Source organism: Dasypus novemcinctus, chromosome 18 (assembly GCF_030445035.2).
Source record: "Dasypus novemcinctus isolate mDasNov1 chromosome 18, mDasNov1.1.hap2, whole genome shotgun sequence".
In the NCBI taxonomy this organism is placed as follows: Eukaryota; Metazoa; Chordata; class Mammalia; order Cingulata; family Dasypodidae; genus Dasypus; species Dasypus novemcinctus.
This window is the reverse complement of record NC_080690.1, coordinates 62254024-62325299: the sequence shown is the minus strand read 5'-3', so window position 1 is coordinate 62325299 and position 71276 is coordinate 62254024. Positions and strand designations below refer to the sequence as shown.

The 71276-nt window shown below is 48.8% G+C and overlaps 1 protein-coding gene and 1 pseudogene across 1 annotated transcript; both read right to left on the bottom strand.

The window, feature by feature from the left end:
• Positions 1-15865: 15865 nt before the first annotated feature.
• LOC101438665 (cell adhesion molecule CEACAM7-like) lies at positions 15866-26568 on the bottom strand. The gene is made up of 8 exons (XM_071209281.1): positions 26409-26568; positions 25320-25679; positions 21523-21801; positions 18208-18340; positions 17280-17332; positions 16906-16937; positions 16422-16463; positions 15866-16201 (listed from the first exon to the last, which is right to left on the bottom strand). Exons 1-8 carry the CDS (start codon positions 26470-26472, stop codon positions 16067-16069), a joined length of 1098 nt encoding a protein of 365 aa, XP_071065382.1. The 5' UTR covers positions 26473-26568; the 3' UTR covers positions 15866-16066.
• A 2669-nt stretch (positions 26569-29237) lies between these two features.
• LOC139436831 (cell adhesion molecule CEACAM6-like) lies at positions 29238-53984 on the bottom strand (annotated as a pseudogene).
• Between the last annotated feature and the right edge of the window lie 17292 nt (positions 53985-71276).

The following is a 71276-nucleotide window of genomic DNA, read 5'->3' as shown; positions in this document are numbered from 1 at the left end:
CTTGTCTACCTCTGTAATCCAATGTGTCCTCCTTTAAAAACAGGTATTCCAAAATTTTAATTAAGTTTGTTTCTTTCAGAGTGAACATCTTATTAACCATATGAAAACTTCATCCAACTTCGTACAGAATGCCAGATCCATCTTCCTCCAGTTAGAATAAATTAAAGAGTTTTACACCTTATTAGGCAATGACTACAGCCCATGGCCAGCAGGAAGCAGTTACAGAAAAGAGATCATCTCCCTTCAGCACCCCTTTTAAATTAAAGGTGTAAACTCTTTAAGAGTAAAATAAAAGTAATAGATGGATCTGGAACCTGACTGGAAATCCACGTGAGTGCCAGTGGCAGCAGAATAACTGCTGGAGGCCCCTGCCCAAGATTCTGCTGTCCAGAATGAAAAGTTCTAAACTTCTAAAAACAGTCCTAGATGCTGTACTAAAGACTGATAAATAATCAGTCAAGACAACAAACAGCCATCCACCTCATAGCTCCAACAATAATTATGCCAAAGCTTAGCAAGTAAACTTTGGCAAAGGGGGGGAATGATGTGGGCTATGGGTGGAAGGCTCTTTGTCTCTTCAGAGATAACTAAGTTGTTTGACTTGTGGGTGTGGAACAGTAAGAGGCTGCAGTCCTGCCCTTAGGGACCAGCAGCGGCTCCAGTCCCAGGAAATGTTTAAAATGCAAGGGCTATAAAAAGTATTTAGGGGAAATGCAAAAACCAAATATGCTAAAGGCTTATCTAGAATGTCTGGAATCCATGCTAAAAGCTTACCTAAGATGTGGAAGATATATGCTAATTGAAGCCTATTGAGAACTGAAACAAAGGGACCATTTGGCCTTTCCTCTCTGTATAAAAGACGTTTGAAAATCTTGTTCAGGGCTCGGGATTCAAACTGAAAGCTCCCGAGTCCGGCCGGCCATCAATAAACCATTTTTCCTTCTCAAAATCATTCCTGAGTCCTGGCCTCTCTATACTCAAATAATTGAACTTCTCTTAAATTCCACAACAGCAGAGTAAGGAGCTCCTAGAGTCAGCTCCTGCTACAGGGCAGTTAGTAAACACCCAGAGCTCTCTGGAGCTAGCTGAAGCATCTGTTTGGGGGCTCCAGGAGACCAGAAGAGAATTCTGCCACTCCTTGAAGATATGGAAGAAGGAGACTGCTCATCTGCAGAGAAGATCCATAAGTAGAGTGCTCCATGCCCGGAGGCTGGTGCCCATCCTCCACTGGAGGCACAAGCCACCTCGGGAGCAGTTCCATGGATGGAATTGGAAGCTCCACTTCCCAAAAATAAGGGAGGAAGAGACAGCTGGTCACCAACTTCAGCTCCTGATGAGTAAATTCAGTGGGCTTCAGTATAATCCTGAGAACAGCTGAAGTTTGAGTCTGTCCAAGTCAGAAAGAGGCCAGGAACTGCCACCTTAACTCCCCACCTGGCACGGACTGAAAACCCAGTGATAGTGGGGACCAGCTTCTTTTCATCCAGAACAGATTGCAGCTATAGCCTAAGCCCAGCCCCACCTCTGGGAGGGAGGAAGCTAGGGGGACCTGCTCCAGCCTCTCTGGGAAATCACTGGCCAAGCTGTGGAAGCAAGTGATTATCCTGCTTTGGCAGGACAGGTTACCCCAGGAGCTATTCTGTGGCTGGAATTGGAAGCTCCATTTCCCAAAAATAGGGGAGGACGAGACATTTGGTCACTGATTTTGGCTACTGATTAGTAGACTTGGCTGGCTAAGGTATAACCCTAGGAACAGTTAAACTTTGAAACTGAGTTGGAAAGAGGCTGGTGGATGTCATTTTCACTCTTCAGCCTGGCTGACTGAAAATCACAGTGATGATAGGAACCAGTTTCTTTCACCAAGATTGGTCTGCCACTTTAGCCTAGGCTTCAGCACTATCTCTGGCAGGGAGGAGGCTGGTGGGCCCTATACCAAGCTATCCAGATAACAGCAGGTACATTTGACTGGAACAGACTGAATAATCAGAAGTTTACCAGGGCAACTGCAGTCATCTTGGACCTGCACTGCTTAGATTGCTGCCCATACCTGCAGCTCCATCCCTGCCTCAGGCTCGGGAGATAGGGGCATGAAGCCTCATTAGTCTCTCTGGGCAACTACAGTCTAGGCCTGCATGACTTGGATTATTCCACACCGCTGTGACTCTGTCCTTTCCCTGGCAAAGGAGAAAGTTGGAAAAAGCTTCATCGTTCCTACGGGCAATGAAGGCAGCTTGAGCCTTGACAGCTTACAGCACCAACTACATCTTTGGTTCCTTCGGACAAACCAGCAAGGGAGAAAGGGCAGGAAGTCCTAAACTAAAGAGAAAATCTGCACCCAGAATAAATACTCTTGTAAGCCAGATGCCAAGACACTAACAAAAAATTACAATCCACACTAAGCAACAGGAAGCTATGGCCTAGTTAAAGGAACAAGATAAGCCTCTATATGACATAGAGGAGTTGAGGCAACTAATCATAGATGTTCAAATAAATATCTATGATTTATTAAGGAGATAATAAATTCAATGAGATGGCTAAATAGATTAAGGATATTAAGAATTCATTAGATGAGCACAAAGAAGAATTTGAAAGCATACATAGAAAAATAGCACATCTTATGGGAATGAAAGGCACAGTAAATGAAATTTAAAAAACATTAGAATCAAGGAGGCAGAAGAAAGGATTGGTGAGCTTGAAGAAATGGCTTCTGAAAGTGAACTTACAAAAGAACAGATGAAGAAAACAATGGAAAATACTGAACAGGGGCTCAGGGAAATAAATGACAGCAAAAAGACATGCAAACATACGTGTCATGGGTGTCTCAGAAGGAGAAGAGAGGGGAAAAGGGATGGAAGGAATATTTGAAGAAATAATGGTAGAAGATTTCCCAACCCTATTGAATGACATAGATACCCATGTCCAAGAAGCACAACATACTCCCTTCCGAAAAAATCCAAACAGATCATCTCCAAGACATGTGCTAATCAGAATGTCAAATGTCAAAGACAAAGACTGCAAGAGAAAGTCATTGCATAATGATACCCAATAAGATTAAGTGTTGATTTCTCACCAGAAACCATGGAGGCAAGAAGACAATGATGTGATATATTTAAGGTACTACAAGAGAAAAAGTTCCAGCTAGGAATTATATCTGGAAAGATTTTCTTTTTAAAATGAGGGCAAGATTAGTATATTCACAGATAAACAGAAATTGAGAGAATTTCTAACCAAGATACCAGATTTTCAGGAAATGCCAAAGGGTTGCTATAGCCTGAAAATAAAAGACAGGACAGAAATTTCTGGAAGAGAGTCTAGAAATGAAGATTATATCAAGAAAAGTAAACAAAAATGTCAAAAGAGTGAGGAAAATAAAACATGACAGATAAAACTCAAATAGGAATAAACTTAAACCATGATACAAAGCACTTTTATTCAGAAAAGTGCAACTCACTGTTAAAAGAAATCAAAAAAGGTCTAAATAAATGGAAGAACATTCCATGCTCAAGGATTGGAAGACTAAATATCATTAAAATGTCAATTCTACTCAAATTGATATATCAATTGATACATTAAATTATCAATTTAATCTATTATCAAATTGATAATCAAATTGATTCAATGTATTCCCAATGAAAATTCCACTAGCATTAAAAAAAAATTGAAAACACAATTATTAAATTTATTTGAAAGGGTAAAGGGTCCTGAATAGCCAGAAACATCTTAAAAAGGAAAAGCAAACTCCCATCTCCAGATTTTAAATTATATTACCTAGCTATAGTGGTAAAAACAGCATGGTACTGGCATAAAGACAGACACATGGAACCAAACTGATGATTCAGAAACAGACCCTCACATGTATGGTCAAGTGATTTTTTGACTAGCTGGTCAAACCCACACAGCTCAGGTAGAAAAGCCCATTCAGTAAATGGTGCTGAAAGAACTGGATATCCATAGCCAAAAGAAGGAAAGAGGACCCTATTTCACACCTTATCCAAAAATTACCACAAAATAGATAAAAATCCTAAGAATCAAAGTAAGAACCATAAAGCTTCTAGAAGAAATTGTGGGAAAATATCTTCAAACCCTGGTGGTAGGTGGTGGATTCTTAAAGGAGATAAGAGGAGGACTGAGATGGGTTACTGATGTTTAATGTATGTAGAAGGTTTAATGAGCTTTAATGTAAAAGTGTGGAAATGTATAGAGTGGATGGTAACAAATAGTGAGTAGCAGCTACTTTATAAATGGGGATGTGGCTGAAAGTGGTAGTCTAGGGATGTAAATGCCAATTGACAGAACACAGAGGATAATCTAGGGACTGAATAGCACAGTAAACAAGAGGTGGATGAGAATTGCTGTTGATGGTGCAAATGCAAGAGTGTCCTTTGTGAACTAGAGCAAATATACATCACTATTGCAGCGTGGTAGGAATGTGGAGAATCCTGGGAAAAACACAACTGGAGTGACCTATGGACTGTGGTTAGCAGTAATAATGTAATATGCTTGCATCTATGCCAAAGATGTACTGTGTTGATAATGGGGCAATATGAAGAATGTGTGCCAAATGTACTCTATGGACATGGTAACAATCAGATGATATTATTTTATCTGTAACAAGTGTTCCACCACAGTGTGGTGTGTTGATAGATGGATGTTGTTTGGGAATTCTGCACATATCCATGATTGTTTTATAAGTTTACAACTTCTGTCATAAAAAATATATTTAAAAAATAATAATGGGGGGGTGGAGGAAATACACCAAATGTAAGATAAGGACTATAATTAGTAGTAAGATTTTGACAATACTCATTTATAATCTGTAACAAATGTCTCACGACAATGCAAGATGTCAGTGGAAAGTTGATGTATGGGACCCCTCTATGATGTTGTGCATGTTTGCTTTGTAAATCCACAATTTTTACTATACACTTATTGTTTATGTATAAACAATAAGTGTATAATATATATAAATGTTATAAAGATAATAATAATAACAGGGCAGGTTGGGGGAAAATACTTTGTTTAGTAGTAATATTTTGACAATGCTCTTTAATTATTAGTTAAAAATGTTTGACAACAATGCAAGCTGTTGGTGGTTGGGTGAGTTATGAGAGTTCTTTATGTTGCTATGTATGTTTGTTTTGTAAGTTCAGATTTATTACTATACACTTGTGGTTTAGGTATGTTTATGTGTGAGTGATATACTTCAATAAATTTTTAAGAATAGAATTAGCAAAAATAAATAAATAAATAAAGCCTGTGAAGGCTTGCCAGATTAGAATTCAAGAATTTGATTAGCATCAGCATAAAAGGTTGGCCACATCATTTCATCATGGAATGTTTTTCATCATGGAAAAACATTCCTAGGTCTCTCTTACCCCAAACTCTGTTTCCCCTTAGGCTGCCTTCTTGCCCTTTAAGACTGACACCCATAAATGTCCTGAGATCTCTTGGGTTGATATTATCTTTATATCTGGTAGTAAGTCCCTGAATTATGATATTGTATCTTTCTCATCTGGATAGGTTAATATGTTCCCCCAAGCAAACAAGAGGCATCCCATTAGACTTCCTTGGTCAAAGTCATTGTGGCCTAAGGGGAAAGGACTCTGAACCTGGAGAGGAAAACTTCAATCCAACCCCAGCCCCTTTTATAAGTGGTGTGACCTTGGAAAAGCAGTTTAAGTCCTCCGTATTGCTAACATGGAGTTTCCTAACTGTGATAAATATTATAAACCCATACCATCCCTATCATTTTTATTATCAAAGAACGTTTAAGAAATGCCTCCTAGGTGATGGCACCTTGCAGGACAGGCAGGGAGCCAGGCCAGAGTCTAAAGCAGAGCATTTGTACACTTATGGTCATTGACAAAGTTGTACTGCTCTGAGGAGAAAGATGGGAAAAACACACAGCATAAAGTTGTTTTTTTTAAAAAATAAAGCTAAATTCATTTCATATATTTTAAAAATTGCCATTCATCCTAAGATTTTATCCAATATATTTTTGGTATAAAAAGTGTTATTTCTGGAAAGTGGATGTTGCTCAAGTGATAAGGACACTGCCTACCATGTGGGAGGACCTGGGTTCAATCCCTGGGACTTCCTGGTGAACAAGAAGAAGAGAAAGCATGCCTGTGCAGCGAGCCAGTGCCCACGTGGTGAGCCAAGTGCCTGCATGGCAAACCAAGTGCCTGCATGGTGAGCCAGTGCCCTTGCAAGTGAATCATGCAGCAAGGTGATGGTGCAACAAAAGATAGATGAAGTCAAAGCAAAGCACAGCAGACCAGGAACTGAGGTGGTATAGTTGATGGGGAACCTCTCTCCATATCGTAGGTCACCAGGACTGAATCCCAGTGAATCCTAGAGAAGAAAGACAAGAAGAGAAGGAAAAACAGAAATAGATACAGAATATCATAGAGTGAATGGGTACAGACACAAAAACCTCAGGGTAGGGGAGGGGAAGTGGAAGAAAAAATAAAATAACCTCATAAAAAAAAAGTAAATGAGGAAACAGAGGGTTGGTGAATTTTTTTAAAGATCAAGTACTTAATTAAAAATAAATACATAGGTGGCGGTCTTGGCCCAGTGGTTAGGGCGTCCGTCTACCACATGGGAGGTCCGCGGTTCAAACCCCGGGACTCCTTGACCTGTGTGCAGCTGGCCCATGTGCAGCGCCAATGCCCGCAAGGAGTGCCGTGCCACGGAAGGGTGTCCCCCATGTAGGGGAGCCCCATGCACAAGAAGTGCGCCCCGTAAAGAGAGCTGCCCAGAGCAAAAGAAAGTGCAGCCTGCCCAGGAATGGCGCCGTCCACACAGAGAGCTGACATAAGATGGCGCAACCGAAAGAAACACAGATTCCCATGCCGCTGACGACAACAGAAGCGGCAAGACGCAGCAAATAGAAACAGAGAACAGACAACTGGGCTGGGGGGTCGGAAGGGAGAGAAATAAATAAATAAATCTTTAAAAAAAAAGATACATATATATATTTGGCTTAAACAGGAATTTATTTTCTCATAATTTTGGAGCCTTTAAATCCAATCAAGTTTTGAGCGGGGCCATTTTAAAAATTTCAACCAATTTTACTGTTACATATTAATAAAACATACAATCCATCCAGAATGTACATTCAACGGTATTTGGTATAATCACATAGTTGTGCATTCATCACTTCAGTCATTATTAGAGCATTTTCATTATTCCAATAAAAAAATAAAAGTAATAAAAAACAGCCAAACAAAAAATGCTCTACCCCTTAATAATGACCTCTGAATCTCTCTATGCTTCCCTTGATGTGCATAGCTGCTATTGTTTCCGTCTTTCTAATTTATTTGTATTTATAAGTAAAAATAAATAAGTAAATATGTCTATACCAAAACTTGTGGCATGCTGCTAAAGAAGTTCTTCCTGGGAATTCATGACTGTAAATGCTTATATCAGAAAACGCTGATTAAATGGACTCATGATGCAACTTAAGGAGTTAGAGAAAAAAAGAACAGAATAAATGTGGACAGAGTAGAAGACAGTAGGTAATAATCTCAAAGCAGAAACATAACGAACCAGAAGATGAACACACAATCCAGCAGATCCACAAAGCCTGGGGCCTGGGCCTGGTGAAGGGAGGCCCTGAGCCCTCTGCTCCCGTAGACCCTGAGCACCAGCCTGTGCCCTGGTGCTGACAGGTCTCTCTGACTCTCCTAGAGGAGGAAGCTCCTTGAAGGACACGGGAGGCCTGTCTCCCACTGGGAAGGCCCAGTCTGGAATGTTCCAGGACAGCCCTGCCCAGGCTCCCTGCACACATCCTAAGGCAGGTTCTTCAGGGCCTCATGTCTCAGCCCCTTCCCCAGTGTCCACACATGGACAGGGCAGCTGGGCCCTGAGTGTCCAGTTCCTGCTGCCCACTGTTACCTAAACCAACTCCACCCTCCTCCCCAAATGCCTTGGGCCCCGGGGTTGGCTCTGGTCACCAGTCCACAGCACCACAGTCCTCCCAGGTGAGGTTCTCCTCTGGGGCCCCTGATATCTGTCCCAGGAGCTTCACCCTGTGCCAGTCAAGAGTATTTGAGGGCTGTGGGTTGTGGCAGTAAAGCGCCCTCAAGCATTTGCATCAGGAGATGAAGAACCAACAGGAGCTCAAGTGGGGGCACGAGTGCCCCCTAGTGACTCTTTCTTGCTAAAGGAAGGGCCTAAGGGGGCCAGGGTTGTTGAGACATTAAGGACAGGTTCAGATGGACTGGAATTGAGGAACGTAAGGGGAGGAGGACTGGGGATGGGGAGAGTGGTTCAGGAAGATGAGAAAAAGCAGGGATGGGACAGCAGGTTTCTTACCTTCTTCACATGATGCGCTGGGCTGGTATTTCTTATTTACCTGGTGAAGACTGTTTTCATTTGCTAAAGGCTGGAAGGCAATATATCAGAAATGGGCTTACTTTTTTAAAAAAGAAGCTTTATTGAGATATATCCACATACCACACATTCTATCCAAAGTGTACAATGAATGACTTTTAGCATACTGATTGTTGTGCATTCATCACCACAAAAAAATTGAGAACAATTTCATAACACCAAAGAGAAAACCCCTACACTATTTAGCAGTCACCTCTCAGTCTCTCTATCCTTACCCAATCCTATAGCACCACTAATCTAATTCCACCTTTTAATTAATTTATATTTACATTTTACATAAATGGATCCTACAGTATGTAGTGCTTTGTGTCTGGTTTCTTGCACTTAACGCAATGGTTTCTTTTACCAGATATTAACATCTTGTAACAGTCATACACATCACAGTTGTTCAGTTTCAGAAAAAAAACACAATCTTAAGTATGTAATAATACTCACTTTCATATTTCACTTGTGGTTTCACTATGCTATACAACTCCATGTAAAATTTTAGCTTTTCTTGTAGAAAAAATCATTTTATTCTCTCCCTTTCAACCACTGACATGCCTATGTAATCACACTGCTAGTTACAAATATGTTGTGCTTTCACCTTTTTTAATTTCCTAAGATTAACACACAACTTTTTTACCAATTCTGCACAATTTAATCCTCAACTTTCCATTCTCTAACCTCACTCTATTTTCTGGTGACCCATATTCTAGTTATTAGCTCCATGCATTTACATATTACATTTAGTTCATAAAAGCACAATCAAGATATAGAATACAACATATCAAAACCTATGTGATACAGTGAAGGCAGTGCTGAGAGGGAAATTCATAGTCTAAAACTACTATATTAAAAAAAAAGAAAGAGCTAAAATCAAAGCGCTAACTGAACAACTGGGGAAACTACAAAAACAACAGCAAACAAATCCTAAAGCAAGCAGAAGGAAATAAATAATAAAGATCACAGCAGAAATAAATGAAATTGAGAACAAAAACAGAAGAGAAAATCAACAATTCCATAAGCTGTTTCTATGAAAAGGTCAATAAAATGGACAAACCCTTAGCTAGACTAACAAAGGAAAAAAGAGAGAAAATGCAAATAAATACAATCAGAAATGAAAGGAGGGAAGTTATGACTGACCCTATAAGAAAAAAAGGAACATAAGAGGATATTATGAGAAACTACATGCCAACAAACTAGACAACCTAGATGAAATGGACAAATTCCTAGAAATGTAAAAACAACCTACACCGGTGGTATAAGAAATACAAGAACTTAGCAAACCAATCACATTTAAAGAGATTGAATCCATCATCAAGAATCTCCCAGCAAAGAAAAGTCCAGGACCAGATGGTTTCACATGTGAATTCTGGAGAGAATTTCAAAAAGAATTAACAGCAATCCTGTTTAAATGTTTCCAAAAAATTGAGGATGAGGGGAAATTACCCAACACATTTTATGAAGCCAACATCACCTAATACAAAGCCAGATGAAGATACTACAAGAAAAGAAAATTACAGACCGATCTCTTTAATGAACATAGATCCAAAAATTCTCAATGAAATACTTGCAAAAGGAATCCAACACGTATCTAAAAGAAATATACACCACAACCAAGTGAGATTTATTCCTCGTGTGCAAGGGTGTTTCAAGGTAAAAAAATCAATTAACATATCACATTAACAAATTGAAGGTAAAAATCACATGGTCATTTCAATCGATGCAGAAAAGGCTTTCAACAAAATCTAGCATCCTTTCTTGTAAAAAGCACTTTGAAAGATGGGAATAGAAGGGAAATTCCTCATGATGATAAAGGGTGTAGACAAAAAACCCATAGCCAATATCATACTCAATGGGGAAAAGTTGAACGGTTTCCCTCAAGATCAGGAACAAGACAAGGATGCCCACTGTCACCACTGTTATTCAGTATTGTGCTAGAAGTTCTAGCTAGAGCAATTAGACAAGGGAAAAAAGGCATCCAAATAAAAAAAGAGGAAGTAAAACTCTCACTATTCACAGATGACTTGACACTATATTAGGAAATTCTGAAGTGTCTACAAAAAAAACTACTTGAGCTAATAAATGAGTTCAGCAAAGTGGCAGGATGCAAGATCAACATGCAAAAATCTGTAATGTTGTTTTTTTTTAAGATTTATTTATTTATTCCCCACCCACCCACGAGGTTGTCTGTTCTCTGTGTCTATTTGCCATGTCTTGTTTCTTTGTCTGCTATTGTCAGTGGCACGGGAAACTGTGTCTCTTTTTGTTGTGTCATCTTGTTGTGTCAGCTCTCCGTGTGGGTGGCACCATTCCTGGGCAGGCTGTACTTTCTTTCACACTGGGCAGCGCTCCGTACGGGGCGCACTCCTTGCGCATGGGTCTCCCCTATGTGGGCGACACCCCTGCATGGCAGGGCACTCCTTGCGTGCATCAGCACTGCACATGGGCCAGCTCCACACAGGTCAAGGAGGCCCGGGGTTTGAACTGTGGACCTCCCATGTGGTAGACAGATGCCCTAACCACTGGGCCAAGTCCATTTCCCTGTAATGTTTCTATACACTACTATTGAACAATCTGAGGAGAAACAGGAAAAATATTCCATTATAATAACAATAAAGACTCAAATACTTATGAATCAATTTAACCAAAGAAGCACAAGATTTATATTCACAAGAAAAGGTCAAAAGAATGCTAAAAAATCAAAGAAGATCTAAACAAAAGGAAAGATAGTCCATGTTTGTGGTTTAGGAAACTAAATATCGTGAAGATATCCATCCTACCCAAACTGATTTATAGATTCAATGGAATACCAGTCAAATTTCCAACAGAATACTACCCAAATACAGAAAAGACAATTACCAAATTGATTTTGAAGGGAAAGTGCATCTGTGTAACCAAAGGCATTTTAAAAAAGAAGAGCGATGTGGGAGGGCTTCATTGCATGATCTTGAAATATATTAAAAGCTTCAGTTGTCAAAACAGCATATTTGGCATAAAGATAGACCCACTGATAAGTGGAGTGCAATTGAGAATCCAGACATGAACCCTCGGCTCTAATGGCCAACTAGTTTTTGGACAAACCTGCCAAATCCATGGTAACAGGACAAAATAGTCTTTTCAAGAATGGTGCTGGGAGAACTGAATATCCATAACCAAAAGAATGAAAGAGGACCCCTATCTCACTCCCTATACAAGAATCAACTCAAAACAGATCAAAGACCTAAATATAAAAGCCAAGACATTAAACTACTAGTAGAAAATGTAGAGAATCATCTTCAAGATTTTGCGGTAGGTGGTGGTTTCTTAGGTCTTATACCAAGAGCATGAGCAACAAAAGAAAAAATAGATAAATGGAACCTCCTCAAAACTGAACACTTTGCTCATCAAAGTAATTTGTCAAAAAGGGGAATAGGCTGCCAACTCAATGGGAGAAAATATTTGGAAATCACATATCAGATAAGGGTTTATTATCTATTATATATAAAGAGAAGCTACAAGTCAACAATAAAAGACAAATGACCCAATTAAAAAAATGGGCAAAAAATGTGACTAGACATTTGTCCAAAGAAGAAATACAAAAGGCAAAACAACACATGAAAAAATATTCAACATCAGTGATTTGGGAAATGCAAATCAAAGTTACAATGAGGTATAATTTCACATCTATAGGGTCAAAGCCCCTTCTCAATTAGAGGTAGAGTGGGCATCATCATCCCAGAATTTTCAGTAATGGGGAATAAAATATGGACTAGAGTGGACGTACTGATATTCTGTAGACTTGTGATTCTAGCAAGGGAAGAAGTTATATCATTGATGTGGAGACAGTGGCCACTGGAGGTGCTGAAGGAAGGGAGAGGGAAAAAGAGGTGTAATTTGGAGGGTATTTTTGGGACTTAGAATTGTCCTGAATAACATTGTAATGACAGATACAGGCCATTATATATCCTGCCATAACCTACAGAATTGAGTAGGAAAGTGTAAAGTACTATGTAAACTATAATGCATGATGAGTGGCAATGCTACAAAATGTGTTCATCAAATGCAATGATTATACCACACCAATGAAAGAAGAAGTTGTTAATGTGGGGAGAAGTGGGAGGTGGGGGAGGGGAGCATATGGGAATCCCTCATCTTTTTTTATGTATCATTTTATATAAATTAAACACCTTAAATAAGTAAATTAAAAAAAAAAGTGTGGTCCATGGTTGATTACCTACCATCTTGAACAGAACAATATATCTCTGGCATGTTGTAAATGAATAAAAATTTAAAGGTACAATAGAAACCACTAAAGAGCCTCGAGGTTGGAAATGCTGTCTAGTTACAGCCAAAGAAGGAAAAATTGATATTGGTATATTTTAAATCTCTATGGAACAAAGCCTTTTTAAATAAGGGAAATAATATCTGAAAATGCCTGCAGCTACCACAAACAAAAGAAAATTTGCTCATGGATAAAGAACACATGAAATTGATAAGACCCACAATTGGCTAGAAAAGTGGGCAACTCTTCAGAGCAAAAATATCTAAAAATGGCTCTTAGGCATACAAAACTCAACCATAAGCACTTGGGAGAGAAGTGCATTTATGTCAACCTGAGATAGTGAGTGTATCACACTATGTGGTGGCTCCAAATGAGCAAAGATCCCTTTGTTTGATTACACTGTGGTGATGAGGACCCAGTGTAAGCAGGAGGGTCCTCACAAGGGGAAGAGGGAGAGTCAAAGAAGGAGAAGTGACAGAGATTTGAAGTTGCTGTGCTGCTGCTTCTGAAGGAGAATGTAGGGTCCGAGAGCCAAGGAATGCAGGAGGCCTTTAGACAGTGGAAAAGACAAATGTATTCTCCTCCTGAGTCTCCAGAGACAATGCAGCCCTGATCAAGCCACGTGTTGTGTTTCATTCCACTAAATTTGTGATCATGTTATAGCAGCAACAAGAAACTAATACAAGGTGCATCACCTTCTCCAATCCAACTACAAGTGCGTGTCGGACAACAACTCAGTCAGGGCCAAATCATACAAATCTTTGCTACTCTCTCAACTCCTGAAGCACTTTTCTCTTTTTGAAGATTTATTTTATTTATTTATCTCCCCTTTCCCCCATTGTCTGTTCTCTGTGTCCATTCACTGTGTGTTCTTAATCTGCTTGCATCGTCAGGTGGCACTGGGAAACTGTACTTTTGTTGTTGTTGTTATTGTTGCATCATCTAGCTGCATCAGTTTTCTGTGTGTGTGAAAAAGTTTTTTCACACAGGGCATCTCTCCTTGCAGGGCACACCCTAGCATGTGGGGCACCCCTATGTGGGGGCGCCCCTGTGTGGCAGGGCACTCCTTGAGGGCATCAGCACTGTGTATCAGCCAGCTCACCACATGGGTCAGGAGGCCCTGGGTATTGAACCCTGGAACTCCCAGATGATAGGTGGACGCTCTATCAGTTGAGCCACATCTACTTCCTTCCTAAAATTCTTTGCAAAACCTAAACAGTCCCATGACCTGGGAGCTGTACACTTTAGGAAGGAGCAGCCTTGTTTGTGGGATCACAGGCACATGTTCGGAGTGAATCCCACCCTAAGAACATCACCTCCCACAGAGCCCTCAGGGAGGGACTGAGCCCTGAGGTCCTGGAGCTTGGATGGGGCTGGAGGTGAAGGGGTAAGAGGAGGGGTAGCCTGCCAGGTTAGGAGGGGAGGTTTGCCGTAAGGCCAGAGGGAGCCATGGTGAGTTCTGGATAGGGAGAGCCCTGGAGCCTCTGAGCTGGACATTCACGTGTTGAAAGGAGGTTTGTCTCAATGAAATCCACCTTGGAAGGTTATTGGAAGTGCAACACTGGAGTTCTCCTGGCTGGGTCCAGAATTCTGGGTCCTTTCTCACAAGGTTCACTCTGACAGCCTCTCGCTTAGCCCACCCACCCACCCAGGGTTGAAGGTGGCCCAACAGCTGGCCTTTGGAACAAGGAGAAACCCCGTGGTGGAGCTGGACAGCCTGGATCCAGGACTTGAAGACAGGCAAGTCAATTTGAGAAGGTCAACATGACAGGCGGACCACCAGGGTCTGGGTGGAACAGTGCTGGGGGCTCAGGACATGGGGGCTGAGAAGATGCCATACCCATGATGTGCCCAAGGCCCGTGGCTGCTCCTTCAGTGTCCATCTTTATGTGGACATCAGTTGGCCCCATTTTCCTTGATCCTGAGCCCTGAGTGCGGTCACCCCTCGGGCTGAAGTGTGGTTTGCTGGCCTGGCAGGGGAGCGGCCGCGGTAGGCCTAATTCCGCTGCCCCCATAATAGGGTGGTTGGTCGGGCCCACCGCCACCCCTGAAGGAAGCTCGGCATGGGCGCAGAGTGCCCTCGGATCTCCCCTTCTCAGCAGCCATGCTTCCGCGGCCGCCCCTCCTCCCAGATGGCGCCACCCGATGCCTTGTGGGGCGGCACCCTTCTTCTTCCTTCTCCCTGCGCAGGCGCAGGGCAGAAAATTCCAGTCTGCCCTTTTCCCCTCCCCCAACAGCAGCAAGAGCCAGGCGTGGGCGGAGAAATCCAGCCCGCCCTTTTCCCCTCCCCCGACAGCAGCAACAGCCAGGTGTGGGCGGAAAAATCCAGCCCGCCCTTTTCCCTTCTCCCGACAGCAGCAACAGCCAGGCGTGGGTGGGAAACTCAAGTCTGCCCTCCACCCCAGCAACAGCAGCCACCAATCCCTAAACCCTGCCCCTTCCCCCAGCAACAGGGACAGCCAATCCCTAACCACCACCCCTCCCCCATCCAGTACCGCGCACTGACCTTTCGCCGGCAACCAATCAGAACAGGGCGTGGCTTCGACCAATCAGCCTTCCCCAGCCCCTATAAAACTGTTGCCTCTCCCTCAGTAAAGGGGACTTGCGTGTTTACCTTGTCTCCGCGGTAGTTCTTCTGCCGTGCGCCCTCCAGTCCTGAGAGCCCCCGACAAGGGCCTGGCCTCCCTTGTCCCCAGTTCGTCGCCTGCTTCTCCGGGTGACCCCTTCGTCGCCTGCTTCTCCGGGCGACCCCTTCGTCGCCGGCTTCGCCGGGCGACCCCGTCAGCCGAACCGCGCAACCCCTTGTGAGACCGATCCCTCGTCTGCTGCCGGACCGACCCCTCGTCCCAAGTGGGACCGACCCCTTGTCCCAAGCGGGACTGACCCCTCGTCCAGAGCTGGACCGACCCCTCATCCGCAGCCAGACCCCACCTCTACCGACCGAGCAAGCCGCCGCACCTGAGCTGTGAGCTCAGAGGGGCAAGTGCTGCGTGCTGTGCAGGGTCCCCTGGTCCTGGGGCAGCCGAGCACTCTCATGGGTGGGCCAGGCTCTGGGAACATGTTAACATGGCCCCACCCCTTTTGCCCCCCCAACTCCTTCCTGCCAGGGTGTAGGGGTGGAAGTGGGGCAAATTAGAGATAATACCTCACAGTGTGAGCTAGAGGAAAACAGAATTTCAGGTGAATTAATTTCATTCCCATGAGTAGAAATGAACCAAATGAGAGGAAGTGTCCTCTTTATTCAAATTCTTTCCAAGTAATCCATGGCAGGTCACAGGCCATGTGGGGTGGCCCAGAGGGGTGGGTTGGGAGGATTTTGTCCCGGCTGAGCCTGAGCTCAGAGTGGCCTCTCCAGGTCTCCAGTAGTCCAGGAGGGACCTGCCCCCTCCCCGAGCACCCAGCTGAACATCGGGCACAGGCTCAGCTCCTTCCCAGGCTCTGTGGTCTCACGTGGCCCCTCCCCTTGGCTGCCCAAGTTCCTTGGGGAAAGTATTGAGTAACTTCTGCTTTGGGGTTGATCCGACAGTAGATGTTTGTGTCACGGTTTAGAAGTTCCTGAAAAAGGAAAGAAGAGGCCTCTGAACATCTTGTAACCTTCTCAGAACCAGTTGCTGCTTCTCCCAGGCTCTGGCCCCAGCGGGGGCTTCTCTGAGGCTTCTGCTCTCAGTACCCTCCCTCCTGGGTCCCCACCCATGTCCCCCCATTGCTGCACTTTCCTGAATTGCTCAGCACAGCCGGGTGGGGGTGGGGAGGTCCTGGGCATCACCCAGCTCACCTCATAGATGGGAACGTCTGCCCTGGAGTCGTGCAGGGGGACCTGGGAGGGGGAGAGCAGACGTCAGGGGACAGGCAGGGGCAGAAGTGAGCCTAGGGCTGGAGTCTGAGGTTATTGCTTCTACCTGGCCACAGGTGGGTTCCCTGGATCTGCTTTCAACACTTCTCATCAGGACTGACACCTCTGTCCCTAAGGGCTAGTCTCCAAGCCTGGAACACAGCACCCCGTCCCTTCCTGCTGCGTCTCACCCTCCTACTTGTTGACCCAGGGCCCCTGGCTGATGCTCCCAGGCCCACTCTTTGCCCCATGCTGGACTCCAGGTTTCTCCCACAGGGTGGGCTCAGGGCGTGGTGGTCTCTGCCCAGCTCCTGGATAGAGAGGACTAACCTTGACCTGTCAGGAGGGCAGGGGTCTGGGCTGTGAGGCAGTCCCCTTGTCCCGAGTCTGTGCAGCTGGGACCCCGATGGGGAGGGGAGAGGCTTACCATAGAGTTGGGATTGTGGGGGCAGCCGTGACCTGGGGAGCAGAGACCAAAGTGAGAACCAGGTGTGTGAGCAGAGCAGGGCCTCTCCTCCAGGTGTGGGGATCCTCAGCTCCAGGAGACACAGTCCTGGGAAGGCATCTCCTGGGAGATTCACAGCCGTCTTAGGGTCAAAGGAGCAGGTGAACCCAGGTGACCCTGAACCAGGCTCCACAGTCTGGGCTGACACAGCAGCCTGGGGTGCCCCGTGGGAGGACTTTATGCTGCTGAGACTCCCCTGAAGCCCCCGCAGGCCTGATGCCCCAAAGAGCGGCTGAGGGAATGGACACTGGGGGATGCCTGGGTACCCAGCCACTCCCAGCTGGACCTGCACTCACCTGGGGGGCACGCAGGGGGCCGGGGCTCCCTGAGGTCCTGCTGGCTTCTGGCCCTAGGGAAGGTCAGGCTCAGTTATGCAGCGTGTGGGGAAGGTGACATCTCTGGTGTCAGAGCAGGGGGCAAAGGGGACCCTGTTCAGAGCAGCGCTGGAGATCTCCTTTCTCCATTTATGCCCCCAGGAGGGGGAAAGGGTCTAGAGAGGGGAGCTGAGGAAAGACCTAGAAGCCACGTCTGCATGTCTGCCTGGGTGCAGGGAGGGACCCTCAGGCAGCTGTGGTCCAAGAGGATGTTAATGCCAAGGGACAGAGAACACAGGAGAGGAACCGACAGGCAGAGTGACCTGAGCAAAGGTCGGGCCTCAGGGAGCCCGTAGCGCCTGGACCCTTGGGGACCACCGTGTCCCTGCAGCTGCAGACCCTCCCTTAGCCAGGGCTGTGGAAATGTGCCATGGGCCCATCCCCACATCTCCATCCCCCTTGATGAGAGGTGCGAGGACAGCCCAGGACGCAGCTCCCCATGGCCAGGACCCCTGTCTGCACCATCCGGGTCTGGAGCTGCTCATCAGCGCTGTGACCTTGGCCATCGACCTCAGATCCTGAGACTTCAGCAGATCTAAGGTGCTGGGACCCTGGGCCCTCCATGCCCACCTCCCGCCCTCACCACTCCCCCGGTTCCTTCTTCTCAACTGTCTCCCCTGTGACCTCCTTCCCCAGGAGCTCTCTTCCCTCTGAGCCCTGATGGGGAGTGAGTCACACAGCCTGTGAGCTCAGGGCTGAGGAGGAAGGAGCCGGGGAGGAGTGGGCGGCCTCCAGGGGGCCAGGGCTCAGCAGGGGCAGGGGGCAGAGCCCCTCAGGCAAGGGGCGGCCCTCCCTGTTCCACACAGCATTGCCGCCCTGGGAGATTCAGGCCCTGGGATGCCCACCATACCCTGCAGAGTCCCTGCACAGCAGGAACCACCCCAGGACTGCAGTCAGCACCAGCCCAGCCAGGACCCCCGCTACGATGCCTGCGATGGTCCCGGCTGAGAGGAAAGGGCCGGGGACTCCTCCAGATGTGCCATCTGCAGGGACAGAGAAGGAGACTGAGGCCTGACTTCCTCCCTGGGGGCTTGGACCCCCCTCTCAGGACTCAGCCTGGGCCTCCCCACCCCAAGCAGGTGCCCCTGGGAGCATCTCTGTGAGGGGAGGGTGCAGCCGTGTGGGCAGCAGTCCCTTCCTGGTCAATGCCAGCCTTGGGTGGGTCTCAGTCCAGGGTCCTCTCTCTGCAAGAAACCCTGAGGCCTTGATCCCCAAAAGGTCCTGCACAGAGAAACCCTAGGTGTGCTGAGTGGGTGGCATCTGTGTTAGGGACGAGAACCCCCTTCCAGGTCGTTCCTGACCCTCAGCGGATCTCCCTCATCCAGGGTCTAGGCTTGAATCTCGTCTCTCCAAACTCGCCAACAGCCCTCTTGGGGCAGGAGCACAGGGATGGTACACTATGAGCAGCTGTGCCTCCATCACCACACGGGTGTCCTCCATCTAATCTGGTACCACTGCCCCCCATGCCCACCCACTGGGGGAGGGAGCTGTGGTTCCTGGGAGTGGATCGTGCTCCAGGTGCAGAGTGCAGTGCTCCCACTTCCTGCACAGGACACAGCCACCCTTCCGGGAGAGAAGGTGTTGGTTCCATGGCAGAGATAATGCAGCTGGGACCCACAGGGTGGGATCTGGAGCTGAAGGTGGCTGTGACCCTACAGTAATATCAATAACAGTGAAGGTTTTAGCACCTGTGGAATCAACACAAGACTTCCCAGGCCTTCCCACCTGAAATACTTTGGCCATTCACAAGCAAAGTACAAAGCCAGTGCATCATAATAACTGTTGCAGGTAAGACAAGTGTGATTTCAAGAGTAATAATAGCTCAGGGATGGGAGGAGAGGACACTCACTGTCCTCACTCAGCCTGAGTGGGTGACTCTCAATGGAAGGGAACACATTGGCACCTGTACGCTGACAATCACCGAACCCTCCACCCTCATGGGGTCTATGCAGAGGGTGCAGTTCCTGGGAGGGCTTCACCGTCTCTGTGAGCTGCAGGCTCTGCCCGTTAATGAGCCACAGGGTGGAGGCTCTGAGGGAGGCCAGGACCGCAGAGCCCCTGCCTTCTGTGATGGTCTTGCTCGTTGATGGAAGGCCTGCCCTGGAGGCTGAGACTGACCGAGGGAATGGGCCTGGGGGCTCTCTCCTACTCAGAGCCCTCAGCCAGCTTCCAGGTCCCCAGTGAGCTCTTGAGGTGACCAGAGCACAGATCTGACCTGCAGATGATCACGTGTCTCTGTTCACATGACCTGGGTAGGTGAGGGCTGCCCCTCCCAAGACAAGAAAGAGAGGCAGCTCCCCTGACAGGTCACCTGGCATCTCTGGGGAATCAGCCCTGGGAACTTCTTCTCAGCCACGGGGGCACCAACCTCCTCTGCAGGTAGAATTAGCCTCCCATGGGGATTGATTTCTCTAGAGTTCTGTGATTTATGAAGAGCAGACCCCTGTCCTTGCCTACAGTTCTGTGAATGTTGGGAAAGGCATCTCCCCAGCCCTGCCCAGCTCTGGGGCCAGGAGAGCTTTACACATGCAGGGAAGGCACTTTCTAAGGTGTCATGAGTCATTAGGGAATGAGGAAGGCCCAGACCAGCCTTTGGGTCTCTAGAGATGCCACCTAAAGTTTTTCTCCATGCAAAGAAGACAATCTGGCTGTGGATTGAACATCACAGTGAAGAGAACCTCTAGAGAGAAGTGGTTTCCATGTTCATGAAAGGCTGATCCTTGCACCAGTGTCTGTGAACTCTATCATTGGGGTGCTGTACTTTCTACTAAGAAGTCCATCATGGGTGTATCCACCTATGTGTCTGTACATCCTGATCTGTGTTCTTTTCTGAATCATATGTGGCCAATGTCCACAGCGTCACACAGCTGTGACATTTTTATATGCAGATGGTGATGCACTGGAGCTCACTTCTTCCTATTTCCTCAATGCTTGACCCAAGTGAGGCTCAGGTGTCCACTGACTGCACTCGTGAGAGACTCCAGGACAAAGGCACATGTGTCCTTTGCCCACCTTCCAGTTCAAGCATAGATTGTGCCAGACAGTCAGGGCATGGAGGGCTGGGGGCACAGCAGTGAGACAGAGCTCTGTCATGCTCATCTCTTCAGATCTCTTCAGTGAGTTTGGTCAACCCCTCACCTGGGGAACAAGACTGTGAGCTTGTTTCAAGGCTTGAATGTTACTGTGGGACACGAAGTTAGGAAAAATCGGAGACAACAAAAAAAGGGACATGGTAGTGGCATTAGGATGCAACCTGACCTTGAGGAACCTTTCCCATCCCATCTATGGCTTCTCTTTCACTACATTGAGGTGTCTGGGTTGAGAGAACCCCTCCCCAATTCCAGATGGAACCAAGATCTGCCTTGACAAACAAGAGAAGCCAGAGTAAGGAAAATTTGGGATTTGCAGGTTTCTATTGAACACAGTCTAGGAAAGAACTTCATCCAGGATCTTTCTGGAAAACCAGGCTCAGGGCTGCTTGTCCAGGGGGCCACTTATCAGAGACCCTGATTCTCTTGACTGTGGTCCTATTGAGGCCAGTGATGCTGTTGTGGACATGGCAGGTGTAGGATCTGCTGTCATGCACAGACACGTTGAGGATAAACAGCTCTTGTGTGTACTGCTGGGGTCTCCCTTTGATAAGCCAAGAATACTGTGCGGGTGGGTTAGAGGCCGCGAGGCAGCAGAGGCTGAGGGTTGCCCCTGGAGGGTAACTGGAGCCAGGGGGGGAGATGGAGGGGGTGTCGGGACCATCTGGAGCAAAGAGAATAAGTCCACAGAGTGATGTCATCAGGTGAAGGGGAAGCTCCTGGTCTGTGTCAGGGCCTCAGTGTCCTTCCGACCATGTCCCACACCACCTTCATCCTTAAAAGGTCCACACACCACAAGCCCCTGTGCTCACTGAGTCTGGTTCTGAGATCATTGACCTGGTTCTCCCAGCACAGGGGCTGACCCCAAGGGTCTCAGGACAGGAGCAACCCCCCTCCTCATGTTGGCTACGAGGCTGGGCCTGCCTGGATATGCCTGGGAAGGAAGTCATGGGCAGCCTGGGTGTCCAGGGCTTGAGGGTCTGTGCACTTGGACCTGAGAGGACCAGTGTGGCCTGGCCCCTGGCAGCATGGATTTGGGCAGCAGCCTCTGGCACCAAGGAACAGAAGTTACTCACAGAAAACCTTCAGGGTGAAGGGGTCACTGCGACGGGCACTCACTGGGTTCCGGGTCTCACACTCAAAAGGTCCTGTGTCCTTTCTTGTGACACTGTGTATAGTGAGAGTCCTGTTGTCCAGGGACAGCTGCAGCCTGGCACTGTCTGGGAGGCTCTGATTGTTCATCGACCACTGGTAGGTTGTGTTCTGAGTCTCAGGTTCACAAGTTAAGGCCACAGAGCCCTGGCCCTCCACTAGGTCAGAGGTGTTGCTCCTGATGAAGGGTGTGGGTAACACTGCTGTGTAGACAACAGAGAGAAGGTGACCCTTTTCATACATAGATCCTCCAATGGTGTCTTCCTATCAGTGTTGGCGTCTCTCCCCTCTCAGCCAACAATGAGTCTCTAAATGATTAAGGCAGGACTTTGTACTACTAGACAAATGCTTAACAGCCTGGGCACTCAGAGAACATGAGGACCCCCTGCTCTCTGTCCAGGAGGGCTCAGACCCTCTCCAGTGCTAAGTAAAGAGCAGCGTTTGGTCAGGGAAGGTGCAGGATGGGAATCAGGGTCCCTGGCACCTCTCCTGGGCTCTGCAGTGTCCAGATGGTGCCAGACCCACCTGGGACTCCTCACCTTAACATACGCTTGCTGAGGTCCCTCCCAGCTACACAATGTACAGTCCTGCTTACTGTGTCCTGGAGGCCTCATTCTTCAAAGGTGTCTGAGAGATGGGCAACGTGGGTCCTCTCATTGTCCAAAAGCCCATGGACACTGGGCAGCCTGGTCAGGAATTGGATGTTGGGAGCAGAAATAACCAACAGCAGACCCAGGACAAGCCTGGTGGGTAGTTTTGAGGTCAGGTCGAGGGGCCACATGGGAGGCAGTTCTTCCCAGGGAGTTGATGGTGACTAACAAGAGGCTGTAACCCTGTACAAGGCACAGCAGAGCATGAGGAATGAGCCAGAATAGAATGTGGGAATAGGCAGGAGCTGGCTGCCTTTGACAACAGAATACTGCTCTCTGCCTTGGTCTTTAAATTCCCTTCTTCCCCTGATGAGGTTCAGTAGGAATCATGTTTATCTTTCCTGAAATTATAGGAATGTTTTCAAGTGCACAAAGGGTGATTGGTGGAGACAGAGGAGAGCATAAACTAACTGAGATCTGGCTCTTACAGATCATTTGTTTGGGCAGATCTGTGATACAAATTTGGGGAGAAATTAATTTTTTCCATATATGAAAATGGTTATTAATGGCCCAAAGATCTAAGACCACTTATTGGAAGGAATATTTCTAGAGAGTGCTATGAGGTCTTAGACCAAGCTCTGAGTCCAGGAAGGTACCTATTATGACCAAAGGAAAGATGCTGAAATCTGTTCATCAGTGACCCCTGGGAAGAGACAGAATTGATCAGAGGGCAGTTCTGAAGAGTCTCAATTATATAAAAGGAGGAAAGAAACCAAATTAGTTGAAACATTTTGTGTCATGGTAGTAAATTAGCAAATGTGTCTATGTACTAATTCCTATGGAGAGGCAGGAAAAGGGGAGGAGAATGGCAGAGGCATGAGGAATGCTTTCTTTTACTTCATCTGACCTCAGGAATGACATGGATGGGTCCAAGCTGAGCAGTGACCATGTGAGATGCCAGTGGCTCAGGCAGCATTCCTTTGAGAAGACCCATCTCATGACAATGGTGTTATGATGCGGAAATGCGTGTGTGAAGTGGACAGTGAGACATCAGACAGCACCTGGTCTGACCTGCCTCTCATTGGGGAAGGGTCTTGGGAGGCCTGGGGAGAGCTGTGAGCCTCACTCCAGTGAAGGATGTGAGTTATAAGAAAAATGGGTGAGCTGGGTCCTTGTGCTTTGGAGGTGGCAGACCTCTCCCCTCTGCTGCTGAGTCTCTGGTGAGTCAGATAGAAGAGTCACATGACCACAGCACATGGCCTGTCCCATTTGCTGGCATCAACAAGGGGAAGGGTCCTGGAAGGGACACACTAGAAGCTCCTTCTGCTGACTTGAGTGAATTGGCTCATGATGGAGCTTCATGGGGAGGGTGGGCCTGGCTACAGGTGGTGGTGGGGAGGGAACAGGACGGTCAGCCATCAGCAGGACTACATGGGAAAGCATAAGGGGAGGAGGAAGCAGTGCAGAGCTGGGGCAGTCCCAGCTGGAAAGAAAGGGGAGGAAGATGAGGAACAGGGAAGGAGCAGAGAGAGCCAGAAATGCCCATGGCATAAGCAGGTGGGTTACAAGTGACTCAAAGACCCCAAAGACCAAGAGCCCCACATGGCCCCAGAAACAGGACAGCTCAGCCCTGTACACCCCTCCTGGCCAAGCAACCCATGTCATCCTGGACTCAGCCCCAGGGGGTCAGAGGTGTGGAACAGAGGTCTCAGCCCTGAGGGACAGGGCTCCAGTGTGGCCAGAACCTCCTAGGAATCTGCACCAAGGCTCCAGCTCTGAAGAAAGTGTGGCTCATTCATTCATTCAGTCACCTTCATTCTTCCTGCCTTCATCTAAGAGCAAAGGAGATTTTGTTTCTTGTTGGTCCCTGAGCTGGTTGCAGGGTGTGCGGTGGGGAGAGAGAAAGCAAAGTCCTTTTATCGTCAGCAAACAAATACATGATTTCCTGTCTATGTAGTGAGCACGTGGAGGGGCCACCAGGGTGGGGCCTGGGCATCCACGGACTCTGATTGTTGATGCGGGAACTAGTTCTCGATCTAACACTGACTAATCCTCCACTTGCTCATTTCCCAGATTGAAACCTCTCCCTCCACATTAGGAATGTTTATGAGGAAAGGATCTGAAGTAAAGGCTTCTCTCTGGACCTGCAGATGCCTAATGAGGCCACGTGGGGAAGAAAGGTCAAGGCTGTGCCTGTAGACAGACCAAGACTGTGACCTGCCCATCATGGCCTGCGTGACCCCAATTCAGTGATTACAGCATCCCCCGGTGCCTCCATATCCCCTCAAAAAAATAGGAAAAATGATAACTGATATGTAGCTTGCCACATTTTCTGTAAGTTAACTTTAAAATTCTCACAGTCACCTTATCTAAAGCTTGGTTGGAGGAGACGCCCCAAAAAGCAGCACTTGTTATAACTTTCCTCCATGGAGGGCTCCCTGGGCTGACCCCAGGTGGACAAGGAGCCTTTTCTCTCCCCTGTTCCTCCTCTGGGGATGCTGACCTTCCTGGGCCTCTCCCACGCTCCCCAGGACAGTCAGCTCACAGCTTGTGACCGTGTGTGTCTGGGCTCTCCCTGTTGGGTCTCAGGGAAGGCCTCAGCTCTGCCAGGCCCTGCTGGAGCCCTTGGGGCTGAGCCCTGGTGCTGACCAGCTCCAGGGGCCACGGGGCTCGGGCAGCTGGGAAATCCTTGCTCCAGTCAGCCCTGCCCTTGGCCACACCCAGGCCTGGCCACAGGCTCCCCAGGTCACCTGGAGTCAGAAGCCCTGCACAGGGGTCTGGGAAGGGGCTTCCTGGGCTGAGCTCCTCCGTGGGATTCCAGGGGCCCCTCAGGCCAGCGCCCAGCTGAGTCCCACAGTGCCTCTCACCGGGAGGGACTTAGGGTGGGCCTGAGACCAAGCTCCCTGTGCTGACTCCCAAGCAGGCTGGGCCTTTTCTCTGTAGCAAATGTCTGCAGAGGTGGATTCAGGGAGGGAATTCTGATCTAATGCAGTTTGTCTCCCCTGTGTGGATCCTGCCCTCCATGCTCAAACCCCAACACAGGGAGGGAGTGCAGAGGGGATGTGGGCCCAGCAAAGCATCGACCCACCCACCTCACCCCCAACACACAGAGGTCACAGAAGGTCACTCACGGTACACGCGGATCTGTCCAGAGGCTCTATGAACCTTAAAGTTTCCATCTATGGCTTGTAGCATGTAGATTCCTGAGTTGTTCTGGTTGACATTCTGGAGCTGCAGGGATCCATTGGGGTATAAGGTCTCTCGACCACTGTGGGCAGGTCCTGGGGTTGCTTGTTGAGTGTCTGTTACAAGTGATAAAATGATATGGTCGGGGCCCTCCTTCTCCCCTTTGTGCCAGTTGTAGGCTCGAGGATTCTCTAGCTGACTGTGGACAAGCAGAAGAACATCGCTGCCTTCAGCAGCATCTGCTGGCACAGGTTCAATCGTGAGCTGGGCTGTGATGGGCCGGTTCGAGAAGATCAAAAGTGAGGCTAGGTGGGAAGAGAGAATAAGTCAATCCTCGGGCATGTTCTGGGTGGAGCGATGGCTCTTGGAGATGGAGCAGGTCTCTCCCCCTCAGGCACCTGCTCACACCAGGGCTTGTCCTGGGGGCCTTCCCTGCAGCCTCCTCTCCAGCCCCTCTCTCTTCCCCTCTCTGAACCACCGCCCCCCGCCCTTCTCCTTGAGGCGCCATCAGCACCTGACATCACATTCTCCTCAATTTGCTTGTCCTTCTTCATGCCCCATAAACATGAGCTCCATGAGGGCTGGGGCTTGTCGTGTTCCCTGTTGACTCCCCAAAGCCTGAACACGCTGTACAGTGAGGGAAGGAGATAATGCGTGTTCCCAGGGCCTGCAGGACAGGTGTTTATTTAGCAGTAAATATAAAGATCATTTGCAAGGTTCCTGCATAAGGGCATTGGTTGGTGTCCCTTGTCATTTTCTTCTTTAGTTTCCCTGTGACATAAGTTGTCCCATTGTTAAAAATTTATGATTCAGTAATGACTACTTTGGAAAACTTAAAGGAATTATTGTTTTCCTCCCTCATGTCAATTGCTTTCATGGGATTTTGCTGTTGCCGAGAATCCCCTCCTCTCTCGTCCCCTCCCTTAAGGCTCTGAACTGCAGCCCTCTCTTCCCTCTCAGACCTCGCCCCCCCAGGACACCCGGCCAGTCTCTGCTCTCCTCGCCCCCCACACCAGGGTCCAGTCCCCTCTCACCTGTGAGCAGGGGCCCCTGCCAGGGGGTGCACTCTCTGCAGGGAGGGCCTGAGGGAGTCTCCATGAGTCTCTGCAGCCTGCGCTGTGCCTTCCTGTGTGGAGAAGATTCTGGCCCAGACAAGCTGCAGACACAGGAGTTCCTGCCCCGCAGGCTCTGGGCCCTTCCTCCCTCTGCCCTGAGCCTCCTCCTGGGCAGAATTGCTTCCCCGGTCATGTGGGCAGGGCGGGGTCTGCTCTGCCCTTGTCTCCTCCCCTCCCCTTGCAGCCTCCTCTGTGTTTCCCCTTCTTTCCCTTTCCTTCTGTGCAATTTCCTTTCCCGGGAACTACCAGGCTCTCTCCATCGATGCTTTTCCACCCAAACACGCACACACTCACATTTGTGCAGTCACACTCACACACACTCACACACTGCACCCCAAATACACACACACACTCGCCTTTGGTTGGGTCAAGCATAACCCAGCCTCAGTTTCCCTGTGTGCTTCTCTGACTCTGGCTCAGCCTCTCCTGCTTTCTCCTCTTATCCCATCAGGCTTTAACTTTATAAGGAAGTGAAACAACCAGAGGACACCTCAGAAGTGCTGTTAGAGCAGCTGCCCAGGGACGTGTGTGACCAGCCAGGTGAGGCGCACCTGAGCCTCTGTACCTAACAGGTGTGAGGTGAAGTGGATCTAACTGGCCAGTTGACCACAGTTTGCTGCAGGGCAATTGGGACCCTGGACCCTGAGAGGACCCCACCCCCACCTTCACTGACCCCCCTGCTCCTTTGTGGACTCTCCTGGGCCCTCAGCACTAGGGGGTCATTTCATTGTGTGACACAGAAGCCCAGCTGGGCTCCCCGGGCTCCCAGTTTTCTCACACGTGCTGGAAGGTTGAATTTCCACCCAGTGAGAAGCTCACAGACGTGGCTCAGGGGGCCAGAAGGGGCAGGTGATGATGAGGGTCAGGGGGTCCCTCCTTCCATCTCCGGGGTCTCCAGCCTGGCCTCTGCTTCTACAGAAGAAGCCTTGGGTTTCTGGGTCTCAGAGGGACCAGCAGTTCTTGGGAGGTGGGGGCAGGTTCCTCCTTGTCCTGGAGGAGGGGTCTGCATGGTGGGGGCTGGTGGGCTTTGGGCCCCATGTCCTCAGGGAAGGTGACAGTGAGACCCTCCCTGTCTGTCTGGCTCAGCCCTGGGCAGAGCCTGTCCGTGTCCTCTCTGACTGTCCAGGGGCCTCTGGCCTCTGCCCTGCTGACTCCTGTGGCCACCCCGCTCTTCCCATGGGTGAGGCCCAGCAGGGAGGGGGCGCCCAGGGACCAGCCCACAGGGCTCTCAGGGGCCCCAGGAAGGAGCAGGCAGGACAGAGAGGGTCCCAGGGGGCTTCCCTGAAGCGTCTGTGGGAGATCAGGATGGAAATCAGGCTCCTTCTCACCTCCTCACCCAAGGCCAGGTTCAGGCCTCAGGGGAATCATTTCCCGTGCTGCTCAGTGTGCCCTGCTGGCGCCCCCTGGAGCCCATGAAGAGACCTGCAGCCAACATCTCTGGCTGCCCCAGGCTCCACATGGTGGGCCCCGTCCTGACCCCTGAGTCCTGATGGGCTCCAACCTCCAGGCGGCAGAGTCAGCTCAGGGTCATGTTCACTGTGGGCCCCTACTGCCCCGACTCCACCCAAGTGCAGGGTGAGCCCCGGAGGGGACGTGCGTTGTCAGAGGGTCAGGAGGACCATTGCCTCAGGAGGAGCTCCCTGTGCCTGAGGATAAGGCAGGGCCCTGGGGTGTCCCTGGAGGCTGTGGGTGGGGCTGGCCTGGAGCTGGTGCCCTGAAGGCCCGTGTTTCCCTCCGTCCCAGCCCTGGGCTATGGCATCAAAGCCACCCCTGCCCCTTCTGTCATCTCCTCTAGTCCCTTCTCAGCCCCTAGAACCAGAGCAGCTCCCCTGGAGTCTCACTGGATCCTGGGGCTCCTCTGTCAGGGAGGGGAGGCCCGTGGGGTCCCCCAGCCCCTCTGCGATGGAGACAAAGGCAGGCGCTGTGTGAGCCTGTTCCCGGCCTGCATGTGAAGCTCCTGCATCCCCACGACTCCTGGGGCCGGCGGGATGGACTCAGGGACCAGCCAGGGCTCTCCACAGCCCAGGGCCCCGGGCTGGGCGACCCTTCCTGACCGCTCTGTGCTCACGGGGCTCCTCCCCTGGTGGCAGCTCTTCGACCTGGGATCTCGAGTTGTGTGTCAGGTCAGGTTCTTGGTGAGAAGAGGAAGGACTCGGGCTGTGGGCTCAGTTCCTCCTGGAGAAGTGAAGTGACCACAGGTTAGAGATGGGCTGGGTGTGTCAGTTTCCTGGGAACAAAGCGATTTCTGGCTTCTCACTGAAGGGAAAGTGTCAAGTGTCCTTGTGGCATGAATAGAGCCGCCCTGGGGTGGTGACCTTTTAGGTGAGGTCAGGAGCACGAGTGGACGTTGTCAGGGAAGGATGGTGGGTGTGGAGGGCAGAGGTGGCCGAACGAACAGCCTTCGGCTGGAGGAGCTGACAGGGTCCAGTGTAGGGGGAGCTTCTAAAGTGAGGACGACCCTGAGCTGAGGTGACCTGGTGGGGGTGGGACCTGCGGGCTGTGGGCGCCGCTGAGGGAGGGTCCGCGCTGCGGGGCGCTCGGCCGCCCCCTGGTGGACAAAGAGGACAGTGCGGAGCAGAGGCCCCTGCCGGCGCTGCTGCGTATTTTTAGTCAAGGTCAACCTGTAGACGTGTCAGGGGCCACATGCCACATCTATGCCCCACCGTCCGGGCCTCACCCCTCCCACGCGAGATGACCCCAACTCACATTTCTAGGACCTCGGGCCAGTGCGTTTCCGTCTCTGGCGCGTCACGCTGTGATGTCCTCGGGCGCCGTGATGTCTGAGGCCCGAGCGCGGGGCGGGGGAGGGTCTGGAGCAGAAGGGGAGGAGCAGGAGCCAGGCCCGTCAGGAGGGCGGGTCTGTGCCAGGGAGCGAGGGGGAGAAGGAGAAGCCGCCTTCCCTGTCATGCCAGGGCCTGGGGCAGGAGCAGGGGTCCTGACTCTGGGCAGACAGCGCCCTCACCTGTCCGTTGCCGGCGTCAGGTAGGCGGGAGTTCCTCCCCTCCTGCTCCTCAGCACCTGGGCTCAGGCGCACCCTGGGCCCTGCCGAGTCCTCACCTGCTAAGTCCCCGTGGACAGGGCTGTGGCTGCTGCTCTGTCCCTATCGGTGTCCCCGGTGCTGAGATGGCTTCACACGCCAGGCTGGACGCCCACAGGGCCTGGATTTCCTCCTCACCTCCCTTTTCGCTCCCCATTTCTCCGTGTTCTGTCCTGCACCGCTTCTTCCTTGGACCCCTCCTGAGAGCCTCGCCTATCCACCCCGCCCCCTGTCCCCGCCCATCGCAATCTGCTTCACCCGAACCTTAACCCTAAGCCTAACCCTCCCCTTTCTTCTGAGGCTCTATATCCCTGTAGTGAAGAAGGGAGCGGTGGAGGTGGCGCTCTCCAAGGTGCTGCCCTTTCTGGACCTATTACTAGTGAGCAGTCCTGGGGGGTCACCAGGAAGGAGGTCCTTGGAGGGAGTTCTCTTTTAGGGATGTCTGGCTCACAGGATAGAGCTCTGCTCCTCGAGTGGGAAGAGGTACCTCCGAACTGCAGGGACCCAGCTTCACCCTGTTCACCAGCTCCTCCGTCTCCGGGAGTCTCTCTCTGTAACTCTCTCTCGCGCGATGTCCCTGAGCCTGCCAAAGTCCTTATTGCAAGGCTCAGTCTGATCAGAGTGTGGTGTGGAGACTTTTGAGCCCCGTCCTAGCCCCCACCACAGAGCCTGCATCACAGGACAGGTCAGGTAAAGTCAGAGTCATGGGAAAGCGTGTCCTGGGGGTGGTCCTGATGCTGAGGCCCCTCAGCCCCTCTCCCCCTCCTGCAGAGCTCTCCATCCTCTGCCCTCAGTAGATCCTATCCTCATTGTTTTGAGGTGGAAATCACAGAACATCCACTAACCAATGCACAGACCAGACCTTCAGTGTGTTCACGATGCTTTGCAACCACCACCTCTCTCCAGTTTCTAGATGTTTCCCTTACTCCAGAAGAACACCCTGTACCCATTATATACCGCCCCACCATTATGTCCCTTTCCTCCCCCCGCAATCAACATGCTTCCTGTTCCTATTGCTTTGCATATTCTGGGCATTTCATATGAAAATACAAGATGTGCTTCCAAGGGACCCTCACACTTGGGACTCCAAACACCGTGCTGTGAAAAGCCCAGCCACACAGTGACCCGTGTCATTTCCTGACTCACAGTCTCAGATGATTCCAGCCCCCAGTCCTCAAGCCACCTCACCTTAAAAAAAATGACATTGGGATATAAATCACATACCATACACTCCACCCACTCAAATTGTATAATCCAGTGGCTTTTAGTATATTCACAGAGTTGTGTAACCATAACAACAATCACTTTTAGAACCTTTTCATGACCCTGAAAAGAGACCCCGCACCCTTAGCCTTCAACCCCCAATCTCCCTATTCCCCCCAAACCTAGGAAACCACTAATCTACTTTCTGTCTCTGTGGATTTGCCTATTCTGGACATTTCATTTAAATGGAATCATACAATGTGACTTGCTTCTTTCAGTTTTTTAAAAAAAAATTTAAACTTTATTTTGTACATTTAATAATTGAAAATATAAACAGTAATTAAAAATAAAAAGAAAACACAGTTGAATAAAAACTTTTCTCAAGTGTAGTGGATACATATAAAATTTTTAAATCATGCAGTATGTTACACAATATATTTGGTTCATAGTAATGCAATCATACAGTATTTGTGCTGTTGTGTCTGGCTTGCTTCACTCAACATAATGTCCTCCAGGTTCATCATATTGTCATATGCTATACGACTTCATTTCTTCTTGCAGCTACATAATATTCCATCGTGTGACTACACCACAGTTTGTTTATCCATTCATCAGTTGATGGACACCTGGGTATTTCCAACTTTTGACAATCGTGAATAATGCCGCTATGAACATTGGTGGGCAGATGTCTGTTCGTGTCACTGCTCTCAGTTCTTCTCAGTGGTATTGCAGGGTCACGTGGCAAGTCTGTATTAAGCTTCTTTAGGAACTGCCAAACAGTCCTCCACAACGTCTGTACCATTTTGCATTCCCACGAACAGTGAATAAGAGTTCCTATCTCTCCACATCCTCTCTAACACTTGTAGTTTTGTCTTTTTAATAGTGACCATTCTGATAGATGTGAAGTGATATCTCATTGTAGTTTTGATTTGCATTTCCCTAATCATTAGTGATGTTGAGCATTTTTTCATGTGTTTTTTTTTTTTCCATTTGTATTTCTTTTTGAACAACTGTCTTTTCAAGTCTTTTGCCCATTTTTTAATTGGGTCATTTGCCTTTTTATTGTTGAGTTGTAACATCTCTTTATAGATCATGGATATTAAACCTTTATTTGACATGTGATTTCCAAATATTTTCTCCCATTGAGTTGCTGCCTTCCCATCCTTTTCACAAAGTCCTGGGAGGTGCAAAAGGGTTTAATTCTGAGGAGTTCCCATTTACTTATTTTTTCTTTTGTTGCGCATGCTTTGGGTGTAAGGTCTAAGAAACCAGCACCTACTACAAGGTCTTGAAGATGTTTCCTTATATTTTTTTCTAGTAGTTTTATGGTCCTGGCTTTTATTTTGAGTTGAATCTTGTATAGGGAGTGAGGTAGGGATCTTCTTTCATTCTTTTGGTTATAGATATCTAGTTGTCCCAGCACCATTTGTTGAAGAGACTGTTTTGCCCTGTTAACATGGAGTTGGTAGGTTTGTCAAAAACCAATTGACTGTATAGGTGAGGGTTTATTTCTAGGTTCTCAATTCTATTCCTCTGATTGTTGTGTTATCTTTATACCAGTACCATGCTGTTTTTTTTAATTTTTATTTTTCTATTATTCATTTTTAAAAAATATTACATTAAAAAAATATGAGGTCCCATTCAACCCCACTGCCCCCACCCCACCACTCCCCCCACAGCAACACTCTCTCCCATCATCATGACACATCCATTGCATTTGGTAAGTACATCTCTGGGCATTGCTGCACCTCATGGTCAATGGTCCACATCATAGCCCATACTCTCCCACGTTCCATCCAGTGGGCCCTGGGAGGATCTACAATGTCCAGTAATTGTTCCTGAAGCACCACCCAGGACAACTCCAAGTCCCGAAAACGCCTCCACATCTCATCTCTTCCTCCCATTCCCCGCACCCAGCAGCCACTATGGCCACTTTTCCCACACCAATGCCACATTTTCTCTGTGGACCTTGGATTGGTTGTGTCCATTGCACATCTATGTCAAGAGGGGACTTAGATTCCACATGGATACTGGATACAATCCTCCTGCTTTCAGTTATAGGCACTCTAGGCTCCATGGTGTGGTGGTTGACATTCTTCCATTCCATGTTAGCTGAGTGGGGTAACTCCAATAAATCAGAGTGTAGGAGTTGAAGTCTGTTGAGGCTCAGGGTCTGGCTATCATATTGTCAGTCCAGAGATTCAAATCCCCTAAATATATCTTAAACCCCAACACCATCTACAATTCCAGTAAAGTAGCATGAAAGTCTTGTGAAAAGAGATCCCATCTGTGTCCAGTTCCATCACGCAGAAACACCAACTCCAAAGAAGGGCCAACTGACATGGCAGTGAACCCCATCTGCCATGACCATAGAACCCGTGGTTCTCTTTAGCCCTCAAAAGAACCAGTACCTGGGGTTATATCTACTTTATCTGTCTCCAGGAGTACCATGCTGTTTTGACCACTGAGGTCTGTAATATTTTTCAGGGTCTGGTAGTGAAATACTTCCCACATTGCTTTTCTTTTTTTAAAATGCTTTTGGCTATTCAGGCGCACTTTCCCTTCCAAGTGAATTTGGCATTTACCTTTTCTAATTTGGTAAAGTAGACTGTTGGAATTTTGATTGGTATTGCATTGATTCTCTAAATCAGCTTGGGTAAGATTGGCATCTTCACTATATTTATTCTTCCAATCCATGAACACAGAATGTTTTCCCATTTGTTTAGGTTTTTAAAAATTTCTTTTAGCATTGTTTTATAGTTTTCTGTGTATATGTCCCGTACTTCTTTGGTTAAATTAATTTCTAGGTATTTGAGTCCTTTTCTTGCTATTGTAAATGGAATTTCCTCCTCAGATTGTTCAGTACTAGTGTAGAAAAACATTACTGATTTTTGCATGTTGATCTTGTATCCTGCCACTTTGCTGAACTCATTTATTAGTTCAAGTAGCTTTGTTGGGGATACTTTGAATTTTCTAAACACAGGATAATGTTATCTGCAAACAGTGAAAGTTTTACTTCTTTTCCTATTTGGATGCCTTTAATTTTTTTCTTATCTAATTGCCCTAGCTAGAGCTCTAGTACAATATTGAATAACAGTGGTGACAGTGGGCATCCTTGTCTTGTCTGGATCTTAGAGGGAAAGCTTTCAACATTTCCCCACTGAGCATGATGTTGCCTATGGGTTTTTCATATATGCCTTTTATCAGATTGAGGAATTTTCCTTTAATTCCGATGTTTTGAAGGTTTTTATCATAAAATGATGCTGGATTTTGTCGAATGCCTTTTCTGCATTGATTGAGATGATCATGTTTTGTTTTTTTTCCTTCAATTTGTTAATGTGGTGTATTACATTGACTGATTTTTTAAAATGTTGAATCAGCCTTGCAAACCAGGAATAAATCCCACTTGGTCATGATGTATAAGTCTTTTGATATGCTGTTGGATTTGATTTGCAAGTATTTTGTTGAGAATTTTTGCATCTATGTTTGTTAGAGAGATTGGTCTGTAATTTTCTTTTCTTGTAGTATCTTGATCTGGCTTTGGTATTAGGGTGATGTTGGCTTTATAAAATGTGTTGGGTAATTTTCCCTCCTCTTCAATTTTTCAGAAGAGTTTGAACAGGGTTGGTGTGAATTCCTCTTGAAATGCCTGGTAGAATCCACCTGTAAAGTCATCTGGTCCTAGACTTTTCTTTGCTGGGAGATTTTTGATGACGGATTCAATCTCTTTAAATGTGATTGGTTTGTTAAGTTCTTATATTTCTTTTAGCATCAATGTAGGTTGCTTGTGTGTTTCTAGGAATTTGTCCATTTCATCTAAGTTGTTTAGTTTGTTGGCACACACTTTCTCATAATATCCTCTGACGATTCTTTTTTATTTCTGTGGGGTCAGTTGTAACTTCTCCACTTTCATTTCTGATTGTATTTATTTGCATCTTCTCTCTTTTTTTTTGTCAGTCCAGCTACGGGTTTGTCAATTTTATTGATCTTCTCAAAGAAGCCACTTTTGGTTTTGTTGATTTTCTCTATTTCATTTTTTGTTCTCAATTTCATTTATTTCTGCTGTAATCTTTATAATTTCTTTCTGTTTGCTTTGAGATTGGTTTGTTGTTCTTTTTCTAGTTTCTCTAGTTGTTCAGTTAAATCTTTGAGTATAGCTCTTTCTTTTTGTGTTATAATACAGGTATTTGGGACAATAAATTTCCGTCTCCAGGCTGCCTTCACTCTATCTCATAAGTTTTTTTAAAAAGAATTATTTTTTATTTATTTCTACCCCCCTTGTCTGTTCTCTGTGTCCATTTGCTGTGTGTTCTTCTGTGTCTGCTTGCATTCTAGTCAGCAGCACCAGGAATCTGTGTTTCTTTTTGTTGCATCATCTTGCTGTGTCAGCTTTCCGTGTGTGCGGCGCCATTCTCAGGTAGGCTGCACTTTCTTTCGCACTGGGCAGCTCTCCTTATGGGGCGCACTTCTTGCACGCAGGGTTCCCCTACACGGGGGACACCCCTGCGTGGCACGGCACTCCTTGTGCACATCAGCAGTGCATGTGGGCCAGCTCCACACGGGGCAAGGAGGCCCAGGGTTTGAAACCTGGACCTCCCATATGTAGGTGGATGCTCTATCAATTGAGCCAAATCCACTTCCCTATCTCATAAGTTTTGACAAGTTGTGTTCTTGTTTTCATTTGTCTCAATATATTTACTAATTTCACTTGCAGTTTCTTCTTTGGCCCACTAATTATTTAGGAGTGTGTTGTTCAGTCTCCACACATTTGCGAATTTACTTTTTTCCTGTCTATCATTGATTTCCAGTTTCATTTCGTTATGATCTGAGAAGGCCCCTTGCATAATTTCAATCTTTTTATTTTTATTGAGATCTTTTTTGTGCTCTAACATGTGGTCTATCCTGGAGAAAGATCCATGGGCACTTAAGAAGACTGTATAACCCACTGAGTTTGAATGCAGCATTCTGTGTATGTCTGTTAGGTCTGACTCGTTTATCATGTTGTTCAAGTTCTGTTTCCTTGTTGATCTTCTGTCTAGTTGTTCTATCTAATGATGTGAGTGGGGTGTTGAATACCCCAACGATTATTGTAGACATGTTTATTTCTCCCTTTAGTTTTTCCAGAGTTTTTTGTCTCATGTATTTTGGGGACCCTGGTTAGGTACAAATATATATATATATATATATATATATATATATATATATATATATTTGTTTATTTATTTTTATTTATTTCTCTCTCCTTCTCCTCTCTGCTGCCCCATTGTCTGCTCTCTCTGTCCATTCACTGTGTGTTCTTCTGTCTGCTTGCATTCTTGTCAGGAAGCATTGGGAATCTGTATCTCTTTTTGTTGTGTCATCTTGCTGTGTCAGCTCATCATATGTGCAGTACCACTCCTGGGAGGGCTGTGCTTTTTTTTTTGCATGGGCGGCTCTCCTTGTGGGGCGCACTCCTTGCATGTGGGGCACCCCTATGTGGGGGCACCCTTGTGTGGCACAGCACTCCTTGTGCATGGCAGCTCTGCACGTGGGCCAGCTCACCACACAGGTCAGGAGGCCCTGGGTCTCGAACCCTGGACCCTCCTATACGGTAAGCTGATGCTCTATAATTACATATGTCTGCTTCCCTACCACTGCTTTTTGATTCTTGCCTTGAATCAAGAATCAAGATTTGTTAGGATCGTCCCTGCTAGTTGCTCAAAACTGGGCTCTGGACCCAGTAATTGGTTGCAGACTGGCTTCCTAGAACCTTGGGGAGGGAAGCTGTAGAGGCTGGAAAAAGCCTCATTTTAAATTTTCTCATGTGCACTTCCCTGGTCTGCCAGTAGATGGCGCTCTTTGGCAGCTCTCAGTTCAGTTCCTGGTCAGAGTGTGTTTGTTGCAAAACAGAAGGGATAAATGTGACAGCGCTTCCCGTCTGGAGTAAGAGCCTAGTAATTCAATCTTTTCTCTGAAACAGTTCTCCAGCCTTCTCTGGCAGCCCTGTGCCTTTTCCTGGCTAGGAAATATTTCCACTCCCTTCTGAGTCCTCAACAGTCAGTCCCTGTTAGTAGGGGAGGAGGTTGGGAGGGTCATGTATCTTTAGCCCTTGCTGGCTCCAAGGCAAGCAATGGTGCAGCCCTACCTGCCTGGAAGGGCTCCTGGGACACAGCAGACCAAATATGTGAGTCAAAAGCTGAGTCGGCCTTAGGCTGTGTCCCTTCTCTCCCCTTTCCTGGGGTGGTAGATCCCAGGAACCCCCTCTGTCTGTAGACCCAGGCCCAGAGCCCTGAGAATTCGAGTGTCTTTAGTGTGGGGAGGGTGCCTGCAGCGGCAGCCGTGACTTTCAACTAACTGTTCTGTCTTTGCGATTCCCCTTCTTTGTCCCTTTCTTCTCTGGGCAGTGTCCAGCCTTTGCCTGGTGTTCTAAACCCTAGAAGACCTTTTCCAGGCTGTTCCAGCCTATCCTCTAGCTTTTTTTCTGGAGGAGACAAGAGTTCCGTGTCTTTCTAGTCTGTCATCTTCCTGGAACTCGCTGCTTTTACTTTGTGACTTGTTTCTTTCATTTAGCTTAATTTTTTCAAGGTTCATCTGCATCATAGCATATATCTATACTTCATTTCTCTTTATGCCAAATAAAAGTGCAGTATATGGATAATAATATCCATTCATCAGTTGATGAACATTTGGTTGTTTCCAATTTTTGGCTGTTATGAATCCTGCTGCTATGAACAAGTTTTTGAGTTGACATATATTTTCATTTCTCCTGGGTATGTACTGAGGAATGGAATTACTGGGTCATATGGCAACTATATGTTTAACCACTTGAGGAACGGTCAGGCTGCTTTCCACAATGGCTGCACCATTGTACATTCCCACCAGCAGTGAATGAGAGTTCCAATTCTTCCTCATCTTCAACAACACTTGTTTTATCATTTCGATGATAGCCCTCTAATGTATTTATGTGAATTGGCATCTCATGGCTTTGATTTGCATTTCCCTGGTGACTAATAATGTGCATTTTTTCAACAACTTCAATGGCTTTTGGACATTCTTTAGAAAACTGTCAGTTCAGGTCATTTGCTTATTTTTAAAAAAATAAATTTTATTGAAATGTATTCACAAACCATACAGTTCATCTAAAGTGTACAATCAGTGGGTTTTGGAATAATCACAGAATTGTGCATTCATCACTGCAATCAATATTAGGGCATTTTCATCACTCAAAAAGAAACCCTTTACCCCATAGTAGTCACCTCTGAATCCCTCCATCCACCCCCAGCAGCAGCCAGTTTTCAGCCTGGTCTCCTGGGAGGACATCATCTGTTGGTCCCCTTGACTCTGCAGGGCCAGGGTCTTCCAGGCCCCTCTGTAGACTCAAGCACCAGGTGCTCACATCCTGCTGAGCCAGGGTTCTCCCCAATAATGTCACTGACCCCACGGGCTGAGGGACGAAACGGGGTCCCTGTTATGGGACAAGCGGGGTCCCTGTTGCGGGACGAGTGGGGTCCCGTTGTGGGACGAGAGGGGTCCCTGGCGTGGGGAAGAAAGCCTCGTACAGCCGCTGAGGCTTCCCTCGGGGGCTCCGAAGGCGTGGAGGGTGCACGACCCAGGAAGAAGTCACGGAGACAGGCTGATGGCACAAGTCTGGTTTATTGCGGAAGGGGATGCAGATTTATAGGATTGGGGAGTGGTGTGGCGGGTTCTGATTGGCTAGGGCAAATGCTGTTTCCATATAAGGCAATGTTCTGGCATTGGGCTAGTGATTGGCCAGTAGAGTATGTGCTAACTCTTGATAGGCTGATACTGTTACTAAGCTGATAGGTGGTTGTAAACTGTTGCTGGGCAAACAGCGTACTAAGAGATTAGGTTTAAGGGAGGGGGGAGGGGAAGTGAGAGCTGGGCTAGGCGGGAGATAGGAAGGGGGAGGGCGGTGCCGGCTAGCCGTTAGCAGCAAAGGCCTAGTCAGGCGTGGTCACCTTGTCTAGGCCCAGTGGGCAGAGGCGGTGTCACCTCTTGCCGCACTGTTTGCCACTGAGGCAAGCTGGGTGCCCCTCCTCCCACAACGGGCCATCTACCTCTGTTCCAGATGACAGGTCTACCCAGACCCCAGGCTCCCCGCCTTTCCCTCCATTCTGTACTTCCTCTGTGGAGTCCCTGAGCAAAGGATATTGTTTGGAATGCTGGGTCCTCCACTCCCCACCTTCCTGTTCCCACACCCCCTAATGACTCTCCTTTCCTCCTATTGAGTTCCTGCTAATAGGGAGACAGCAGGCCCTTTGGAGTCCACTGCAGCTCCTCCAGGACACACACTGGATGTGCTGACACCGAGCAGACCCCAGGCTGGGCTCGGCTATGGAGTGGGGGCCCTTGGGCATAAGAGTGGCAGGAGGGCTGTGGCATGAACTGGGAGCCAGCTGCACACGAGGAGTGAGGTGGTGGGGTCAGTGCCCTCAGTAGGACCCAGCCTCCAGAAATTTCTGATGTGTGGGGGCACTGCCTGAGGGGAAGTGCTCAGGGTTCAGTGACCACTGAGATCCAGCACGAGGAAAACACACCAGAGACCTTCCAGCCGTGGGCCCTCTACCCACGGGCCTTCCACCCACCAAGCTGGCACCTGCAGATGTGGAACATTCCTGGGCACAGCGGCAGCTCCAGGTCCCCAGCGCACACCTGTACACCCCCCCCCCCACACACACACACCCTGAGGACAGGGATTCTTTTGCTTCAGCTTTTTCACTGATGGATGCGCACATTTGGCTCTGGAGAGCAGGACCTAGGAGCTGCCTCTATATTTGTACTTGAGATTAAAGAAAATAGCATAATTTCTACCAAGGCATGATGATTTTAAATACAATTGACAAAAGACTACTTTTTTCCCCCTACTGTATTAATGAGTATAATACATTCAAATGCTCTTCTAAGGGAAAAGGCAAATAACTAGCTTTATCAGTAAATGTGGTGCATATTTTCTTCTTCTAGAATTGTTGTTAAAGTTACCTTTTCAATTTACCTCTGAAGGAAATGGTGAAATCCATCCATAGTTTATGTTTAAACAAGAGCCAATTTTTATTTTATGTGAAACTTACAGTAGTATTAAGCTTTCACACATTCATATATTGGCAGTCTTTTTTCTGAACACTAATGCACTTTCTCTTTTTCCATGTCTGCTAATCCCTGTAAACAAAGTAAAGTCATATTTTCCACCTATAGTTGAAAAGCATCTGGTTCCAAAAATTTTTTTTACACCACACAACTGTCCAAAGGCTGCTGAATAACTGATCAATGGCGCAAATGTGGAAGCCTGTTCAACGTGATGGGGAAAAAACTGTTCTAGAGAACTTCGCCCTCAAAGTCAAGTGCTTGTGGAAACTCTGGGACCTGTCACGGGTTTGGATGGGTCAAGGACAGAAACATCCATTCATGGATGGTCAACAGAACCTGCCAGAGTGAAGGAAGGGTGGATGGGAAGGGCCCTGAGAAGGAGGCCCCAGAACTGCTTCAGGTAATGTGGAAGCTTCAAGGCTTCTGCCATTCAGAGAGGGGCCACGTGTTGGGGAGCAGGGCTGCCACCAGCCACTGCTGCTGCGAAAGAGATCCCACCACTGTCCAGGCACTGACGAGTCCCATTTTTAGGGTAGATTTTTAGATAAGGAATGAACTTGCCCCCGAACTCCTTCCTGCCAGGGTGTAGGGGTGAAAGTGGGGCAAATTAGAGATAATACTTCACAGTGTGAGCTAGAGGAAAACAGAATTTCAGGTGAATTAATTTCATTCCCGTGAGTAGAAATGAACCAAATGAGAGGAAGGGTCTTCTTTATTCAAATTCTATCCAAGTAACCCATGGTGGATCACAGGCTCCTTCAGTTTCCTGGAAGCCCCCCAACCTAGAGAGAGGTGGGCTGGGAGGATTTTATCCTGGCTGAGCCTGAGCTCAGGGCAGTCCCTCTGGGTCTCCAGGAGTCCAGGAGGGACCTGCCCCCACCCCGAGCACCCAGCGGCTCCCCAGGCTCAGAGCTGAACCTCGGGCACAGGCTCAGCTCCTTCCCAGGCTCTGTGGTCTCACGTGGCCCCTCCCCTCGGCTGCCCACATTCCTTGGGGAAAGTATGGAGCAACTTCTGCTTTGGGGTTGATCTGACAGTAGATATTTGTGTCACTGTTTAGAAGTTCCTGAAAAAGGAAAGAAGAGGCCTCTGAGCACCTTGTAACCTTCTCAGAACCAGGTGCTACTTCTCCCAGGCTCTGGCCCCAGCTGGGATTTCTCTGAGGATTCTGCTCTCAGGTCCCTCCCTCCCAGGTCCCCACCCCTTGTCCCCCCATTGCTGCTGTTTCCTGAATTGCTAAGTACAGCCAGGTGGGGGTGGGGAGGTCCTGGGCTTCACCCAGCTCACCTCGTAGATGGGAATGGCTGCCCTGGAGTCATGCAGGGGGACCTGGGAGGGGAGAGCAGACATCAGGGGACAGGCAGGGGCCCAAGTGAGCAGGTGTCTGGCCTGAGCCCCGAAGGTTCTTGCCTCTGACAGGCCACAGCTCATTCCCTGAATCTGCTTCCAACACTTCTCATCAAGACTGACACCTCTGTCCCTAAGGGCCAGTCTCCAAGCCTGGAACACAGCACCCCGTCCCTTCCTGCTGCATCTCACCCTCGTGCTTGTTGGCCCAAGGCCCCTGGCTGATGCTCCCAGGCCCACTCTGTCCCCCGTGCGGCACTTCAGATTTCTCCCACAGGGTGGGCTCAGGGCGTGGTGGTCCCTGCCCAGCTCCTGGATAGACAAGACTAATCTTGACCTGTCAGGTGGGCAGGGATCTGGGCAGTGAGTCATTTCCCTGCCCAGAGTCTGTGCAACTAGACACCAGCTTAGAGGATGGGGAGGGGACAGGCTTGCCAGAGAGGCAGGATTGTGGGGGCAGCTGGGACCTGGGGAGCAGAGACTGGAGTGAGCACCAGGTGTGTGAGCAGAGCAGGGCCCCTCCTCCAGGTGTGGGGGGGTCCTCAGCTCCAGGAGACACAGTCCTGGGAGAGCATCTCCTGGGAGACTCACAGCCGTCTTAGGGTCAAAGGAGCAGGTGAGCCCAGGAGGTGACCCTGAACCAGGCCCCACAGTCTGGGCTGACACAGCAGCCTGGGGTGCCCCGTGGGAGGACTTTATGCTGCTGAGACTCCCCTGAAGCCCCCGCAGGCCCAAGACCCCGAGGAACGACTGAGGGAATGGACACTGGGGGCAGCCTGGGTGCCCAGCCACTCCCAGCTGCACCTGCACTCACCTGGGGGGCACGCCGGGGGTCAGGGATCCCTCAGGTCCTGCTGGCTTCTGGAAGGTCAGGCTCAGGTATGCAGCGTGCGGGGAAGGTGACAGCTCTGGTGTCAGAGCAGAGGGCAAAGGGGACCCCGTTCAGAGCAGCGCTGGAGGCCTCCTTTCTCCATCTCTGCCCCAGGGAGGGGGTCAGGGTCTAGAGAGGAGAGCTGAGGAAAGACCTAGAAGCCATGTCTGCACGTCTACCTGGGCACAAAGAGGGACCCTCAGGCAGTTGTCGCCCAGGAGGACTTTGACGTGGAGGGACCCAGAACGCAGGAGAGGAACCGACAGCCAGAGTGACCTGAGTGGAGGTCAGGCCTCAGGGAGCCCGTAGCGCCTGGTGCAGGACACCAGGGACCTCAGTGTGTCCTGGACCCTCGGGGACCACGGCGCCCCTGTGGCTGCAGACCCTCCCTCAGCCAGGGCGGTGGAAATGTGCCAACAGGTCCATCCCCAGATCTCCATCGCCCTTGACGGGAGGTGCGAGGACAGCCCAGGACGCAGCTCCCCACGGCCAGGACCCCCGTCTGCACCGTCCGGGCCTGGAGCTGCACATCAGTGCTGTGACCTTGGCATCGGCCTCAGATCCTGAGGCTTCAGCAGATCTAAGGTGCCAGGACCCTGGGCCCCCCACGCCCACCTCCCACCCTCACCACTCCCCGGTTCCCTCTTCTCACCCGTCTCCCCTGTGGCCTCCTTCCCCAGGAGCTCTCTTCCCTCAGAGCCCTGATGGGGAGTGAGACCCGCGGCCTGGGAGCTCAGGGCTGAGGAGGAAGGAGCCGGGGAGGAGTGGGCAGCCTCCAGGGGGCCAGGGCTCAGGAGGGGTGGGAGCAGGGCCCTCATGCAGAGGGGTGGCCCTCCCTGCTCCACACAGCATTGCTGTCCCACTGACATTCACAAGCAAATTAAAAAGCTAGTGCATCATAACAACTGTTGCAGGTAGAATTAGCCTCCCATGGAGTTGGATCTTCCTAGAGTTCTGTAATTTATAAGGAGGAGGCCACTGTCCTTGCCTACAATTCTGTGGACATTGGGGAAGGCATCTCTCCAGCCCTGCCCAACTCTGGGGCCAGGAGAGCTTTACACGTGCAGGGAAGGCACTTTCTAATGTGCCAAGAGTCATTAGGGAATGAGGACGGCCCAGACCAGCTTTGGGTCTCTAAAGGTTCCACCTAAAATTTCTCTCCATGCAAAGAGGACAATCTGGCTATGCATTGAACATCATGGTGAAGAAAACCTCTAGAGAGAAGTGGTTTCCATATTAATGAAAGGCTGGTACTCTTACCAGTGTCTGTGAACTATATCATTGGGGTGCTGTCCTTTCCCCACAAGAGGCCTGTCATGGGTGCATCCACCTATGTGTCTGTACATCCTGATCTGTTTCCTTTTCTGAACCATATGTGGCCAGTGTCCATAGCGTTACACAGCTGTGACATTGTGCAGATGGTTCTGCCCTGGACTTCACTTCTTCCCATTTCCCCACTGCTTGACCGAAGTGAGGCTCAGATGTCCACTGACTGCACTCGTGAGAGACTCCAGGATAAAGGCACATGTGTCCTTCCCCCACCTTCCAGTCCAACCACAGATTGTGTTAGACAGTCAGCGGATGAAAGGCTGGGGGCACAGCAGTGAGGCAGAGCTCTGTCCTGCTCATCTCCTCAGTGAGCTTGGTCAACCCCTCACCTGGTGAACAAGATTGTGAGCTTGTTTCAAAGGCTTGAGTGTTACTGTGGGACATGAAATTAGGGAAAATCAGAAACAACAGAAAGGGATGTGGTAGTGGCAACAGGAAGCGACCTGACCTTGAGGAAGCTTTTCCTTTCCATCTATGGAGCCTCTTCCACTACATGGGGGTCTCTGGATTGAGAGAACCCCCTCCCCATATTCCAGATGGAGCCAAGATCTGCCTTGACAACCAAGAGAAGCCAGGGTAGGGAGAATTTGGGATTTGCAGGTTTCTATTGAACACAGTCTAGGAAAGAACTTCGTCCAGAATTTTCTGGAAAACCAGGCTCAGGCTGCTGGTCCAGGGGCCACTTACCAGAGACCGTGATATTCCTGACTGTGGTCCTATTGAGGCCGGTGACGCTGCTGTGGACATGGCAGGTGTAGGATCCACTGTCATGCACAGACACATTGAGGATAAACAGCTCTTGTGTGTATTGCTGGGGCCTCCATTGACAAGCCAAGAATACTGTGCGGGTGGGTTAGAGGCCGCGAGGCAGGAGAGGCTGAGGTTTGCCCCTGGAGGGTAACTGGAGCCGGGGGGGGGGAGATGGTGGGGGTGTCGGGACCATCTGGAACAAAGAGAATAAGTCTACAGAGTGATGTCATCAGGTGAAGGGGAAACTCCTGGTCTGTGTCAGAGCCTCAGTGTCCTTCCGACCATGTCCCACACCACCCTCTTCCTTAAAGGCCCACAACCACAAGCCCCTGTGCTCACTGAGTCTGATCTGAGATCATTGACCTGGTTCTCCCAGCACAGGTGCTGACCCCAAGGGTCTCAGGACAGGAGCAACGCCCCCTCCTCATTTTGGCTGCAAGGCTGGGCCTGCCTGGATATGCCTGGGAAGGAAGTCATAGGCAGCCTGGGTGTCCAGGGCTTGAGGGTCTGTGCACTTGGACCTGAGAGGACCAGTGTGGCCTGGCCCCTGGCAGCATGGATTTGGCAGCAGCCTGTGCCACCGAGGAACAGAAGTTACTCACAGAAAACCTTCAGGGTGAAGGGGTCACTGCGACTGGCACTCACTGGGTACTGTGTCCAACACTCATAAGGTCCTGTGTCCTTCCTTGTGACACTGTGTACAGTGAGAGTCCTGTTGTCCAGGGACAGCTCCAGCCTGGCACTGTCTGGGAGGCTCTGATTGTTCATCGACCACTGGTAGATTGTGTTCTGAGTCTCAGGTTCACAAGTTAAGGCCACGGAGCCCTGGCCCTCCACGAGGTCAGAGGTGCTGCTCCTGATGAAGGGTGTGGGTAACGCCGCTGTGGACAGCAGAGAGAAGGTGACCCTCTTCAGTACATGGATCCTCCAAAGGCATCTTCCTATCAGAGTTGGTGTCTCTTGCCTCTCAGTCAACACTGAATCTATAAAGATGATTAAGGCAGGTCTTCGTATTACTAGACAAATGCTTATCAGCCTGGGCACTCAGAGAACATGAGGACCCCCTGCTCCCCGTCCAGGAGGGCACAGACCCTCTCCAGTGCTAAACAAGGGGCAGCGTTTGGTCAGGGAAGGGGCAGGATGGGAATCAGGGTCCCTGGCACATCTCTTGGGCTCTGCAGTGACCAGGTGGTGCCAGACCCACCTGGGCCTCCTCACCTTAACATACGCTTGCTGAGGTCCCTCCCAGCTGCACAATGTACAGTCCTGCTTACTGTGTCCTGGAGGCCTCATTCTTCAAAGGTGTCTGAGAGATGGGCAACGTGGGTCCTCTCATTGTCCAAAAGCCATGAACACTGGGCAGCCTGGCCAGGAGTTGGGGTTTGGGAGAGAAATAACCCACAGCAGACCCAGAACAAGCCTGGTGGGTAGTTTTGTGATCAGGCCAGGGGGCCACATGGGAGGCAGTTCTTCCCAGGGAGTTGATGGTGACTAACAAGAGGCTGTAACCCTGTACAAGGCACAGCAGAGCATGAGGAATGAGCCAGAACAGAATGTGGGAACAGGCAGGAGCTGGCTGCCTTTGACAGCAGAATCCTGCTCTCTGCCCTTGGTCTTGAAATTCCCTTTTTCACTTGATGAGGTCCAGAAGGGATCATGTTTATCTTTCCTGAAATTATAGGAATGTTTTCAAATGCAGATGTGTGTGGTGGAGAGAGAGGGGAGCATAAACTTACTGAGATCTGGCTCTCACAGAACATTTGTATTGGGCAGATCTGTGATACAGATTTTGGAAGAATTAAATTTCTTTCAGCAAAGCAGTTGTGGCTCAACTAATACAGTGACCACCTACCATATGGTGGGTCCAGGGTTCGATACCCAGGACCTCCTGACCTGTGTGGTGAGCTGGCTTATGCACAGTGATGCCACACATGAGGAGTGCCCTGCCACACAGGGGTGTCCTCAGAATAGACGTGCCTCCCATACAAGGAGTGCACCCCTCAAGGAGGGCCACCCTTAGTGGAAAAAAAAAACACAGCCTGTCCAGGAGTGGCACCACACACACGGAAAGCATACACAGCAACATGACACAACAAGAATAAGAAAAAGCGACACAGTTTCCTTGTGCTACATGACAAGAATGCAAGCAGACAGAGAAGGACACACAATGAATGGACACAGAGAGCAGACAACGGGGGGGTTGGAAGGCAAGAGAAATAAATAAAATAGATCTTAAAAAAATTTCTATCATATGTGAAAATGGTTATTAATGGCCCAAAGTTCTTTTTTTTAAAGATTTATTTTTATTTATTTCTCTCCCATTCCCCATCCCCCCACCCCCCAGTTGTCTGTTCTCTGTGTCCATTCGCTGCCTGTTGTTCTTTTTGTCCACTTCTGCTGTTGTCAGCTGCATGGGAATCTGTGTTTCTTTTTTTTGTTGCATCATCTTGCTGCATCAGCTATCGGTGTGTGTGGCGCCACTCCTGGGCAGGTTGCACTATTTTCACACTGGGTGGCTCTCCTTATGGGGTGAACTCCTTGCATGTGGGGCTCCCCTACATGGGGGACACCCCTGCGTGGCACAGCAGTACTTGAGCACATCAGCATGTGCCAGCTCCACACGGGTCAAGGAGGCCCGGTGTTTGAACTGCGGACCTCCCATGAGGTAGATGGACACCCTATCCACTGAGTCAAGTCTGCTTCCCTGGCCCAAAGTTCTAAGATCACTTACTGGAAGGAATATTTCTCTAGAGAGTGCTATGAGGTCTTAGGCCAAGCTTTGAGTCCAGCAAGTTACCTATTATGACCAAAGGAAAGACGCTGAAATCTGTTCATCAGTGACCCCTGGGAAGAGACAGAATTGATCAGAGGGCAGTTCTGAGGAGTCTCAATTATATAAAAGGAGGAAAGAAACCAAATTAGTTGAAACATTTTGTGTCCTGGTAGTAAATTAGCAAATGTGTCCATGTACTAATTCCTATGGAGAGGCAGGGAAAGGGGAGGAGACTGGCAGAGGCATGAGGAATGCTTTCTTTCACTTCTTCTGACCTCAGGAATGACATGGATGGGTCCAAGCTGAGCAGTGACTATGATAGATGCCAGTGGCTCAGGCAGCTCCCCTCTGAGAAGACCCACCTCATGACGATGGTGTTATGATGTGGAAATGGGTGTGTGAAGTGGACAGTGAGACATCAGCTAGTGCTGGTCTGACCTGTTTCTCAATGGGGAAGGGTATTTGGACCCCTGGGGAGAGCTGTGAGCCTCACTCCAGTGAAGGATGTGAGTTACAAGAAAAATGGGTGAGCTGGGCCCCTGTGCTTTGGGGGTGGCAGACCTCTCTCCCTTCTGCCGCTGAGTCTCTGGTGAGACAGATAAGGAGTCACATGACCACAGCACATGGCCTGTTCCATTTGCTGGCATCACTAAGGGGAAGGGCTGGAAGGGACACAGGAAGCTCCTTCTGCTGACTTGAGTCAATTGGCTCATGATGGAGCTCCACGGGGAGGGTGGGCCTGGCTATAGGTGGTGGTGGGGAGGGAAGAGTACGGTCAGCCATCAGCAGGACTACATGGAAAAGCGTAAGGGGAGGAGGAAGCAGCGCAGAGCTGGGGCAGTTCCCAGCTGGAATGAAAGGAAAAGAAGATGAGAAACAGGGAAGGAGCAGAGAGAGCCAGAAACGCCCATGGCATGAGCAGGTGGGTTACAAGTGACTCAAAGACCCCAAAGACCAAGAGCCCCATGTGGCCACAGAACAGGACAGCTCAGCCCTGTATACCCCACCTGGCCAAGCAGCCCAAGTCATCCTGAACTCAGCCCCAGGGGGTCAGAGGTGTGCGACGGAGGTCTCAGACCTGAGGGACAGGGCTCCAGTGTGGCCAGAACCTCCTGGGAATCTGCATCAAGGCTCCAGCTCTGAAGAAAGTGTGGCTCATTCATTCATTCAGTCACCATTCATTCATTCCTTCCTTCATCTAAGAGCAATGGAGAGTTTGTTTCTGTGGGCCCTGAGCTGGTTGAAGGGTGTGCAGTGGGGAGAGAGAAAGCAAAGTCCTTTTTTCCAGTAGGGGTGACAACAACATGTCAGCAAACAAACAAACCCATGATTTCCTGTCTATGTAGTGAGCACGTGGAGAGGCCACTGGGGAGGGGCCTGGACATTCCAGGATGGACTCTGTTGACGCAGGAACTAGTTAGTCTAACACTGACTAGTTCTCCACTTGCTCTCACTTCCCAGATGAAAATCTCTCCCTCCACATTAGGAATGTTCATGAGGAAAGGATCTGAAGCAAAGGCTGCTCTCTGGACCTGCAGATGCCTAATTAGGCCACGTGGGGAAGAAAGGTCAAGGCTGTGCCTGCATACAGATCAAGACTTTGATCTGCCCATCATGGCCCACAGGACCCCAATTCAGTGACTATGGCATCCCCTAGCACCTCAGTTTCCCCTCCATAAAACACAAAATATGATAACTGGTATGTGGTTTTTCACATTGTCTATGAGTTAACTTTATTTATTTTATTTTTTTATTTTTTAAGATTTATTTATTTCTCTCCCCTTCCCCCGCCCCTCGCCCAAGATGTCTGTTCTCTGTGTCTATTTGCTGCGTGTTCTTTGTCCGCTTCTGTTGTCAGTGGCAAGGGAATCTGTGTTTCTTTTTGTTGTGTCAGCTCTCCATGTGTGCGGCACCACTCCTGGGCAGGCTGCACTTTCTTTTGCGCTGGGTGTCTCTCCTTATGGGGTGTACTCCTTGAGTGTGGGGCTCCCCTATGGGGGGACACTGCTGTGTGGCACAACACTTCTTCCTCTCATCAGCACTGTGCATGGGCCAGCTCCACATGGGTCAAGGAGGCCCGGGGTTTGAACCGCGGACCTCCCATGTGGTAGATGGATGCCCTAACCACTGGGCCAAGTCCACTTTCCTGTGAGTTAACTTTAAAATCCTCACAATCATCTGATCCAAAGCTTGGTTGGAGGAGCCGCACAAATAAACAGCACTTGTTATAATTTTCCTCCGTGGAGGGCTCCCTGGGCTGACCCCTGGTGGACAAGGAGAGTCTTCTCTTCCCTGCTCTTCCTCTGGGGACGCTGACCTTCCTGGGGCCTCTCCCATGCTCCCCAGGATAGTCAGCTCACAGCTTGTGACCATGTGTGTCTGGGCTCTCCCTGCTGGGTCTCAGGGAAGGCCTCAGCCATGCCAGGGCCTGCTGGAGCCCTTGGGGCTGAGCCCTGGCTGCTGACCAGCTCCAGGAGCCACGGGGCTCGGGCAGCTGGAAAATCCTTGCTCCAGTCAGCCCTGCCCTTGGCCACACCCAGGCCTGGCCACAGGCTCCCCAGGTCACCTGGAGTCAGAAGCCCTGCACAGGGGTCTGGGAAGGGGCTTCCTGTGCTGAGCTCCTCCGTGGGAGTCCAGGGGCCCCTCAGGGTAGTGCCCAGCTGAGTCCTACAGGGTCTCTCCGGGCCAAGTTCATGGGGAGGGACTTGGAGTGGGCCTGAGACCAAGCTCCCTCTGCTGAGTGACCCCCCAGCAGGCTGGGCCTTTTCTCTGCAGCAAATGTCTGCAGAGTCTGGATTCGGGGAGGCAATTCTGATCTAAAGCAGTTTGTCTCCCGTGTGTGGATCCTGCCCTCCACGCTCAAACCCCAACACAGGGAGGGAATGCAGAGGGGGTGTGGGCCCAGCAATGCATCGACCCGCCCACCTGTCCCCCAACACACAGAGGTCACAGAAGGTCACTCACGGTACATGCAGATCTGTCCAGAGGCTAAGTCACTCTGTAGGTTTCTCTTTACGACTTGTAGGGTGTAGATTCCTGAGTCACTCTGGGTGACCTTCTGGAGCAGCAGGGATCCATTGGGGTATAAGGTCTCTCGACCACTGTGGGCAGGTCCTGGGGTTGTTTGTTGAGTGTCTGTTACATGTGCTAAAATGTTATAGTTGGGGTCCACTGTGTCCCCTTTGTTCCAGTTGTAGCCTTGAGGATTCTCTGGCTGATTGTGGAAAATCAGAAGAACATCGCTGCCTTCAGCAGCATCTGCTGGCACAGATTCAATCGTGAGCTGGGCTGTGATGGGCCGGCTCCAGAAGATCAAAAGTGAGACTAGGTGGGAAGAGAGAATAAGTCAATCCTCGGGCATGTTCTGGGGTGGAGCGATGGCTCCTGGAGACTGAGCAGGTCTCTCCACCACTGAGGCACCTGTTCATACCAGGGCTTGTCCTGGGGGCCTTCTCTGCGGCCTCTTCTCCAGCCCCTCTCTCTTCCCCTCTCTGGCCCCCTCGCCCCATCTCCTCGAGGCGCCATCAGCACCTGACATCACATTCTCCTTCAGTTTGTTTGTCCTTCTTCAGGCCCCATAAACGTGAGCTCCTTGAGGGCTGGGGCTTGTCGTGTTCCCTGTTGACTCCCCAAAGCCTGAACACCCTGTACTGTGAGAGAAGGAGATAATGCATGTTCCCAGGGCCCTGCAGGACTGGTGTTTATTTAGCAGTAAATATAAAGACCAATTCCCAGTTTCCTGGATGGGCATTGGTTGGTGTCCCTTGTCATTTTCTTCTGGAGTGTCCCTGTGACAAAAATCATTTTTGTTCATAATAATATGACCAGTGATGACTAATTTGGAAAACTTGGAGCAATTGTGGTTTTCCTCTCTCTTACCAATTGCTTTCCTGGGATTCCCGCTGTTGCCGAGAGCCCTTGTTTTTCTCATCCCCTCCGTGAAGGCTCTGAACCGCAGCCCTCTCTCCCCTGTCAGACCTGGCTCCCCAGGACACCCGGCCAGTCTCTGCTCTCCTTGCCCCCCACACCAGGGTCTAGTCCCCTCTCACCTGTGAGCAGTGACCAGGGAATGTGGATGCCCATCCAGGATGAGAACCAGTGGTCTGGGGGAGGAGGGGTGGCTCTTCACCAGCCCCCTGCGCCCTGTGATCTGAAGATCCTATAAAATGCAGATTCCACTCCAGAGGTGATGGCCTCACCTGAGCCTCTGCATCTAACAGGGTCTGAGCTGAAGTGGAAAACACTGGCTGGTTGACCTCACTTTGAAGCAGGGCTGTGGGGGACCCTGGACACTGAGTGGGCCCCACCCCCACCTGCACTGACCCCCTGCTCCTTTGTGGACTCTCCTGGGCCCTCAGCACTAGGGGGTCATTTCACTGTGTGACACAGAAGCCCAGCTGGGCTCCCTGGGCTCCCTGTTTTCTCACACGTGCTGGAAGGTTGAATTTCCACCCAGTGAGAAGCTCACAGGCATGGCTCTGGGGGCCGTGAGGGGCAGGTGATGATGAGGGTGAGGGGGTCCCTCCTTCCATCTCCAGGGTCTCCAGCCTAGCCTCTGCTTCTACTGACCTAGTCTTGAGTTTCTGGGTCTCAGAGGGACTGTCAGGACCTGGGTAGGTGGGGGCAGGTTCCTCCTTGTCCTGGAGGAGGGGTCTGCATGGTGGGGGCTGGTGGGCTTTGGGCCCCATGTCCTCAGGGAAGGCAACAGTGAGACCCTCCCTGTCTGTCTGGCTCAGCCCTGGCACCAGAACACAGGGCTCTCAGGGGCCCCAGGAAGGAGCAGGCAGGACAGAGAGGCTCCCAGGAGGCTCCCAGAAGCATCTGTGGGAGCTCAGGATGGAAATCAGGCTCCTTTTCACCTCCTCACCCAAGGCCAGGTTCAGGCCTCAGGGGAATCATTTCCTGTGCTGTTCAGTGTGTTTTGCTGGCGCCCCCTGGAGTCCATGAAGAGACCTGCAGCCAACGTCCCTGGCTGCCCCAGGCTCCACATGGTGGGCCCTGTCCTGACCCCTGAGTCCTGATGGGCTCCGACCTCCAGGCGGCAGAGTCAGCCCCGGGTCATGTTCGCTGGGGGTCCCCGGCCGCCCGACTCCACCCAAGTGCAGGGTGAGCCCTGGAGTGGATGTGCATCGTCAGAGTGTCAGGAAGGCCATTGCCTCAGGAGGAGCTCCCTGTGCCTGAGGATAAGGCAGGGCACTGGGGTGTCCCTGGAGGCTGTGGGTGGGCCTGGCCTGGAGCTGGTGCCCTGAAGGCCGGTGTTTCCCTCAGTCCCAGCCCTGGGCCGTGGCATCAAAGCCACCCCTGCCCCTTCTGTCATCTCCTCTACTCCCTCCTCAGCCCCCGGAACCAGAGCAGCTCCCCTGGAGACTGACTGGGTCCTGGGGCTCCTCTGTCAGGGAGGGGAGGCCCGTGGGGCCCCTCAGCCTCTCTGCGATGGAGACAAAGGCAGGTGCTGTGTGAGCCTGTTCCCCTCCTGCACGTGAAGCTCCCGCATCCCCACGACTCCTGGGGCCGGTGGGATGGATTCAGGGACCAGCCAGGGCTCCCCACAGCCCAGGGCCCCAGGCTGGGTGACCCTCCCTGACCGCTCTGTGCTCACGTGGCTCCTCCCCTGGTGGCAGCTCTTAGATCTTGGGATCTCGAGTTGTGTGTCAGGTCAGGTTCTTGGTGAGAAGAGGAAGGACTCGGGCTGTGGGCTCAGTTCCTCCTGGAGAAGTGAAGTGACCACAGGTTAGAGATGGGCTGGGTGTGTCAGTTTCCTGGGAACAAAGCGATTAAGGACTTCTCACTGAAGAGGAAGTGCCAAGTGTCCTTGTGGCATGACTAGAGCCGCCCTGGGGGGTGACCTTTTAGGTGAGGTCAGGAGCACGAGTGGACGTTGTCAGGGAAGGATGGTGGGTGTGGAGGGCGGAGGCGGCCCAACGAACAGCCTTCAGCTGGAGGAGCTGACAGGGTCCAGTGTCGGGGGAGATGTGAAAGCGATGATAACCATGGGTTGAGGTGACCTGGTCGGGTTGGGACCCTGTGGGCTGTGGACGCCGCTGAGGGAGGCTCTGAGCTGCGGGGCGCTCGGCCGCCCCCTGGTGGACAAAGAGGACAGTGCGGAGCAGAGGCCCCTGTTGGCGCTGTTGGGTGTGTTTAGTCAAGGTCAACCTGTAGACGTGTCAGGGGCCACATGCCACGTCAATGACCCGCCGTCCGTGCCTCACCCCTCCCCAGTGAGATGACCCCAACTCACATTTCTGGGACCTCGGGCCCCTGCGTTTCCGTCTCTGGCGTGCTACGCTGTGATGTCCTCGGGCGCCGTGATGTCTGAGGCCCGAGCGTGGGGCGGGGGAGGGTCTGGAGCAGAAGGGGAGGAGCAGGAGCCAGGCCTGTCAGGAGGGCGGGTGTGCGCCAGGGAGCGAGGGGGAGAAGGAGAAGCCGCCTTCGCTGTCATGCCAGGGCCTGGGGCAGGAGCAGGGGTCCTGACTCTGGACAGAAACGGACTTTGGGCCAGTGGTTAGGGCGTCCGTCTACCATATGGGAGGTCCGCGGTTCAAACCCCGGGCCTCCTTGACCCGTGTGGAGCTGGCCATGCGCAGTGCTGATGCGCACAAGGAGTGCCTTGCCACGCAAGGGTGTCCCCCGCGTGGGGGAGCCCCACGCGCAAGGAGTGCGCCCGTGAGGAAAGCCGCCCAGCGTGAAAAGAAAGAGCAGCCTGCCCAGGAATGGCGCCGCCCACACTTCCCGTACCGCTGACGACAACAGAAGCGGACAAAGAAACAAGACGCAGCAAATAGACACCAAGAACAGACAACCAGGGGAGGGGGGAAAATTAAATAAATAAATAAATCTTTAAAAAAAAAAAAAGAAAGAAAGCGCCCTTACCTGTCCGTTGCCGTCGTCAGGTAGGCGGGAGCTCCTCCCCTCCTGCTCATCAGCACCTGGGCTCAGGCGCACCCTGGGCCGTGCCGAGTCCTCACCTGCCAAGTCCCCGTGGGTAGGGGAGAGCTGCGGCTCTGTCCCTATCGGTGTCCCCGGTGCTGAGATGGCTTCACACGCCAGGCTGGACGCCCAGAGGGCCTGGGTTTCCTCCTCGCCTCCCTCCTCACTCCCCATTTCTCCGTGTTCTGTCCTGCTCCCCTTCTCCTTGGACTTCTGCTGAGGGCCTCCCCTATCCACCCCGCCCCTGTCCCCGCCCATCACCATCTGCTCGGCTCCACTAGACCTTCCCCTTTCCTCTGAGCCCCTGTATCCCTGTAGTGAAGCAGGGAGCGGTGGCGGTGGCGCTCTCCAAGGTGCTGCCCTTTCTGGACCTAGTACTAATGAGCAGCCCTGGCGGTCACCAGGACGAAGGTCCCTGGAGGGAGTTCTCTTCCCGGGGTGCCTGGCTCACAGGATAGAGTCCACCTCCTGGAGTGGGAAGGGGTACCTCCAAACTGCAGGAACCCAGCTCCACCCCGTCCACCAGCTCCTCCGTCTCCGGGAGTCTCTCTCTGTAACTCTTTCCCTCATGCTATCCCTGAGCCTGGCAAAGTCCTTCTTTCAAGGCTCAGCCTGGTCAGAGTGTGGTGTGGAGACCTTTGAGCCCCGTCCTAGCCCCCACCACAGAGTCTGCATCACAGGATGGGTCAGGTAAAGTCAGAGCCATGGGAAGATGAGTCCTGCGGGTGGTCCTGTGGCTGAGACCCCCTTTACCCCCTTCCCCAGGACATTCTCCACCCTCTGCACACCAAGGCAGCCCAGGCCTCATTTTCTCATGGAAGAGGTGAGATCAATAGAATCCCCACCTCTGGGGACCCCAGTTGCAGGAAGCACTGTGGTAGGCACCAGTCCAGGCCCCTTGGTCCATAATGTCATTATTGTAGATTTTGAGAGAAGGTAGTGGAGTCTGAAAGTAAATGTGAAATATTTAGCAGACTTTCCTCCCTGGGGTTGGCCTTACCCCTACCCAGGGAGCATGTGGAAATCGCCTGCAGAGGTGTTTTGGATTCTGTCAATACCAAGAAAAAGTTTCCAGCATTTAGAGGGTGGGAGAGACAATAAACATTGTGCAAGACTCATCTCACACGGTGAGGAGTTTCCCGTCCAATTACCACCTGTGTCCCCACTGAGACCATCAGAGCCCAGCCCCTCCTTACACCTCACGACAGTGAAGTGACTTGTTTCAGGTTCAGTGATTGCCAAGCAGAAAACATCAATATGAAAGCTAGAGTTTCAGATTCCCCTGCACGAGTCTGAACCCGAAATAATTGCCTCCCTTGAACATGGAAGCAAAGGTTAATATTTCAGCCACAGTTTTGATGTTCTAGAAATCTTTGTTTCTCAGAAAATAATATATTTTCATTTATTTATTGAGCTGCTATAATAACACGTAACTTTCACCCAATGGAAAAATGGAAAAACATTTGGAGAGCATGCACACCTAGAAGAGGGTAGTGCAGATCTGTGGTGATGGGTGGGCTTGTGTGCACCTCTCATCCAGTTTTATCGTCCCCAACTTATGTCCTCACCCAATATGTATACATGGTTTCCATCTGCTGTCTCCACACCATGAGAGAAGTGACTTTAATTTTGTTACAGTTCATCCTCTGACTTGCCAACTTGTGAATATCATGAAATTCATGGTTAAAGAGTATTTATAGATGCTTTGGATGGAAAGAGTAATGCATGTGGAGTGTCCAAATGACTTCTGACCTGGGCTCTGGCCACCTCTACTATGTCAGTGTTGTTGTTTTCTATTTACTTTACTTAAACAAATGACATTGTGCTACACAAGTGTTCTACATGTAATTTTAAAATTTGACATGGGTTTTTGGTGATGTACCCTTCATTTTCCTTTGTAGCTCTAATTATAGTTCTCAAGTGGGTTGATTTTTCCCACAGGGGATCATTCACTTAGGTCTAGAGTCATTTTGAGTTGTCAACACTGGAGGTGGGGCGTCCACTACTGGGCTCCAGTGGTTAGAGGCCAGGATGTTGCTAACACCCTACGATGCACCCTACACCCTTGACAACAAGTCACCTGGCCCAACATGGAAGTGATGTCTAGGTTAGAAACCCTGCTCTGGACCAGACCTTATTCTCCATCTCTGAAAGATTGTTGTGATCTCCGATAAGAAAGCTGCCTCCTGTTATCATTGTAATTACAGCTTTTCATAAGAACAGATCTTGAGAGTTACACGTGGGGAAACAGGTGAGGTGGAGAGAAAGGCTGCCTTCCTGGCACGTCTGCTCCCAGGGCAGGGAGGACGGAGTGGGCAGGCAGGGGGCAGGCACGGCCCCTGATGGGCACCAGCCTCCCCATGTGGACAGGGGACAGCTCAGGAGGAAGGGCCCTGCCAGCCTCCTCCTGCATCTGCCACAGCAACCTCGGGCCTCCAGCTTCTTTGAAGAAGGGAGCAGGAGCCCCGTGGTGACTGCCACCCCCCTGAAGTGTGGGCGAGAAACCTGGGGCTGCTGATTCAGCGTGGAGAGGCCGGGGCAGGCTGAGGGCCTACCTGGGGGGAGGTGCGGGGAACGCAGGGCATATCTGGGGCGCTGATGCTTTTGGGGCTGTCAAAGGTGGGGGCCGAGGTGGTGAGAGGTGCGGGGAGGACAGGGCACCCTTCCGCCGTGATGAAGGAGGACTGGGACCCAATACCGCCGTCGTGGTTGTCATCGAGGCTGGAGGCGCTTTCCACTAAGAAGCCCCGCGGTTCCTTACTGGGACGCGGTCTCGCCAACCCAGGGAGAGTTACCTGAAGTGGCCTGTCAGGCGTGCGCCGCCCCAGGAGCCGCGAGGGCCGGGGACGCGTGAAGATCGCGCCTCCTGAGCGCTAAGGGGCCGCTCGGCATCCCGGGGCAGGTCCCAGCTCTGGGGGGCTGCACCCTCGGGGAGCGGGGAGCGTGCAGACGCTCTTCTCTGAGAGCCTGGACCAAAGAGGTAGATGAGACGGGAGAGCGGCCCTCTGTCTTAGAGGGTCCCTTCCTCTGTGCCCAGGCTGGGACCCCGGAACAGAAGCCTCCGCTCCTGGAGGACAGCATCTGGGAGGAGGAGACACCCACCTGCAGACCTCTTAGCTCCTAAGATCGGCCCCCAGACACCGCTGGAGACTCAAGTCTCAGCTGCTTTCTCCCTGCACAGCCAGGGTTCTCTCCAAGGCCACTTGTTCCACAGGCCACCTACCCCTGGTCTAGATGGCAGATCTGCCCATCTCAGGCTTCTCCTTTCCTTCCACCCCGTTCTTCCTCTGTGGAGCACCTGCGCAAAGAATATATACACTAGTTTTTTATTATCAGTTCATTGCTTGATGGACATTCGGATTTCTACTATTTGGGAATTTTAAGTAATGCTGCTATGGGCATTCACGCTCAAGATTTTCTTTCAATATAGGCTTTTCACCCCTTTGTAATTACTTTTTTCTTAAAGCAGTTGTAGGTTTACAGAAAAAAACATGCACTAGTACATGGAACCAATATAACCCCTCACATACTCACTTCCCTATTGTTATTATTTTTAATTTATTGAAGTACATCACCCAGAGATAAACATACATAAACAATAAGTAGATAGCAATAGTTGTGAACTTACAAAACAAAAATGCATAACATCATACAGAGCTCTCATACCTCACCCCAATACCAATACCTTGCATTGTTGTGAAACATTTTCAACTAATGATTAAAGAGTATCCTCAAATACTACTAATTATTTTCCCCCAACACACCCTATTATTATTATTTTTATATCATTTATACATGAACATACATAAACAATAAATATATAGGAATAGTTGTGAACTTACAAAACACACATCCATAGCATCATACAGGGGCCCCATAGGTGAAGCCACCAGCAGCACCTTGCATTGTTGTGAGACATTTGTTACAAATTAGAAAGAATATTGTCAAAATTACTATTAACGATAGTCCTTATTTTACATTTGGTGTATTTTCCCCACAACCCACCCTATTATTATTTTTTAAAAATATTTTTATGACAGAAGTTGTAAACTTCCAAAACAATCATGCACACGTGCAGAATTCACAAACAACACCCCTCTATTGACATACCACACCATGAAGGAACATTTGTTATAGATTATGAGATAATATCATCAAATTATTACCAGGTCCACAGCATACATTTGCATACTTTTTCTGTACTCTTCCATTATCAGTGCAATACATCTTTGGCATAGGTGCATGAATATTTCAATAGTATACATATATTTTCTAAAATTTATTTATTTCTGTCCTTTTCCACACCCTCCCCCCCATTGTCTGCTCTCTGTGTCCATTTGCTGTGTGTTCTTCTATATCCACTTGCATTCTTGTCATGCAGCACTGGGAAACTGTGTTGCTTTATTTGTTGCGTCATCTTGATGAGTCAGCTCTGTGTGTGTGTGGTGCCACTCCTGGGCGGTCTGTGCTTTTTTTGCGTGAGGTGGCTCTCCTTGCAGGGTGCACTCTTTGCATGTGGGGCACCCCTATGCTACGGACACCCCTGCGGGGCACGGAACTCCTTGCGTGCAGCAGCACTGCACATGGGCCAGCTCACCACACGGGTCAGGAGGCCCTGAGTGTCGAACCCTGGACCCTCCCTATGGTAGGCGGACACTATCAATTGAGCCACTATCGCTCCCATACATTAGTCCTATTAACCACTGTCCATAGGTCACTCCAGCTGTATTTTTCCCATGCTTCTCCACATTCCCACCACCCTGCAATAGTGATGTACATCTGCTCTAGCTCAAAAGGACACTATTGCATCTGTACCATTAACCACAATTCTCATCCAATTCTGGGTTAACTGTGCTATTCAGTCCCTGGATTATTCTCCAGTGTTCTGTCATTTGGCATTTACATCCCTAGACTACCCTTTTCAGCCACATTCCTGTTGATAAACCAGCTGTTACTCACTATGTGTTCCTATCAACTCTATACATTTCCACACTATTACAGTAAAGCTCATTAGAACTTCTACATACATAAAACATCAGTAGTCCATCTCAGTCCTTCTCTCACCTCCTTTAAGAATCCACCACTTACCACCAGGTCTTGAAAATATTTTCCTACATTTTCTTCTAGAGGCTTTATAGTTCTTACTTTTATATTTAGGTTTTTTATCCATTTTGAGTTAATTTTTGTGTTTGGTGTGAGATAAGGGTTCTCTTTCCTTCTTTTGGCTATGGATTACCAGTTCTCTTAGCATGATTTGTTGAATGGACAGTTCTGCCCGAGCTGGGTGGCTACGATTGGCTTGTCAAAAATCACTTGACCATAGGGAAACGGACTTTGGCCCAGTGGTTAGGGCGTCCGTCTACCATATGGGAGGTCCGCGGTTCAAACCCCGGGCCTCCTTGACCCGTGTGGAGCTGGCCAGGCGCAGCGCTGATGCGCGCAAGGAGTGCCGTGCCACGCAAGGGTGTCCCCCGCGTGGCCCCCACGCGCAAGGAGTGCGCCCGTGAGGAGAGCCGCCCAGCGTGAAAAAGAAAGAGCAGCCAGCCCAGGAATGGCGCCGCCCACACTTCCCCGTGCCGCTGACGACAACAGAAGCGGACAAAGAAACAAGACGCAGCAAATAGACACCAAGAACAGACAACCAGGGGAGGGGGGGAAATTAAATAAATAAATAAATCTTTAAAAAAAAAAAAAAAAAAATCACTTGACCATAGATGTGAGGGTCTGTTTCTGAACCATCAATTTAGTTTCATTGGTCTATGTGTCTGTCTTTATGCCAGCAGCATGCTGGGTTTTTGTGTGTGTGTGTGTGTTTTTTAAGATTTTTATTTATTTACTTTATTTCTGTCCCCTCCCCACCCCCACACCCCGGTTGTCTGTTCTCTGTGTCTATTTGCTGCATCTTGTTTCTTTGTCTGCTTCTATTGTTGTCAGTGGCAGGGGAATCTGTGTCTCTTTTTGTTGTGTCATCTTGTTGTGTCAGCTCTCCATGTGGGTGGTGCCATTCTTAGGCAGGCTGCACTTTCTTTCACGCTGGGCAGCTCTCCTTATGCAGTGCACTCCTTGTGGGTGGGGTTCCCCTATGCGGGGGACAACCCTGAGTGGCATGGCACTCCTTGCACACATCAGCACTGTGCATGGACCAGCTCCACATGGGTCAAGGAGGCCCGGGGTTTGAACCGCGGACCTTCCATGTGGTAGGTGGACGCCCTAACCACTGGGCCAAGTCTGTTTCCCACCATGCTGTTTTTACCACTGTTGCTAGGTAATATGATTTAAAGTCTGGAAATGAGAAGCCTCCAACTTTACTTTTCCTTTTTAAGATGTATCTGGTTTTTCAGGACTCCTTACCTGTCCAAATAAATTTGATAATCATGTTTTCCATTTATTTTAAAAATGCTGGTGGAATTTTTATCAATTTGAGGAGAATTGACATCTTAATGATATTTAGTCTTCCAATCCGTGGGCCTGGAATGTTCTTCCAATTATTTAGATCTTTTTGATTTCTTTGAACCATGAGTTGTAATTTTCTGAATACAAGTGCTTTACATCATTGGTTAAGTCTATTCATGAATATTTGGGTTTTATCTGTTACATTTTATTTTCACCATTCTTTTGACACTTTTAGTGACTTTTATTGATATAATCTTCATTTCTAGACACTTTTCCAGGCTTTCCCTCCTGTCTGTTATTATAGGTTGTAGCACAGCCTTTAGTATTTCCTGGAAAGCTGGTCTTTTGGTTACAGACTCTCTCAGTTTCATTTCTCTGTGACCATTCTAACCTGGCCCTCAGTTTTGAAAGACAATCTTGCTGCATAGTAGATTCTTGGCTGGAAGTTCTTCTTTTTCAGTATCTTAAATATATCATACCACTGTCTTCTTGCCTCCATGGTTTCTGGTGAGAAATCAGCACTTAATTTTATTGGGATCCCTTATATGTTATGCTTTGTTTTTCTCTTGCTGATCTCAGAATTCTCTCTTTGTCTTTGGCATTTGACATTCTGATTAGTATGTGTCATGGACTCAGTCTATTTGGATTTATTCAGAAAGGAGTACATTTTGCTTCCTGGACTTGGATATCTATGTCCTTCAATAGGGTTGGGAAATTTTCTGCCATTATTTCTTCAAATACTCCTTCTGCCCCTTTTCCCTTCTCTTTTCCTTCTGAGACACCCATGGCATGTATGTTTGCACATCTCTTGCTGTTGTTTAGTTCCCTGACACAGTGTTCAGTTTTTTCCATTCTTTTCTTCATCTGTTCTTTTTCATGTTTGCATTCAGAGGCCATTTCTTCAAGCTCACCGATCCTTTCTTCTGCCTTCTCAAATCTGCTATTATGATTCCAGTGTATTTTTAATTTCATTTACTGTGTCTTTCATTCCTGTAAGATGTGCTATTTTTCTATGTATGCTTTCAAATTCTTCTTTGTGCTCATCCATTGTCTTCTTTTTTAAAATTTTTTGTCTTTATTTGATTTTTTAATGTTACATTAAAAAAATATGAGGCCCCTATATACTCCCCACCCCTCTCACCCCACTCCTCCCCCCATAACAACAACCTCCTCCATCATCATGAGACATTCATTGCATTTGGTGAATTGATCTCTGAGCACCACTGCATCTCATGGTCAATAGTCCACATCATAGCCCACTCTCTCCCACAGTCCACCCAGTGGGCCATGGGAGGACATAGAATATCCAGTAGCTGTCCCTGCAGCACCACCCAGGACAACTACAACCCCCGAAAATGCCCCCACATCACATCTCTTCCTCCCACTCCCTACCCCCAGCAGCCACCATGGCCACTTTCTCCACACCAATGCCACATTTTCTTTGATTACTAATCACAATAGTTCATGAATAGAATATCAATAAGTCCACTCTAATTCATACTCTATTCCTCCATCCTGTGAACCTTAGAATGGTTGTGTCCACTCCACATCTATATCAAGAGGGGGCTTAGATTCCACATGGATGCTGGATGCAATTCTCCTGCTTTCAGTTGTAGGCACTCTTGGCTCCCTGGTGTGGCAGTTGACCTTCTTCACCTCCATGTTAGCTGAGTGGGGTAAGTGCAATAAACCAGAGTGTAGGAGTTGCAAGTCTGTTGAGGCTCAGGGCCTGACTATCACATGGTCAGTCCAGAGATTCAGGTCCCCTGGGTATACATTAAACCCCAGCACCAACTACAGTTCTGGTAAAAGTAACCACAGGGGCTTGTGGACAAAGATCACATCTGAGTCCAGCTCCATCACTCAGAAACACAAACCCAAAGTAGGGCCAACTGACATGGCACTGAACTCCATCTGCCATGACCATAGAACCTGTGGGTCTCTGTAGCCCTCAGAAGAACCAATACCTGAGATTGTATCTACTTTATCTGTCTCTGGGACTCTGCTGAGGTGTGCATAAGGGCAACCCCTCTGATAACCTTCCAGCTCTTTTTGGAGACTCATAGCCATATAAACTCATTTGCCCTTTCCATTTCCCCCTTTTGTTCAGATCAAAAAGCATTTTAAACTCCTGGTATTATATGTAGACTGAGATATTCTGCTTGTCTGAGTTGATCCTTTTATTCAAGGTCATTTTCTAGTTACATCATCAGCACCAGAGAGGCTCATCCCTAGGAGTCATGTCCCACGCTGGGGGGAAGGCAATACATTTGCCATTGTCTTCTTAATATCCTTGCTCTCTTTAGCCATCTCATTGAATTCATTAAGGAGATTTGTTTGAACATCTATGATTAGCTGTCTCAACTCCTTTATGTCATCTGGAAGCTTATCTTGTTCCTTTAACTGGGTCATATCTTCCTGTTTCTTGGTGTGAGTTGTAATTTTTTGTTGATCTTTTGGTATCTTATCTGGCTTACGGGAGTATTCATTCTGGGTGCAGTTACTCTCTTTAGTTTAGGGCTTTCTTGTCCTTTCTCCCTTGCTGGTTGTGCAGTAGGAGTCAAGGTTGTAGTTGGTGTTATAAGCTGTGGAGCCTCAAGCTGCCCTCATTGCCCAAGGTACTAATGAAGCTTCTCCCAACTTTCTCCTTTGCCAGGGGTAGGGACAGAGTCACAGCTGTGTGGAATAATCCAAGTGCAGGTTTAAATTGTAGTTGTCCAGAAAGACTGATGAAACTTCATGCCCCTTCCCCCCCTTCCTGGGGCAGGAATGGAGCTGCAGGTGTGGGCTGCAGTCTACGCTGTGGGGGTCCAAAATGACTGCAGTTACCCTGGTAGACTTCCGACTATTCAGTCTGTGCTGGTGGAATGTATCTGCGGTTACCTGGATAGGCTGGCACAGGGCCTGCCATCTTCCTCCCTGCTCTAGGTGGGGCTGCAGGCCGATCTGGTGAAGGAAACCACTCTCTACCGTCAAGACTGTTTCCCTTGAAATATTGTTACAAGTACTTTGGGGGATTTCTCTTCAATATGATATTCTTAGAGGTAACAATGCCTGATCTTACTTTACAAACTCTTGAACTGTGTGTTTGACACGTAAATATGTACAATATTGATATCAACCATCTCTTGAAAAGTTAGCCTAGAAATATTGTTGTATAATTTTCTTTTGTCAGAAATGTTTGGACTAAGTAGTGCACAGGGGCCAGAATTTTCTCCAGTGCCATTTAGCAAGCAGCTGTCTTTAGTCTAGCAAAGTTGCCTGATCTTCTCTTTGGATAATGCAGCAGGATACTTAGGGTTGTCCCACTTTAAATTCATGGAGGGTTCTTCTGAAACCCAGTCTAGCAAAATTAGAGGAAAGACCCTAAGGAAATTTATTTCTCTTAAGAGAAAAAGCCAACATCTTTGAGTTAAACCATTGAATCTACTAAAATAATAATGTCTACTATCTCAACTTCCAAAGTTTGCAGTGTTAGGACTGTCATTTGTGCTTTGGCGGTAGTTTGATACAATTGGGTAGATACATTTTTCAGTACTATGTGCCTCCCAAATAAAAAACAGAAAAGCACTAGTTATTGTAAAGACTTGAAGACATGAGGTAGAAACTGCCCTGTATGTTTTGCAAACAAGTGCCATTTTCCAACCAAGCACATGCCATTCCGTTTTCTAGTGATCACACTATTGTATAAAACAGCCACACTGAAGGGGGGAAATGATTGTTGTGCACACTTTGAATTGCTTTGCATGGATTTGAGATAAGTAGTGTAAGAGTCTTGACTTTTTAAAAAATATTTGGAAACATCAAATAAATATGGAAATTTATAAAAGGATCCACTAGCCCTAGAAACCAAAATACTAAACCAGTCCACAAAGTAGTCAGAAAAAAATGACATTGACTGGGGTCACTAGCACTCTCACGTAACAATGTGATATTCTGCAGCAACTGAAAGTACTTCAGAGCTGGCCTCCTGTCTTTTTTTAGAACTAATTTCAACACAAGAATTTAAGGATGTGGATATTTTACCATTATCATGATTATTTGGGTTGCATGTTTCTTTCGTGCTAACTTATGTCCCCTGAATGACCTGTTTCATCAACTAGTCAATGGTAATTTGTCTCTAAGCAAATGAAGCCTGAAAGAAAGGAAGACAATATTCAAAATACCGTATTATTGTCTGAAATTCCTTCAATGATTTATTTTCAGCATGTACGTGTCAGCTCAATTTGAGGTGTCTAAAGAAAATACCACCAATGACACCAAGCCAGCCTCTCTTCATTGAAAGTTTAGGTTTTGCCCAGTATTCCCAATACATGGAAGAGTCTATACAAAAGTCAATGCTCCCCCAAGAAAGCCTTGGGCTGCCACGTGCCTGTGGAGCAGGTGAATGGACATTTTAGTGTTTTCCCTGCTCTTCATTTTATATAATCCATATGCAACAAGTGCTGCAAAACCTGTCATGCCAATGAGTACAAATGGTGCCTCTCTAGCCTTGGAGATACATTTATAACCCTCATCTTCATCAGATGAAAGTATAGAAATGCCTGTCAGCTGACATAATGATTGGCTGAAGGATCTCACTAGTGGTGACACCCCTGAAGCTGCCACCATCTTCTCCCTGTATTTCTATTATTAACCACGATCTTCATCTGCTGCTAAAATCCCAGATATACACTCCCTACTTACCCTCCAGCTGTGCCCCAACTAACACCAAACTTCCCTAGACTGACCCATTCCAGGCACAGTCACATCCATAAATCAACACTGTTTGTTACATCTTTATAATGGGCTACCATCAACTCCATCCATTACCAGATATTTACAACTGACCTTACTAAACATTCACCCTACAGCCAGATCAGTTCCCCCTCCTCAACCCACATTCCTTCTCCAGCCAACCTACTTTCCGTAGTCCAACTCTGTAAGTCTACTCATCATATTTAGTTCCTATCAGTGAGACCATACAATATTTGTCCTTTTATATCTGGTTTATTTCACTCAACATAATGTCCTCAAGGCTCCTCGATGTTGTCATGTGCTTCTCCAATTCACTTCTTATAGGTGAGTAGTATTCCATTGTAGGTATATACCCCATTTTATTTATCCATTCATCAGTTGATGGACACTTAGGTAGTTTCTATCTTTCAGCAATTGTGAATAATGCTGCTATGAACATGGGTGTGCAAATATCTGTTCATGACCCTGCTCTCAATTCTTCTGAATATATTCCTAGTAGGGTGATTACCGGATCTTATGGCAGTTCTATATTGCATTTACAGAGGAACCGCCAAATTGTCTTCCACAGATACTGTTCCACTTTACACTCTCACCAACAGTGAAGGAATGTTCCTCTTTTTCTACATCTTCTCCAGCACTTGTAGATTTTTAAAAAAATTCTTCTGAATAATGGGAAAGGATGCTGTTTGGAATGAGGAGACGCCATTTCACCACCCTCCTGGATCTGCACCTCCTGGGGACCCTTCTGCTCTCCCGACAGTGAATCCCACTTTTGGGGGCCCTGCCCACAGGGAGATGGGAGGCCTCTTGGAGTGCGGGTCCAGTCACAGCGGCAGCACCTCTGGGCTGGGAATGGATGAGAGCAGACCCTGGTGGCCTTCACGGCGGGGACGGCTCATGCTCCATCAGTCAGTACCAGAGCCTGCCTTTTAGGAGCGGCACACGAGATAGGACATCAGCTTCCAGAAGTTTCTGAGGGCTGCAGAAACTACCAGAGACCATGTGTGTATGTTCAGGTGAGCTTTGAGCTCCTGCAGAAGGAAAGTGAGCTGGACCTCAGGGCCTCTGCCACGCACCCGCTGGCGTCTCCTGACAGAAACAGGGACGTCCCGGGAGCAGAGCAGCGGCAGCCCCGGAGCAACCCCCTCCACCCCCACACCCACCTCGGGGCCTAGAGGGGCTCAAGCTCTGCTCCTCCAGCTGCTATCACAGGAGTTTGGCTCTGGGGAGCAGCAGCAGTCTCTATTTTTGTACTTGACTTTTAAAGTGGGAAAGTGTAATCATTTCCACCAAGATATTGTAATGTTAGGTAGCTGCTATGGTGGTTTCAAGTTGTATGTACCCCAGAGAATATGTTCTTAAAGGTAATCCAGGGAAGCAGATGTGGTTCAAGTGATAGAGCCTCTGCCTACCATATGGGAGGACCTGGGTTTGATCCCTGGGGCCTCCTGGTGAAAAAAATGAAGAGAAAGCATGCCGTGTGGCGAGCCAGGGCCCACATGGTGAGTGCGAGTGCCTGTGTGGTGAGTGGAAGTGCCCACGTGGTGATCCAGTGCCTGCTCAAGCAAGTCGTGCAGCAAGATGATGATGCAACAAAAGAGAGACAAGGAGAGAGTCAAGGTGAAGCGCAGCAGAAACCAGGAACTGAGGTGGCGCAATTGACAGAGAATCTCTCTTGCCAGGATCGAATCCCGGTGAATCCTAGAGGACAGAAAATGAGAAAAGAAGACAACACAGACAGCAAAAAAATCTGGCAGGGTGGGAGGAGGGGAAGGGGGCGGAAATAAATAAATAAATCTTTAAAAAGAAATAATGTTAATCCAGTCTTTTTTTTTTTTAGTTACCAGAACTGAGGATTGAACCCGGGACATGGTATGAGGGAAGCAGCAGACACTCAACCACTGAGCCACATCTGCTCCCCTGAGTTGTTTTTCTCTTTGTTTGCTTGTTTATTTGTTTGTTTTTAGGAGGCACCAGGAACCTAACCCAGGCCCTCCCATGTGGGAAGCAGGGGCTCCTCTACTTGAGCCACATCTTCTCCCCAGTCCATTCTTGTGGGTGTGAAGAAGTAAGTAGGACCTTTGACGAGGCTTCCTCAGTTAAGGTGTGACTCACCTCAGTCAAGGTGGGACTTAAACCTTTGAATGGAGTGCTTATAAGTGGAGTGAAATTCAGACAGAGAGAGAACCACAGATGGAGCAGCCAGATACTGATGTCAGTGGAACCTGGAGAAGCCACAGTCTTTGGGGAGAAACCATCACCTTCATGACGCCTGGATATGGACTTTTCCCAGCTTTAAACCACACGCTAATAAAGTCCCAGTGTTTAAGTGGAACCACATCATACTATTTGCTTGAGCAGTCTAGGAAACTAAAACAGCTTCTGACAGAGGGGCTTTTAAAAATGAACAAAATACACTTGACTGTTCTTTTAAGGAAAAAGAAAATAACTAAATTAGGTTGAAAGTAAATAGAAATAGAGACCATTAATGTAAGTAATTGTCAAATCCCAGAGTGGTAACAGGATCTGCCGAGAGAGAAGGGTGGAGGGTGAATGGTGCTGACACTGAAGAGGACGCCTGAGAAGCGCTTCGTAAGGAAGCATCCAAGGCTTCTGCCATTCAGAGAGGGGCTACGTGTTGGGGAGCAGGGCTGCCGCCAGCCACTGGGGCTGTCCAGTCACCAGTGAGTTCCATTTTTAGGGTAGATTTTTATTTAAGGAATGTTCCCAAGGTATATAGTGTTGAAATTAAAGAGCAATTCCTGTGCTAGAATTTTCTCTTTACTAGGACATTTCTTCCTAATGATAGAAATAGCTTTTCTTTCATAGCCAAGACTCTTTGTAGGAGGGTGAGAGCTTCAGAGTGGACCCTCTAATGCCCTGCATTGTGGTTTTCTTATGTATTTTTCTTTCTAATATCTACAGAAATTCCCATGTCCTACTTTGCATGATAACACAACAGGTCATACTAGTTGTGGTTAACAATTCCTTGAAAAACCTTTCTCTCCCTACTGGGTGAGCTAAGGCAGCCATAAATTCATTATCTCCAGACAATTCTTCTGCTAAATCAATCGTTGATTAATTAAAGGTGTTTTCATAGATATTGAAGATGCCTGTTTCCTATCCTGCTCACACAAGTAGATTAAAGGATTTCCTACGATTGGTTGATCATAGAGCCTGGTAGAGGTCAGGGGCAATGTCTGGAGGCATTTTGGTTGTCATGACTACGGGGTAGAATAGTGCTGCTGGCATCTAGTGGGAGAGATCTGGGATGGTCTAAGCATCCTACATTACACGCAACAGATCTGTGGTAGTTTGAGTCTTTTGTGAACCCCAGAAAATGATATTCTTTAGGTAATTCGATCCTGTGGGTAAAATCTATTGTAGGTGGGAAATTTGATTAGATTCACTTATGGAATCTTCCCTTTTTATTAGATCATTTCAGCAGAGAATCACCCAGGGTTGGTCTTTTTTAGAGCATTTTCATTATTGCAATAAGAATAATAATAAACAAAAGCCAGAGAAACAAAAACCTCTACCATTTAATAATCACCTCTGAGTCTCTCTGTCCTTCCTGTGCCGTACATGGCTCTATTCTGTCTTTGTCTCTCTGACTTATTTGTATTTATATTATGTATAGATGGGGTAAAACCATATGTAGTATCTTTTGTCAAGTTTCTTTCACTCAGTATATTTCCCTTTTTTCACTCTCAGTGGAAGATTGTTAATATAACGTTATACATGACTGTTCTTAGTTTGCTTCAGTTGTATTTTTGCCTATTAATAACTTGTATATCAACATACATTTGTTCTGTTTCCAAGAAAAACAGTCTTATATAAGCCATATTATTCATATTAATATTCCACATGAAGTTTGCTATGCTGTACCATCCCATGTTACAATTTTTAGCTTTCCCTCTAATAACATACATGACCTTAGACTTTTTCCCTTTCCACCACTGACATACCCATATAATAGCACTGCTACTTACATATATTATGCTGTGCTTTCACCTGTTCTATTCATTTCCAAAGATTAACAAAAGTCTTTTTTACTAGTTCTGCACAAGTTCAACCTCAGCTTTCCATTCTCTAACCTCATTCTATTTTCTGGTGACACATATTCTAGTTATTAACTCCCTGCATTTACACATTATATTTAGTTCATAAAAGTGCAATCATACAGTATTTGTCCTTTTTTGTCTGGCTTGCTGCACTCAACATAATGTCTTCCAAGTTCATGCATGTGGTCATATGCTTCACGACTTCATTTCTTTTTACAGCTGCTTAATATTCTATTATATATAAACACCAAAACTTGTTTATCCATTTTTCATTTCATGGGCACCTCAGGTGTTCATCTTTTGTCAGCCGGCAGTCGTGAATAACACCACATCATCCCTCAGTGCCTGGGAGCCATGGTCCACACGGGGAAAGTTGTGAGTTTATTTGCTGAGTTTGGCTTAGACAGAGGCCACATTTGAGTAACAAGGAGACATCCAGGAGATGCCTCTTGGGCAATATATATTAATGGGTTAAAGGTTAATTTCACAGGAACAAATTTCATAGGTACAAGATTCAGTATCAAGGGCACGGTGTATTGGTGTGTCCTCTTTCCCCAGGCACTGCCCAAGTACTCTGGAGATCCTTGCCGCTCAGTTAGAGAATGCGGCAGGACTCCCCATGGGTCTGTTCTTAAACATGGACAAAACGAGCAGCACCTCATGATGCTTGCCACAGCCTTGATGTTGGGGTCCCCATTAAGGCCTGTACTGAATTCCCAATATTATGCAAGTTGCTGACATCATCTGATCAGCAGCTGGTAAGTGCTTTGCTATTATCAAGTTGGTGGAGATGTTCTGTCCGGTGTGTGTTTCATCAGTCTCTCAGTCAGCTTTGCCTTCGCCTCCGACAGGACACACTGCACCTCTCCCAGGCTGCCCATGGGGTGCCTCAGCAGCCTTGCCATCACCACGGTCTTTACAGGCAAGACCTTTCTTGCATCCACTTTTCTCCAGGAACAGAAATCACACATTATATCTCTAACACCTTCCTCTGAGGAGATTCAGCTGACACACTCATTAGATACATACAAACACAAAACAGCTCACAAGAGGGGATGGGCAATACACCCACACACAGTGCAAGGCCCTGTTCCCTTGGCTAAACTCATAAAAGGTATTTGGGAAACCGAGCGCTGCTCCATCCCTGACACTGTTGATGAACCACCAGTGAACTTTCAGCAGTCCCATCTTCTTTTAGCCCTTTTTGAGTTCTGGAACTAACATATTCCTCATTTACAAATTTATCTTACTCTCACTGATGCTGTTACTTGCAGGTGATCCCAATTTGAATGGGGTCTGCTCTTACAAAAGGGTCTAGAATTAATCCAAATGGCAACATACCAGGCACTCCCATTAGTGTCCTCAGAGTTGCCTTCATTTTAGCGACCTCCTCCCATGCCTCCAGGAATCTCTGAACCTCCCATGGTGGCTGGAGATTGCCATGGGCTTCTGATGCCATAAAGTGCCCTCCTTGGCCTTGGGTTACACAGTGTTAGAACAATACCTCCAGGCCACACACTGGCTTCCCCTGCCAGTGGAGGATCTCACCAACCCTGAACCCATTATCCTCCCCACCCAACTGTTTATTAAGCCTCAGATCGTGAGAGCAGCACCCCATGAGCTTGGCATAGCTACTGAGGTGTCCTGATACAGGAAGGAGTCAGACCTGGACACTTGGGCATCTTCCTTCGGCAGAAGGAGGTTTTCTCCTCTGTCCTCAGTCCTTGCCAGATGCCATGATGCTGCCCCTCCCAGACCCCTTGGCCACATGGGAGCCCATAGGATCACCTGAGTGAACAGCAACGGGAGTTCAACACCTCGATCACCAGTGGAACGTTGCAGCTCTCCCATCCTCCACCAGATGTCCCTGGTAAAGGACAGACCCCATGGTCAGTGCAAGTGGCCAAACTTCAGACAGTCATCTTAGCACTGGATGCCAAGGCCAGTAATTGGCCTTTTCTGCACATTTTTACAAACTCTTGGGCCATTGCCTGAAGCTGTTCACCTTTGGGTAAAGATCTCTGAGAATCCCTTGCTCTCACAGACACCCTAAATGAAATGAAGCTAACAGATGTCTCTGCATATACAAGACCAACATACAAGGCCCCCAGAAGAGCTTTACCCCCTTCCGTGTTCCAGACATTACTGATGTGATCGAGGCACACATTTTACTTCTCACTTTACACTGCTAAGATCGTGGGAAAAGCACCCAATAAACCTCTCATCTCCTTGAAAGGTCCCAGGCTGAGTGTGGAGCCCACGTCACCCACTG

Coding starts and splice junctions, on each gene's coding strand:
- LOC101438665 (XM_071209281.1), bottom strand. CDS start 26,472: ATGGAGACTCCCTCAGGCCCTCCCTGCAGAGAGTGCACCCCCTGGCAG. Junction 17,333..18,207: donor CTGTGCAGGGACTCTGCAGG/GTATGGTGGGCA, acceptor GACCTTCCCTAG/GGCCAGAAGCCAGCAGGACC. Junction 16,938..17,279: donor GCCCCCTGCGTGCCCCCCAG/GTGAGTGCAGGT, acceptor TCTGCTCCCCAG/GTCACGGCTGCCCCCACAAT.